Source organism: Taurulus bubalis (assembly GCF_910589615.1).
Source record: "Taurulus bubalis genome assembly, chromosome: 14".
Lineage (NCBI taxonomy): Eukaryota > Metazoa > Chordata > Actinopteri > Perciformes > Cottidae > Taurulus > Taurulus bubalis.
The window spans coordinates 19,632,501-19,693,448 of NC_136602.1; the positions used below are offsets into that span (position 1 = coordinate 19,632,501).

The 60,948-nt window shown below is 43.2% G+C and overlaps 9 protein-coding genes across 9 annotated transcripts in view; 6 read left to right on the plus strand and 3 right to left on the minus strand.

Annotated features, from left to right (window-relative positions):
- The window catches only part of mypn (myopalladin), a gene marked incomplete at its 5' end in the record, with an annotated part of 16,483 nt that extends 15,675 nt beyond the window's left edge, over positions 1-808 (plus strand). The window contains one exon of the mRNA XM_079230168.1: positions 1-808. This exon is cut by the window's left edge and continues 549 nt beyond it.
- A 3,734-nt stretch (positions 809-4,542) lies between these two features.
- On the plus strand, positions 4,543-4,974 carry atoh7 (atonal bHLH transcription factor 7; the record flags this gene model as incomplete). Its single annotated transcript, XM_079229379.1, has 1 exon — positions 4,543-4,974. The coding sequence occupies one exon, from the start codon at positions 4,543-4,545 to the stop codon at positions 4,972-4,974; it is 432 nt and encodes a 143-aa protein (XP_079085505.1).
- Positions 4,975-7,500: 2,526 nt separating this feature from the next.
- On the plus strand, positions 7,501-13,683 carry pkd2l1 (polycystic kidney disease 2-like 1; the record flags this gene model as incomplete). The annotated part of the gene is made up of 15 exons (XM_079229684.1): positions 7,501-7,774; positions 8,327-8,440; positions 9,374-9,501; positions 9,602-9,855; positions 9,945-10,169; positions 10,254-10,482; positions 10,572-10,742; positions 10,828-11,009; positions 11,106-11,226; positions 11,310-11,408; positions 11,490-11,611; positions 11,820-11,937; positions 12,040-12,170; positions 12,276-12,402; positions 12,646-13,683. The coding sequence occupies 15 exons, from the start codon at positions 7,501-7,503 to the stop codon at positions 12,754-12,756; spliced, it is 2,406 nt and encodes an 801-aa protein (XP_079085810.1). The 3' UTR covers positions 12,757-13,683.
- A 1,918-nt stretch (positions 13,684-15,601) lies between these two features.
- On the minus strand, positions 15,602-21,322 carry tial1 (TIA1 cytotoxic granule-associated RNA binding protein-like 1; the record flags this gene model as incomplete). Its single annotated transcript, XM_079229336.1, has 12 exons — positions 15,602-15,842; positions 16,067-16,275; positions 16,649-16,772; positions 16,992-17,076; positions 17,205-17,300; positions 17,571-17,679; positions 18,163-18,238; positions 20,023-20,110; positions 20,206-20,260; positions 20,400-20,498; positions 20,762-20,858; positions 21,294-21,322. The coding sequence occupies 12 exons, from the start codon at positions 21,320-21,322 to the stop codon at positions 15,719-15,721; spliced, it is 1,191 nt and encodes a 396-aa protein (XP_079085462.1). The 3' UTR covers positions 15,602-15,718.
- Positions 21,323-23,234: 1,912 nt separating this feature from the next.
- bag3 (BCL2 associated athanogene 3) lies at positions 23,235-28,574 on the plus strand (the record flags this gene model as incomplete). Its single annotated transcript, XM_079230186.1, is given in 6 exon segments — positions 23,235-23,255; positions 23,258-23,434; positions 25,344-25,679; positions 25,773-26,135; positions 26,251-26,367; positions 26,647-28,574. Coding segments are annotated over 6 exon segments (1,719 nt in total). The 3' UTR covers positions 27,352-28,574.
- Positions 28,575-29,518: 944 nt separating this feature from the next.
- inpp5f (inositol polyphosphate-5-phosphatase F) lies at positions 29,519-39,007 on the plus strand (the record flags this gene model as incomplete). Its single annotated transcript, XM_079230306.1, has 20 exons — positions 29,519-29,615; positions 31,155-31,235; positions 31,726-31,862; positions 32,521-32,649; positions 32,818-32,985; positions 33,106-33,162; positions 33,427-33,625; positions 33,864-34,043; positions 34,454-34,521; positions 34,826-34,950; positions 35,063-35,140; positions 35,342-35,462; positions 35,761-35,889; positions 36,007-36,124; positions 36,249-36,447; positions 36,533-36,604; positions 36,686-36,759; positions 36,938-37,066; positions 37,157-37,244; positions 37,360-39,007. The coding sequence occupies 20 exons, from the start codon at positions 29,519-29,521 to the stop codon at positions 38,513-38,515; spliced, it is 3,405 nt and encodes a 1,134-aa protein (XP_079086432.1). The 3' UTR covers positions 38,516-39,007.
- A 2,336-nt stretch (positions 39,008-41,343) lies between these two features.
- Positions 41,344-47,924, minus strand: mcmbp (minichromosome maintenance complex binding protein). Its single transcript, XM_079229969.1, has 16 exons — positions 47,843-47,924; positions 47,008-47,099; positions 46,770-46,910; positions 46,595-46,636; positions 46,442-46,518; positions 46,167-46,327; positions 45,234-45,379; positions 45,012-45,106; positions 44,753-44,928; positions 43,872-43,995; positions 43,653-43,770; positions 43,391-43,556; positions 43,163-43,296; positions 42,300-42,464; positions 42,042-42,130; positions 41,344-41,719 (listed from the first exon to the last, which is right to left on the minus strand). The coding sequence occupies exons 1-16, from the start codon at positions 47,898-47,900 to the stop codon at positions 41,593-41,595; spliced, it is 1,911 nt and encodes a 636-aa protein (XP_079086095.1). The 5' UTR covers positions 47,901-47,924; the 3' UTR covers positions 41,344-41,592.
- A 1,039-nt stretch (positions 47,925-48,963) lies between these two features.
- Positions 48,964-55,934, plus strand: sec23ip (SEC23 interacting protein; the record flags this gene model as incomplete). The annotated part of the gene is made up of 18 exons (XM_079229860.1): positions 48,964-49,099; positions 49,731-50,236; positions 50,393-50,600; positions 50,719-50,912; positions 51,077-51,166; positions 51,243-51,363; positions 51,763-51,852; positions 51,953-52,094; positions 52,184-52,392; positions 52,494-52,591; positions 52,817-52,990; positions 53,205-53,300; positions 53,393-53,560; positions 53,638-53,793; positions 54,062-54,164; positions 54,664-54,846; positions 54,932-55,094; positions 55,794-55,934. The coding sequence occupies 18 exons, from the start codon at positions 48,964-48,966 to the stop codon at positions 55,873-55,875; spliced, it is 2,919 nt and encodes a 972-aa protein (XP_079085986.1). The 3' UTR covers positions 55,876-55,934.
- Positions 55,935-57,539: 1,605 nt separating this feature from the next.
- Positions 57,540-60,175, minus strand: csgalnact2 (chondroitin sulfate N-acetylgalactosaminyltransferase 2; the record flags this gene model as incomplete). Its single annotated transcript, XM_079229861.1, has 7 exons — positions 57,540-57,894; positions 57,967-58,048; positions 58,532-58,626; positions 58,721-58,899; positions 58,985-59,086; positions 59,220-59,436; positions 59,524-60,175. The coding sequence occupies 7 exons, from the start codon at positions 60,173-60,175 to the stop codon at positions 57,602-57,604; spliced, it is 1,620 nt and encodes a 539-aa protein (XP_079085987.1). The 3' UTR covers positions 57,540-57,601.
- Positions 60,176-60,948: the final 773 nt, after the last annotated feature.

The window sequence follows — 60,948 nt, forward strand, 5'->3', positions numbered from 1 at the left end:
TAATTTGTATTGCAAATAATATATACATGAACTGGTCGTAATAGTTTCTTTAAAGTTTATATGAAATTTCAATAAATCTAAACTTATTTATTAATAATCGCAGGTAGTTTAGAGTATATTAATAGACATTTGAATGAATTAGAGCAGTTTATTTAAATGGCTCCAGCAAGGTGGGATTCTTTCTACATACTGAATTAATTTCTTGATGTTCAGCACTGGTTCATATTTTTGCACCTGTTTTTTTCATGTGCATGCATGCCAACAATTGATGACAATGCAATATTGTATACACACTGTGTCTGCAGTCATAGTAATATGCTGTTAGGTGACTCTCATTCACGGTTACTAGTTGAAACACAAGATTTCTTCAAATATCTTTTGCTTTCAGGTGATTTAATGTAATTTATCTCGATTGCATCTCCAGTTTGAGATGCATTACCAGAGGAATGAGTCAGATGAGATTAAAAGCTCTTTGTTTTGTGGGAAGACAGGCTGGGGGCTTTGCTTTTGAAATGATACCAACAAGTCAAACAGAGGTTATGATTGAACTTTGATAAAAGTCGGTTTAAAAATATATTGAAGAAAAGCACATACTCGACTGATGTAAAGTTGCACTTTGTAAAATAGTTTTGTCCCGCTCAGAATAAAGTTATATTTATTCAATTGAGTGATATGTTTACTTTGCTGGAACAGGTGGGTTTAATTCTGCATGCTGCTTTGTAAATCTTTACTGATGAAGTTCAGAGTGTCTCATTTCTTCCCTCTTTAGACGGACGTTAACAGGGACAGAATTTAGATTTCAAAGACGGGGGAGGAGGTGCTACGTCACAAACGAGTACCGTCGCTATTACCAAGGACTCTTGCTGCTGAGTCACACACACACACACACGATAAAGGATTTCCAAAAGATAAAAATAAACTTTCATGAATGTGTTGAGTGAACAGGCACAGTGGTGAATTGGTTGTGCTTGAAATAATGTAAAAAATACCATGAATTCAACAATGCCATTTTCTATGGCTGGCTAACTTGAAGACATTTAATGATATTATAACATGATCCCACTATGAATAAGAATACCTTTATGTTAGATAACCTAATATAGAGTCTCCAGGTTTTTTATTTTATTTTAATATATAAAATGGTCAGTCCAATACTGCCTTCTGAAAAAGTAGGCTGTCCTCCGCAGTAATTAATGCCCTTGGGTTCATGGATAGTTTGCTCTGACATTAATGTCGGTTGAAATCGACATGTTTGATATCATTGCCGAGAGCTTGTATGACTGTGCTGCAATCGAAGCCCTATTAGCTTAAACTGATGCTAAATTCAAAACACATAGGAAATCTCTGAAGCCAATTAGGCATTGCTAATCAGTCCAATTATAGGGGAAGAGAGTTCAAATAGGCATAAAATTGCATTCACCTTATGTGACCTAATTAGACTCAGAGCCTCATCTGACCAGCTGCCAAGCCTACTTGTTAACTGAGTGCTGTATGTGTTGCTGAGGAGTAACTATCCGTGGGCTTTGAATGAGTTTGGGTTTGGTTTTGAAAATCCATTATTTTTCCATTATTTATTAGTCCTAACTCACTTATACTGGATCTTGCCATAAGGTTTCAAATACTGTTTCACATTTTCTAATTGTGCTCTCTTTATACTAATTTAATAAGAGTAATCTCTTGAACCAGCAAGAAAAGTTCCCAAATTGGAAACGTGACACGTGTGATGTGTTTACCTCTCTGCTCATTAAAATGAAGCATGAGCTTACTGCCACTGCTCTTTTGAACTAATCCTGAGCTGATAATGAGATTTATCAAGTCAAACCACACATATGCAGAGGGAATCTGTTTCCTACACTTTCTCCTGTACTGAAACATACGCTTTATGCCCTAATCTCCATTTCTCCATAAGGAGAGCTGGATTTACGAGGGTACATGCTTCTGTCAGAGCAGACGGGTCACTCCTCAGTTGTGACATATGGCTTTTGACAGAGAGCATGTCTCAGCCACCAGTGCTCCGACAAGCCAATCATATGAGTGGTTGTAAAAAAAAAAAAAAAAGGGTGGAAGACACGTAAGGGCCGGGCCACGTCTGGGACGAGGCCCTCAGACAAGCAGCAGCAGCTGGCAAACTACATCAATCTGTAATCAATGAACCAACTGGTAGATAGGATTATATGCCTAATTGCACAGCTAACCAGTCCATCCCAAAATGACCAGACAGCATCAGCTTGTGTCCATGACCCAATACCAGAGGCGAGCATTATTCTAGGCCTCTGACAGTGATTAATCATTCATAACCTGCCTCTACACCCACGCTTTGAGTTTAGCACAGTGACAGGAGTCCACAAAGGATGGCACTAGAAAATAAAGCAGAATTTAGATCCTTTACTTCAGTAACAGTTCCAATACTAGCGTGTAAAAAAATATTCCATTAAAAGTTAAATTCCTACTTTCAAATTTAGTACGGAAGTATTACAAAATGCATTTAGGTATCAAAAGTAGTCATGCAGAATGTCTCCTTTTTACAGTGCAAAATTGTCACATATATTGATGCATTCATTTGTAAATTAATTCTGTAGTTGGTCAAGATTGAACTAATCGGAACTGAGTTGGATATTGTTAGGTATTTTATGACAACTACTAGCTCATTATGTTATATATAAAGTAGTTGAAGTGATTGAAGTAGTTTTTTGTATGACTGTGTACTGACAGTCAACAGTGTGTTTGTGTGTGTTTGCGTGTGTGTGTGTGGAACAGAGGACGATGTTCAGATCCATCCTCCTGAATTACACAATTTAATGTTAGCAGATGGGAAGGACAGACAGACAAATTATTCTGTCTATCTCAATTTTCTCGGGCCACCACACAGATCAATTATTTATTTCACATGTGGTGCCAAGCACGAAGGGAACATTAATGCATCCCACATACTGTGATTAATTAAGACCACAGCACTGATAAACACGGTTTCTGACTCATATACAATAGTGGAACTTTCGGCTATTTCACATGTCCAGAAAGTGCTCTCCAAAATCTCAGATGGCGCAGTAAATGTGCACCATCTTGGCCCATATTGTTTGGGAGCATAATCCCCCGATGTGCTGTTAAAACCCCTCAGGTTATGGGCCACACTTCCACTTCTGTTGCCTCAGGCTAATCTCAGATTATGGTTATTATCTCGTGCACACTAGTTACATGAGAAGTGAAAAGGCACTTCTTGGTGACTTATTAAAACCTGATGCACGTCGGGCCAAGAGGCTTCCAAATATTTCATATAAATAAAGACACCTGGCAGCTAAATATCACAATTATTTAGTATACAAGGTTATTCAAATTTCCATTTAGAAGTAGAAAATATTTAAACTTGTAAAATATGGATTCATCAAGAAATATAAAAATGAATTATACAATGAGTTGAGATACTCTATGCCAGTGGTTTTCAACCTTTTTTCAGTGATTTACATGCTGTGAAATATTTTTTTCCGGCCAAGTATCCCATAACCAGCATTTTTGCTTGAAAAAAAGATGTAATACACAGCGCTGTGCCATCAGTGTCTGATGTAATATAGAATATATACAATTCAGTTTATGAATTTACACTTATATTTTATTGAATATTTATTAAATAATTATTTGAAAGGATTTTTAAATCGATGCTCAATTTAAATATATAAAAAGAAAATCTCACGTACCCCCATTTGAGAACCACTGCTCTATGCTATGCGTAAAAGTTAAATATAAATATAGTGATTTTTTAATTAGATAAAAATGACACATTGTGCTTTTATTGACATTCTAGAAACATTTGTGTAGTTTAATTAATTCGCTAATGCCTGACAGTAATAACATTAACATCATTTGATGTTAATGTTATTACTGTCAGGCATTAGCGAATTAATTCATATTAATTAATATTAATATATTAATGTATATCTCAATTAAGAGTTCAGACATTAAATGTTAATTGCCAGGTTTCTGTTGACTCTCTTCAAAGTTTGTCTGCACATCAGCTGTGGTGAGTTGTGCTTCCAGATGGTAGACTTTTGGTGTTTGTGACACATGGCCCTGAGTGAAGCCACGGCCAGATAGCCCAGCCCAAGATAATTGGAATTTCATTAAGGTTTTGTTTGTGTGTGTGTGTGTGTGTGTGTGTGTGTGTGTGTGTGTGTGTGTGTGTGTGTGTGTGTGTGTGTGTTGAGAGTGGGTGTGGGTGTTTATGAGTCTGCGTGGGTGTGTTTCTCTATATGCAATATTGAGGATGGGTGGTGGGGGTGGGGTTCAGGGACTCCACCTGCTGCCACCTGTTCATCTGCTCCGTCTTATAAAAGCTGCTCCCTCACTGTCTCCGGGATCACAGACACCTTGGACTCTTCAGACTGTCCACTCTCTGGAGTTACAAATCTCTGACACAAAGGACACACATCTTGGACATCAGCCAGGCGATATCATCGAACAGACGTCTGAGGAACCCCGAGGCCCAAACTTGTAGCTGAGTTTTCTGACCGGAGGACATACGGTGGTTTGATTCTTCAAGCGAACATCATGAAGTCCCGGCGACCCAGCTGCACTGACTCTGGATCCGAGTCCTCGGAACCGGACTCCCAGAGCCCGGAGAAATACGAGACCGTCACGAGGCGTCGGTCGGCCGCCAACGCCAGAGAGAGGAAGAGGATGCAGGGTCTGAACACAGCCTTCGACTCCTTACGGAAAGTGGTCCCCCAGTGGGGCCAGGACAAACAACTGTCCAAGTATGAGACCCTGCAGATGGCCCTCAGCTACATCATGGCCCTCAACCGGATCCTGACAGACGCCAGGAGGCACAAGGCTCCTCACAGTCAGTGGCTGGACCTGCAGTTTGACTGCGTGCAGCCTGAGAACTACCCTTGCCTCATGAGGTACGACTCTCCCACTGATCAGGACTACATCAACTCGTCGTTCTCATATCAGTTCGACGGTCACCAGGTCCACGCATAACCTGCTGCCATGTGGTAGATCATCAGTCATGTTGTTGGATGTGAGTGACAATGTGAACATTTCTCCTCCAATCCAGGAGAACGTAAATACATTTGTATTGCATTATTTTCTTCTTCATTATTTTGTCATTTTTGCAAGGAAACACAGAAATGTTGAGCATTTTTTTGGTTCAACGTATAGCAATGGCAAAAATGTAATGTTTTTATGATGACCACTAGATTGTATTGAAGATGCATGATGGTGTATTATTTTAAGTTATGTGGATATGGTCCTATAATGTTGTGCAATGTTAAATGGATTCTGAGAAAATCTTTGTGGTCTTAGTTGCATAGTTAAAGCCAATATGTAACTATTTTTGTCGAAGTGTGAGGACCTTTGTAGAGATGAAAAATAGATGTTATTTTTTTCACATGCAGACCTCTATTTTGTTGAATTATAGGTTTTGATCAAAAAATAAAACTATTTTGTACAAAAAAGCATTTCTCTTGATCTTCATTATCTTCTACAACAAAGTGTAATTCTGATGGTAAAATATGTGATTAGTATGTGATGTGCGCTGTGCAATTACATTACACGCCAAGTAAGCAATTTTTAACTACACAAAGCTGATTCCTTGTTAAAATCATTTTCCCTTTGAAACCTTTAAAAGCTATTTCAATTGCAAACTATAACCCTGACTAATTGAAAATTGTAATAGTACAGTTTACCGCATATGCATACTTTTTTCTTTTCAATAAAAAACATATTATCAGAAATCTCTAGCATTTTAACCCTCACAATCTCACTTTGTCTCCTTTGTGTGGTTATAAAACTTGAAACAAGATAAAACAAGGGCTGTCGAGGAGAACAACTAATTTACAGCACATGCTTTGTTTTGTGTGTCAAGTGCTCAGTAGGAGAAATAGCAGCTCATGTCTGCACACGGGAATAAATCCTCCTTTTGTCCCGAGCTCCTGCGCTCCCAGATAAGACTGCTTTACCTCAATGGGGAACCAAAATATAAACATTTAAAATAGACGTTGGGAGGGGAACCAAGTAAAATCACGATACTTTTATTGAAGATTCTCTTTCAAAAAACATGTTTCTTTAAAGTTTTAAAGAGTTATGCTATAATTAGTGGAGCTACACCAAGACGCCATGTGATCCGCAACTGTCCGTTGCTGGAGCCACACAGCGACAGATTTAAATGGCAATCATCGGCCACTGAAAAGTGATTGTTTGAATGGTGGCACAAGCCACAGCAGATTAAGGAAGCCTGTGTGCCAGATCCTGCCACGGCTTCAGAGGGGGAGCAGAAATTAAACTCTCTTGTGTGGTAATGGCTGTGTGTAATCGCTCTGTTCGCAGCCGCTGAAGCATGAACGCCCACAGCGGGACCCAAACTCTATCTGCATTAAGTATAAGACATCTACAGCAGTGCATTAAATGTATTGTCCAACTGCTAATACCCTATACGCATCTTATTCGCCTGCCGTTGATTTGGGTTATAATACTTGTAATTGTGCGGTTTCTAAATCTCCTCACGTCAAAATAAACGAACACACACAAATATGGATAGATATCACATACCAAATCATAGAAGGCCTAAATTAAATTAGTACGCATTAGTTTTTCTGCTGAACTCATTGTTGAGGAACACTTCCTGTAAACACACCAGTGGCAAATGTTGCAGGGGGCTTGTGGGGTGGCAGAGGAGAATTGGACAACAGACGATGAACGCTTGATACAGATGGTCACAATGATTCATATGCCCCGACGAATGTTTGCATACTTAATAAATGCTTTCTGACAGTTGGCGTGTCAAAAATGAATAGATGGCAGAGTCAAAAGTGCGTGATAGTAATGAGGAGGAGACCATCAGTGACACTGCAATTACACTCCTCATTAATTTGGTCACAAGCCGCAAACAGTTGGTGACAGAAATATAATGGATGTGCATTTAAGGCTCCCGTTATTGGATGAGTTGTTCATCAATAGTGACAACAATGTGCTCAGCATGGACGTAATTGAGAGGGCAAAACAGATGAAATTGTCTTTTAGCTGCTGAATTATTCAGTCTTCCAACACGGCTGGATGTTGATGAAGACATTTCCAGCATATTAATTATTATTAATTAAGTGGCAATTGGTATTGTACAGAACTATGGGATGAAGTATTTATATAATAATTTTAGCTCGTCACAGCGAGGTTGTTATTACATGTTGTTGCCGGTTATTTCATTTAATATTACCTAATGCATTGAATAATTATTATTTATCGTGGACCAAATCAATGTGATACATACAAAACAGAACACTAGTGCGTCAATGTTGTGCTAGCACAACACCCACCATTTTATTACTTCAATGCATTTGAACTGGAGCCACAAAAGCAGCAACAGAGGACCAGCTCCTCCCTCAACCAGGCTTATGTCATCCACTCTTTATAAACATCTCTCTAGCAGGTGCCTGAGAAGCTGCCCGCCCCGCTCTGCCTCACTTCCCTCTCTGATCTAAACACCAGCAGTCCACACAGGTGTCTAACAGCATGAAGTGCCTGAACAACCGGGCCGACAGCCACCTGACCGGGCAGGTGGAGTTGGACAGCATGAGAAACGGAGCCTGGGTGAACCAGGGCTACTGTGGCTCCCCTCCGCCACCGCCCCGAGTGGTCAGCACTATCTACAACTCTCAACCCCTCTTCCAGGGCTCCATGGACAGCATGTACAAACTGGACACCCCCGGTCCATTCCCAGAGGTACCACCATCCACTGACCGAAGCCTGGGGAAGGAACAACGAGGCTGCTGCTCTTTCATCAAAGGTAGGACGAGGGACCCACTCAGCAGTTTACAACAGTATTCCTTCTGCAACTGACACCTTATGGCGTGGAAGCAGAGCGGTCGTCTAGTAATTCTAACAGTCCTGGTTCAACTCCTGTTTCCTTCAATTGTCTTTCAGCAAGACACTGGACCCCTAACCGCTTTGCTTTGCAGCCTCTGCCATCAGTGTATGAATGTGCGTGTGAATAGGTGAATTTGATAAGGTGTTGTAAAGCACTTTGAGCGGTCGATAGAGAAAAGAACGATATAAATGCAGTCCATTCACCGTCTACCATCTCTACCGTAGAGTATGGATGACACCTTTCCAAGAGCTTGACAAAAACATCTCATCTTTCTTTGGTTCTTTGTCCCATAAAATCAACTCATATGACACTTTTTCCCCAACATAACACTTCTGTGGACCATCATCATTTAGATCTTTGATGGAACATCAGCTACAACCCAGGATCAAAGTTGATACACTGTCTGCATGGTCTTTTAAAACACTGGACTCTAAATCATTGAGCATCATAATGACTGTAATTTGTCTGTAGGCTTCTGGGGCACAACACTGACTGAAAACACCTCAAACAACAGAGAACTGTTTGTCCGAACCACTCTACGTGAGTTAATGGTCTATCTGGTGTTCCTGGTGGATATATGCCTCTGTAAGTATTCTACTATCCTATATGTAATATCCAATATTAATGTCTATTCCTGGCACTCAAAAATCCTGACCAGTACCCTGATCAAACAGTCTGGGCACTCATTCTTAGCTTCTCTATACACGAGAAAGTGTCCTGTACACTTCTCAAATTTAGATACTTTAAGGAAAGTAGTGAAACCTGATTTAAACTTCATTTTACATCTACTTTCCCAGATTGTATAATGACACCTGTTGAATTGACATACAAGCATGAAAATTACTTCCAAATACTGTTTGTACGTATTTTAGACATTAATGGTCCATTATGTGACAGAGGGGGTTAACGAGAATTAAAATGTGTCTTAAATGCATTACATATACGTATATTTTCATTGAATTTAATTACATATTTTGTTTGGTGTTCCTGCATTATTTTACCTTATTAGCAATGTTGACCACCTGTTAAAGTGCTCACCTTTCAGCAGGGTGTTGGTGTATAGGGGCTGTTGGACTGTTGATTCACCATCAAAAGCTTCTTCCTACCTTAATTCCAACCACAAATGCGTTCCCCATCCCTCTGCTGAAAAGCTATTGTCCAGCGGGGCATTAGGAGAGAAAGGGACTTGAGTACTGCTCCCTTGCTTTTTAGCGATAAGAGCATTTGTCCTTGTTGCTTTGTCTGGGTTAGATTTACTTTGTTTGAAGAGGCTATTTGTGTCAGGTCATCGTGCTCTCTCTTCAAACAAATTACAGCCTCTGAACTGGATCCATTTAACTGCAGTGACAAAAACACAGCCAAACAAAGAAGTCTTCAATGAGGCCTTGCGTGTCTGCTCCTGAGTTGTCTTATCTCTCAATAGATAGAGCAATAGAGCAACAGTTATAGCTGAGCCTGAGCAAAGCCAGATAGGGGTCGACGATTGGCAGCTAACAATGTGATGACGTTGTCTTTCAGTGACATACGGTATGACCAGCTCGAGCACCTATTACTACACCAAAGCCATGACGGACCTGTTTGTGAACACAGGCGGTGAAAGTGGGGTTAGGTTTCAGTCCATTGGCACCATGGCCGACTTCTGGATTGTAAGTTTTACTCCATGTTCATTTGCTCCTTGTTTACAACAATGAGAATCCACTGAGAAATGAGAACATGAAACTGCCTCCTCTCTCGTTACATGAACAGTATGCTCAGGGCCCATTACTGGACGGCCTCTACTGGACTAAATGGTACAATAACCGGTCCCTGGACAGAGGAGACCGGTCCTTCATCTACTATGAGAACATGCTGCTGGGAGTGCCCAGAATGAGGCAGATCAAGATCATGAACAACTCCTGCAAGGTCCACAAGGACTTCGAAGATGAGATCACGGGATGCTTCGATGTGTACAACGATAAGAAGGAGGATGACCTGGGCTTCGGCCTCATCAATGGCACCGCGTAAGCCGCTCACTGTTTTCCTCACAGGGTTACTTTGGGTATGCAGTAAGACTGGAGAAGTACAGCAATGTTGTCTTGTTCCTCTGCAGCTGGACCTACCACACAGAGAAAGAAGTCAAAGGTTCCTCTCACTGGGGCTTGCTGACCACATACAGCGGAGCGGGATACTACCAAGACCTGAGTCGAACCAAAGAGGAGAGCGCCATCACACTGGAGGAACTGGTGGACAACCTGTGGCTTGACCGAGGAACCAGAGCAGCCTTCGTCGACTTTTCCACTTACAACGCAAACATCAACATGTTCTGTGTCATCAGGTAAAAAGCACTACTGACAGTAGCAACTTTACCCATTGATGATTCCATTGCATTGGTCGACTTAAGTTATATCCGCTCTTTCAGGTTGGTGGTTGAATTCCCAGCGACTGGTGGAGCGATCCCCTCCTACCAGATAAGAACCGTCAAACTGATTCGCTACATCACCAATTGGGATTACTTCATCCTCGGCTGCGAGATGGTTTTCTGTTTATTCATCCTCTATTATGTTGTGGAGGAGATTCTCGAGCTGCGAATACACAAGTTCTCCTATTTCAAAAGCATCTGGAATATACTGGATATTGTTGTCATAATGGTAATAAAATGTCATTCCTATTTGATTCAAACAGTTCTTCTCTTTTGACTTTGCTTTGCATCATAGAAGTATACCTTTCTCCTTCCCAGCTTGCCATCGTTGCCATTGTCTTCAATATTTTCCGAACTGTCAAAGTGGACAACTTGCTTGGCAAACTGCTGGAACAACCTGGTATCTACGCCGATTTTGAATTTCTGGCCTTCTGGCAAACACAGTACAACAACATGAATGCAGTGAACTTGTTCTTTGCGTGGATCAAGGTAAAGTAACATCTTCCACTGAAACACATTCCTGAAGAATGATCTAAGCTCAAGCGTCATCCCTGAGATTGGGTGTTTTCTTTAGGTTTTCAAGTACATCAGTTTTAACAAGACCATGACTCAGCTGTCCTCCACACTGGGCCGATGTGCTAAAGATATCCTGGGCTTCGCCATCATGTTCTTCATAGTGTTCTTCGCCTACGCTCAGCTTGGATATTTGCTCTTCGGGACAGAGGTTGAATCTTTCAGCACCTTCGTCAAGTGCATGTAAGAAGTGTCCAAAACTGCGTCTCGACACAAACTATTTGAATAGGGTGATTGAGCATGAGTAAAGCAATCCCTTTGTTGTTTTTCTTTCTGCAGCTTCACACAGTTCAGGATTATTCTGGGAGACTTCGATTACGATGCCATTGACCGTGCCAACAGAGTTCTTGGGCCGATCTACTTCGTTACCTATGTGTTCTTTGTTTTCTTTGTTTTACTGGTAAGCGTCAGAAGGTAAACATTTTAATTTTAAAAGGATGAAGTTGGGCATTTTCAATCCCTCTTAATGTATCTGACCCTCAGAACATGTTTCTGGCCATCATAAATGACACATACTCTGAAGTTAAGGAGGAGCTCTCATTCCAAAAAGATGAGCTACAGATTACTGACATCATCAAACAGGTATTCATCAGATTTGTGTAGAAATAGATATATCAAGTTTTTTAAGAGTGAATGACAAAATGTACTTCTATTTTAATTCAGAGCTATATGAAGACATTTATAAAGTTGAAACTTAAAAAGGAGAAAATATCAGATGTTCAGAAGGCGCTACGATCTGGATCTGGAGAAATTGAATTCAAGGACTTCAGAGAAACCCTGAAAGAGTAAGTGAGAAAATATAAAAAATAAGTTTATTTAATGAGATTTTGGGGGGGGCATCGCCTCATTTAAAGCACGGGTCATAGGACAAAGGTTGTTGTATGCCGTACAGATTGTTAAACCCCTTGAGCCAAATTTGTGATGTTGGGTTATATAAATAAAATTGACCTTACTGGAGCATATTCTAACCTCGCCGCTCTGATGATGTTGTAGGATGGGACATGCTGATCATGAAATTTCTGCAGCCTTTTCCCGGTTTGACCATGATGGGAACCAAATTCTAGACGAAGACGAACAAAAGAGGATGAAAATCGAGCTGGAGGAAAAGCGGGTTTGTGTGATCGTCTCTACAGCTGGGCTTGTTTCTTATTTAGCTCGACGAGCAAAAGACATGGAATTCACGATGGTGTTTCCCTTTCTTTCTTTTTCTAAGGACGCTCTTAGCGCTGAACTCAACAATCTTGGAATGCATTATGGGAAAGATTTACTGGAGAAGCCTCCTGTAACGTCTAATGAGCAGAACCACTCCGCTCATACCGTTGTGGATCAGGAACAGTTTCTAGGGTGAGAATAGTTTTTACATTTAACTTATAAATTGTCCTCAAATATGAGAAATTGATTTCATTACAACGAACTAAAAACTGAAATACTTTTCTCTCAACATGGAAGACTGGCCAGACAGGTTCTCCAGCTTGAAAGCTCTGTGGCAGGCATCACATCCAGGATTGAGTTGATTGTGGAGAAACTGGGACTACAAGAGAAAGCTAAAGGGAACGAAACAGCAAAGAAACTCACTGTGAGCAATAATGACCTGAGTATGGAAACAGATTGAGATTTCCATAAACCCTGTTGTATGCATCAAATACTCAAATGTTAGCGATTACTGACTCGATACACTGAAATGAGTATTGACCCTCTATGTAACAACTGTGTTGTTGATAATGCCAAAGAGGCAGTGAAATAATATAACATAACAGCTTAGTTTTACTCTTAATTCCTATGAATACAAAATGTTTAACTTTCGATTACCCCTATCCAGAGTGATGATGCTGCCTCAGATGGGAGCGTCCTGGTTTGTGTGGACAGAGGGACGAAGGCATCTAGGAGACCAGCAGTTGGCACCGGCACCACATACGGTTGCCGCATGTGATTCGCCTCTGAGGAACAGAATGACGGGTTATCTGGAGGTCAGCTGACACATTAGGATGAGCAGGTCACACGCCGACAATGATTAGTTTTTCACTACCTTCCAACGTTAAAGTCTGGAGTCTTCAGACCAACAATAAACTACTGAGTGTATGAAAAGGCAATACGTTGTTGCAACTGCTCTTAAATTACAGCTCATGTCATGGAAATATGTAAATACTGTATAAAAACAGTTTGAAATTCTTTGCTTACTAGGCTAATATGAAATGTTTAAGCTCAGATATGTAGAAGGATACAATGTGTTGTAGACGAGACCTGAATATAAATCGACATATTATTAGTGTCGGGTAAAATACATTTATACGTAATAGTTATGCAATATAATCCAATATTATGCGGTGCGTTTGCCACCTAATATCTGACTAAGCGATGCTTGCTTTGCTTTAGTCATTTCATGTCTATGAATGTTCAAGTTCTATTACAGTTGCTCATAAGGGCCCTTGACTTGTTTGCACAGTGTAGTGAGATGTATCTGCTAAATAACTCCATGATTATGTTTATATGGAGTACATTGTTTCATTATTCACCACCTTTGTTCAAAACATCATGTTGTAACAGAGCAAACATAGGAAAGAATCTAAACATATTTCCATTAAATGCAAAACAATTGGATCTGGCATGCATGATCCCAGTGTCCAGGATGTTTTAAACATGTGGTCATCATATTTCAGGTTTCATACCAAAAAAAAGAGGGTTAAATGTATAAAAGATGCATACCATCTTGAGTATTTAACATTCAGATGGTACACATTTCAGAACCTCCGTTTAATATTTGTTAAATATATTATTTACGGTGTCTGGTAGATAAACATACAATTGTACAATGAATTTATGCTTTTCTGTCAGAAGCTGTGTAATGCAGGATTTATTAGTGTCTAATAAATGTACTGAACGACCAGGTTCAAACGTTTCTTTATTTGAAGTCACTTATTGAGTTTTCCCGTTTTAATGGAAAATTGATTTCATCCTTTATTATTAAACATCATTTATATTGTTCATCTTATATGTATTATTGTCATAAAAGCAAATTGCCATTACATTCAATATTTTAAGCAACAAATGTATTACATGTCATAAGCGTGCAGTTCAAGCTGGAACATCCCCTGCTCACTGCTGCGTTCACAAACTGAGAAATGGGAAAATCGACGGTGGAAAATAATTTAGGTTTGTAATAGAGCCTCTGTAAATAACAAAAGGTTTGAATTTACCGACACATCAATTAAGGCTTATTCATCAATCATATTGCTGAAATGTAATGATGGCATTTCTACCTACAGTATGTACATTATTTCTAAAGTTTCATGAAGACTCGTGATTACGGTTGATATTTACACTCTCGGCCAACATGACTTTTTTTTTTTTTTTTTTTTTTACACAAACATCCCCCAGTTTTAATAAACGAACAAACAAAAACATGATAAAGTTTGTCGGCGGATTCAACAGGAAGAGAGTGAGCTTAAAAGGAGTGTAACACACTGTACAGAATGGCACACACGCAAATGGCAGGACATCTTTGAGAAACCCTCGTCAAAATTTGCCGGCGACTTTAAAAAAGACTTTTCCTGGAATATACAGGAACAGTCTGCAAATACTGAGACATTTCTGGATGCACTAAAGGGCCTGCTGCCCTGAACAAATCAATGACACATTTAGGAAACCTTCCACTTTTTGTCAAATAAAACCATCCCAAATCAGTAAGCCTAAATAATTGGACAATTTGTCTTGAAGTGTCCAAGTAAAGTAAGTGTCTAAATAATTGTTAATGATGTCAAATGTGATGCAAAACCCATCAGGTGCTAAATTAAGTTGAATGTTATTTGTAGAAACTAACAGCCATTAGAAAGCCATGACTGTAAAGTAAACGAGTTATCGAGAGGAGGGGACAAAATATGTAAGATTCAATCCCTTTCCAGGAAACCAGCCCTCACAATCCGTGAACTTTACAAAGGTTTTCACAAGATTTCCTTCATCTAGGAGGCCTGTGCTAAAGCCTTTACTTTGAGATACAGGATTATAAATGAGTCAAATATAGGCTACATTAAGGTGGAAACTAAAATTCATCAAAAGTCAAATAACATGCTGATCACTCTGATACAAAAACAGAAAAGAAACTCTTTTTTTTTTTTGTAGATGACTATTTTCTTTGTACACATAATTTACCCAAGAGACACCACATCCTGCTGAAATCTCCTTTCAAGCCACAGTTGTTTATACAAATAGTCTTTACATATATCGAAAGGTAAACCATCGTTCCAGGGCCTCTATTCACAAAGCATTTATCATTAATACATCAAAACAGGAATTCATTTCCAGCTATGATCTGAAGCTAAGCCCAGACCAACGTTTAGCAGGTTGGTTCATTCTTCTGTCTCAGTGCAGATTGTAGCACAAATTCATAACCAATAACACCCACTTGATGCCATTTCACAAACCAACCTACTTCACAAAAATGAACGTAAGCAATGCATGAAGACTCAAGTGGAGTTTTGTATTCTGTTGTTTAAAATGACAGAAATATGCAGTGAAAGTATGGCAAGTAAATTAACATTTTGACAAGTCTGTAACAAACACTGAAATATATATATATATATATATATATATATATATATATATATATATATATAGATATTGTATTGTCCTTTAACATCTGCTTTGACCAAGACAGTTGGCTTGGCTTTACTTCAGAAGCCCAAGAGCACTTTTCCATAACAGAACTATGAGTTATGATCATATAAACTATTTTTAAATCAACTGGTTGTTTTGGAGCAATGATTAGCTACAAAGGCTTTGTGAATATGCCCCCCCTGTCCTTCTTGGAACACAGCGTCTGCCCAGATGAAACAGTGCTGTGTGGTCTAAAAGGGTTGACAAAATCCTCTTGGTACTACACTTAGGTTTGGGCCGGCTCACTGTGTTTGGTAGCCAGCCATGCTAAAGTTGGCCAGGTTGGACATGACTTGAGCGGGTGGGGCCGCAGCCTGGCCTGACTGGGATCCAAAACCCTCCACCCAGCCTGGTGACTGGGACTGCCTGCAAAGATGCCACACGGACCCAGTTAGTGCATATAAAGAATGATAAATAATGAACAAATAAATGCTTCCCGGACTGAAAGGGAAAGATGGATCATGGTCAAGTCCCCATCCATCCCAATTTAGAGTAATTTAATGACGGAGTTAAGTCTTCTGACCGGCGACGATATAGTCACACAAAAAGTTCATGATTGAATTAAATACATACAACTGAATGAAACTCACTCCACTCCAAATCCTTGCTGGTTCCACGTCTGGCCGTACATGCTGTAGGAGGGAACTTGCCACCCATTTGTCACATACTGCCCGTACTGCTGCTGCTGCTGCTGCTGCTGCTGTTGTTGTTGCTGCTGCTGCTGCTGCTGCTGCTGCTGCTGCTGCTGCTGTTGCTGCCCATATACCTGATTCCACTGACCCCACTGACCGTACTCAACCTGAGTGACAAACAGAGAGAAAGTGAATACAATGTCTCAATAGCTTTATGCTCAATTCGGAGCAAATACTGCAAGAAAAAGGCCAAATTACAAATTAAATGCAATTCCTCCTTTTGATAATCTTTTAATCTAATGTTTCACTCCGAAAACATATCTTTGGATTTGTAATATGGTTTCTATTTTTGTTTATATTATAGTCTAAAAAGAAAGACTTCAGTGCGCCCTTGTATTTAGGGTTTAAGACGCGTACCATTGGCTGCAATGTCCCTAGCTCTTTGTTGCATGTCATTCTTCCCATTAATCAACTCATTTCCTGTTGTCCATATTGTTTTCTAAATCTTATCAAATTCATTATCAGTGACGTTTTCCCTACCTGTTGTGGACTCTTTGCTACGTCAGGAGATTCTTTGCCCCAAAAGCACTTCACTATGTGTCCTTCAATGGCTGTGCCATTTACTGAAACAATAGCATGGGCAGCACTGTCGTGGGAGGAAAACCTTAAAAATGGAAACACCAGATAGCAGTCAAAGTTATCAAACAGAATTTCAGGCAATACAGAAAATACACAACAACAAAAAACATTTAAGCTCCCCGTTTTGAGGTGAAGACAAACAGAACATAACAGGCCAGTCTGCACTGGCTGGCTGTCATTGAGTCATGCAGTGTGCTTGTGCTGACATCTAGAGGCCAAATGCAGAAATGCACTGAGGCGTTACCTGATGAAAGAGTATCCTTTCTCTGGGAAAACTCTGATTTCCATAATTTGACCAAACGGTGAGAAGGTCTGGCGCATTAGGTGTTCTGTAAAAATCAATAGAAAAGAGGATATTGTGGTTAGTTTTTAGGCTATTTGAGGAAAGTGTGTGGTGAGCAATAAGACTACTAATGTAGCTTGCCAATCGTGCATCTTTAGAAAGCGTGACACTTGCCTGACAGTCCTAACTGGATCCCACCACAGTACACAGTACAGTTCTGAGGACTGGACTGAGTCAGCACGTCATCGAACCGCAGCTGCTTTGAGCCATCTAAAACAAAAACAAACAACATTTCTTAAAGGGATGCTCCTACACACAAGTTGATGCCAAAATCAAAACAAAAATCACAGCTGTGATTTATGACATGATAAAATTACCTACACTCCAGTATTTGTTGTCAATAAATCTAGCGGGATATTTTAAAGTTAAGAATAAAGTCTGGTGGTGACGGTGCAGTCAGACCGAAATCTGCCAGGTGAAATTGACTCGCCTTGGAAGTGGAAATCCCCGGTGTGAGTGTGCAGGCACTTTAAAACTTACTGTCCTGGACACTTTTTGGAGCTGGTGGTTTACGTGTTGCCCAGTTGGTCCTGATTTGGCGTCCTCCAAGCCACTGTCCCCCCATGTTAATGATGGAATTCTCTGCATCCTGTAAATCCAAATCAGAGACAGTTACCCCTCTGAATTGAATGAATTTGTAAAGTTTACCGGCGACTGATGCTGCGTTCACACCACAAGTGTTGCGAATTTTTCGTGCGAGTAGATTGAATGCAAAGTCAATGCACAGACGCGAATGGTTGCGAACAGCGAAAATGTTCGCCAGGCTGAATGCGCCTTATTCGCGAAAGTTGACATTTTTCAACTTTGGCGAAAAATGTGCGTGACGCTGGGAAATATAACAACATATTGTAATTGCAAATATTCGCAACGCTTTTGGTGTGAATGTAGCATAATACTCCGTTCTCAAAAATATACATTAGTTTGTATTATTAGTATAACTATGTCATGTTAAGAGGATTCAAAGTGTTGTCAACTATGTTGAAATATACTTAATTGACTGTGAATGTATTAAAGGATAATAAACAGAAAATAGAAATAACCTTCAGTCTGTGTTCTTGCACTGGAGCCTTACCAGTTTGTTGTAGAAGGACACAAATCCATACCCCTTTGATTTGCCTGTCGTCATGTCCTTCACAACACGGGCATCCCTGGAGGGAAACGTGAAAACAACTTCAGTGCACTTTTCATTTTTAACGTTTCAAACTAAAAGGAACCACGCAAAACAAACTGAACTACTCTACTCTGTCCTACATTAATGTACATTAGCTATCATGACCTTGTGCTGAGCACTGACTTGTAAAATAATTTCAAAGCAACACTTGAGAGGAAAAAGAACAAGTACAAAAACATGCAGCCTACAGTACTGTTTTTAAATGATTTCAGATGATTTAATGGATCCTTGTCACTAGAGCACCACTTTGTGTTTATTTTTTAACAGAACACTACTGATGTAAATTCACAAAAGGAACAGATTAAAGGGATTACCATGCATTCTTAAAATCTGCTGTTGGTGCTCTCACTACAAATAGAAATATATAGAAAATATCAAAAGAGAAAAAAGGAATTAAACGGCATACATGGCCTGTTAACAGATTTCTGTATTTTTCCTGGTCAATTCTTTACCACCACTATGGAGTATGGAGTTTGGGGAGCTGCAAATTTTTGAGAAATTGACATTTTCAGAAATTTTGGAAGAGGATCATTGCACTACAAACAACACTATGCAAATCAAAATGAGACAATTTAAACATAGATTTAGAGGAATACATTGAGTGCTGGAATTTGTTAATCTAAGCTAGATCATGTTAATACATAACATCTACAAATAAAGACATATGGAAAGAATGGAATAAATAGAGAAAAAAAACTACATCTGAGTCTCCAGAGTGCACAGTTCCTTGCTGTTAGCCTTCAAGCTCCTGTCCAATCCTATGAGCATTTCTGTAAAATAACCAAAGTGCTATTACTTCACTGAGACCCACAACTAAAAGCTGTTCAGGTTCATACAAACAGCTTACATGTTGCTGACATAATATTTACTTACCACACCCTAAATATGCAAAAAAAAAGAAGCAACAAGAAGAGGCTAAAAGTTGACACTTCAGTCATAAAAATAAATAATAAAAATACACAGAATACACAGAAACAATTGGCAGGTATTGTGTTGGAAATTAATAACTGAAATGAGACAGTTGTAATCAGTTCAAAAGAGTGCTTTAAAAAAAACAAAGCAATACATATGTTGGTAAAAGGTGCAGTCCGATATTTACTTTCATTTGAAAGAGTACTTAAATGTATGTTGGTCCATCACAACTATGTTTACATGCATGGATGTAATGCCATTATTGAATAGAATTATTATTATTTTTAAATACGTCAAGATGAAGCAAAACTGAATTGGTTCTCCTGAACATTAAACATCTCTGTTGACTTCTTGGGTTTTCACTTTGTGTAAATGTTTTCTCAATATACTTGGAGAAAGATGGAGTGGCTGGACAACATGCAAGAACATCGGGGACGGTTGCAGTTAACGGTCAGACCCCCTCAACCCCTCGAACAACAGGGTGTCCCAGTGTTTCATATTAAACCATTGATTTTATCCCAAAACTAAATAATTCATGTGAGATCAGACGTGGCTCGTAGACTGTTGAGAAGGTACAAAAACCGTCGGGAGGTCATCCCTTGTGGACCAATGTTTGAAATCACAATATACATGAACTTTTTAACATTGTTATATTTACAGTTAAGTCACCCCATATTGTATGCATGTGAACATGGTCATAGACATTTGTTTCAGAGCATACGTTTACATGCGATTATTAAGAAGTAACTTAATATTTCCCAAATTTAGATGAATAAATATGCTTACATTGAAGCATTCAATGTGTTGTACTGCACATAAAAAGAATTATCCTTCTAAGTGAAAACTTACGAGATTTTCCCAAAAGGTGCAAATGCAGCCTTGACATCCTCGGTGGTGATCTCAGGGCTCAAATCTCCCACAAAAACATGGAAGTGATCTAGAAGGAAAACAAACAAAAGGAAAGAAACCGTTTACTATTCTCTGGTAAACTTTGATTTCAGCAGATTATGAAATCAATAGGTGAACACTTACTGGATGTGTCTTTCTTCTGGCTACTTGGAGTGGTGGCCCAGTTTACTTTGACCTCCTGAAAGAATATTACAGAGAACCTTTCAAATAATGACTCTGAGAAATTACCATTGTTTACACAAGGAACAAGGATCACAGGGGAATTCAAGCAGTTGAGCCGCCTAGCTATTAACTTTGGACTAGACTTATTGTCCTACCTTTCCGAGTATCTTCCTCCCGTTCATGGCTGCAAGAGCAGCAGCAGCATCTCTGTGTTCAAAGAACTCCACAAAGCAATAGGGGTCATTGCTTGTATGCTGCATGGGGCAAGGTCAAACACAAAAGTTCATAAGGTTGGTTCCACACTATTTAGGAGACAAATGTGATGTCACTGCAGCTAACATGTGTCTAGTTTATTTGTATTAAACAGTAGAGCTATTATTACAATGCATTCTCTGATGTTAGACAATACATTGGACATGGTCCCCCTCCTGACGTGAATACAGGGCAGGGGACAGAACAAGAAAAAGGAGAAGACGTCAAATATTTTCTTTTTAAACCAACAATCTTGGCTGCTTACCTCTGTGATCATTTTACAACTTTTGCAAGGCCCGATCTGGGTGAAGAGTTGCAGAATCAAGATCTCCGTTACATCCCTGGAGAGGTTTCCCACATACCTGCAGAGGAAAGGGGGGGGATCATTCAGGGAGAGCTGTTCACTGCTGTAGTTTACTCAAGCTAACGGAGAGGTGGTGCACATTGTGATCATACAACTAACGCCTACACAGCTAATTGTGGGTGTTCCCATGGTTAGTCTTTGAGTTAACTCGTAACGATGATCGTGACGTTATTTTTTATTAGCGTTAACGTTAGCTCGCCGGACGTTTCTAACCGCTGTCGACACAGCGGCCGCCGTTAACTCAACAAATGCGTTTCTATTTCACAGTATGTTGAATAACCTGACGGGAGTGAGCCATAAAACGGTGTCGTATAGCGGTATTCTCTGGGCTGTGTACGTCGGACAGCGGGTACCGTTAGCTACGTTAGCCACCCGGTTACCGACGTGAGCGAAGCTACGAATAACGGACAGTTGGACACTTCACGTTACTCACAGGGTCTTGGGGTAGCTTTCGTCGTCCATGACCGAAGCCCACAGCTAACGTTTACCGATTCCGGTGAAACCTGTTAATTAACTAGTTACAACAACTAGCTAACTAGCTTAGAAGCTAGCTAACCGGGCGCCAGGGTATACGTCACGCTGGGAGTCCGAAGAGATAGCGGCCGTGCGTGCGTGCGTTCGTGGGAGGGAGGGAGGGAGGTCGGTGTCTGTGAAAACAAGAGCCCCGGCGAGCCGAGGTCAGAGTGAGGTAACGAATAGCCACCATTTGTACAGTTTCAACCAGGTTTCAACATTGGAAATAATGAATTTCTTAAAAAGAGCTTTTGTTCCTGGGTGTGATTACTGAATGAATAATTGCAAAACAGCGAACGCATTTAGCAATTAATTTATCATACCAGGCAACGGAAGTAATTTGCGCAAGAGACTTTTATTTTGAAGTAGAATGCCAGGGTGAGCTTGTTTTAAACACCAGCGTCCGACGGATCGTGGCAGTGTCTCGTACCACGCAGACCTTTCTGGAACCTGAGCCTATATCCAATCTGTGACTCGTGAAAGCTCCAGTGTGAATTACTCATTCATGTTTTGATTAACACATTATGTCTCATAGCAATTCTAAGTGAATACAATGTGCATTAAAATGCGTTGACTGCTGACTCATTTAGAGATGCATATTGTAATATTCAATACACATAGGATGTAAAAGAATATGTGAAAAAAATCCGATGAATCACGAGACTGTTGAATTACAGAGTACATTGCTGTGATGCCTCTGGGAGTATGGAGGGAGACATGCATTGCTGTCTGTCACAATGTATTTCAATACCAGCACTGGGGGCGCCAAAGACAAGGACTCTCTCACACTCTTTTTAGTTGTTTTTGACAGGTGTTTTTATTTCGAAGTCATTTTATTTAAAGGCCAACAAGAACTAGTTCTCCTATTGAGTTAAATTAGAAACATATCCATCAAAATACAGAGTTGTTGTCATTGGCGCAAAAGTCAGATGTATGTCATAACATGCTAGTATTCTGGAAACATCCATATCATCAAGAATGTGACCGTTCATTTGTCAATGTGACTGTCACTGACTAAAGGCATTTATTATAAAATAAGCAATGGAGGGAAACAAATCCCTTTCCTTCATTTTCATCTCCTGTATTGTGTCGCTATTGTTATTATAATAACTTATAAAACGTATTATTCTGTATATTTGCTATTGTCAATCTCCTGTGTCCAAAAATAGACACCAGTCGTCTACTGCAATCTCTGCCTCTCAAATAAATAAATAAAAGATCCATGATGTGATTTCACACAGACTTCAGCCAGGAGAATTTGTTTATTTATTTTCGACATTTCCTAGTATTCCCCTTGAGCTGAATTGGAGTAGCCCTGTGATGAAGGGAGATCTGTCACGAGAAGTGTCACTGCATGTTGCCCACACTGTCGCGCTTACGTGGGCTCAATTGTGTGCACCAGATTCTAGCAAACACAGACTGATTTCCCTTGGAAGAAGGCTTTATCACGTGGGAGTCTGAACACATCTATTCGGGGAACCCATTTCGTTATGATAAAAGCTTTGGGACTCCCATATCTGTTATGAAAATCGGTCTCAAAAAGAAGAAGAAGGGCTCCAGAGGTCCAGGGAATATCAGGGCGAAAATAAAATGACCGCCACGGGTTGAGCTCGCACTTTCTCCACAGCTGCAGCGACAACATCCTCCTCAGTGCGGAGAAAAAATAAATAAAAGCAATGGAGACCAGAGGTTTACTTTGTGGCTATGTTTGGGGACACACACACGACGTAGCAGAAGCCATGGCACGGTATCCAGCGCCGTCCGCCTCCAACATTAACCCGGCTATTTCGAGAAACTTCCAGCCCACTTTTCCCACGTCACTTCAAGGAATCTTTAAAGCGTCCGTCGCCGAGAGTGAAACATGTTTCAGTACTCGACCGCCGCAGCAACATGAACGGCATGAAGACACAGTCGCCGATATTGACGACGGCCAACAACGACAGCGACCCCCTGCCCCTCGGCTGGGAGGTCAAAATCGACCCCCAGACAGGTTGGCCCTTCTTCGTGGACCACAATAACCGCTCGACGACTTGGAATGACCCACGACACGACGCGAAAAAGGTAATAAAGTTGTCTGTACAACTTCTGCAACGGCGACTTTTTTTTTTTTTTTTTTAATATATCGAGCAAGTGCGTGTTTTTTCGTGGTGTTTTTCTGGGCGCGTTGTTGAAAAAAAGCGTTGCGCCGCATCACTTGTACATTGATCCTGTTGACGTGAGGCCTCGTCCTCCCCCTCACGGACAGCTCATAAGCCCATTATAACGGGTGATCGACCCCGTTATGTTTCCGTGTCATGATCTGAACACTATTATTACCCGGTGACTCACCGTGCAGACACCTATGCTCGAGCTCCTGGCGCGTTTAATAACAATATCTTTCACGCTGGTGGGGGAAAACGCCGCGACGTCCAGCTCGTATTAAACTTTTCCCTTACAAGGCTTGAGGCTGGTGCCGCCGCTCACGTTTTGGCTTCTGGAGTCTCGACTGTATACGTGCGATCGAGGCTGCTTATTTAATACATGTGGCCACCAAACGTACAGGTCTGCAGAGGGAAAAAAACAAACCCTCCCTCCCTCCCCACCCCCACCCGGCCCTGACAGGCTGCCAGTTGGTAATCTTTCGTCTCGGAGAGAGACCGTGTTGTCCAAAGTTAGGGTCCCGAAGAATCTGCTAGAAAGACACAGCTGTCGGGGGATAAAATTGGTGCAACGGCGCTGGCAGCGTGCAGTGAGTGTCCCACACAGACATGACTGCAGAGGGCAAAAGGGTCGTTCACAGCTACTTAGTAACTTTTGTCTCAGAAGGAAGATGACACTGGTTTACATATTAATGCAGTTTTTTTATGTTTTGTTCTGGAGGCCTTGGTGTTTTGTTGGTGGCCAGAGGTAGAAGGTCATTGACCGAGTGCTGAGTTACCAGAATACTTGTTGCTCCACAGCTGTCATTTGCAGGTGGCTGGTCACTTAGTAGTACACTATTAGAACAATACAAATACCTTTTTCTATTTTGGCTAAAATAAATGATGAGTCTCATTGTCGGACATCCAGTCGCCTGTTGACAGAGCCATTGTTGTATTTAGGGAGATATTGTGCTATTTTTAAGTAAGTATAAGTCCCCTTACTTTCAGTGGGAATATAAGTGTGGTATGCGTTCAAATGTGTTCTGGTATTATTTATACTCTATTTCATGGTACTAGAGCAGCACAGGTGTGGTCAAGCGAGACTGACACGAGGAAGAAATTGCCCGTGTGCCCTGATGATGTTGAAACATGTTAGTTTGGAGGGTGAGCCGAACTGTTGTGAGCGGGATGACACAATGATGGCCGTCTTATTGTGAAGCTCAGTTTCACAAACAAACTTGGTCTGACTGGAAATGAGCGCAAGTCCACGTTAATCAGAGGCTCACTTGGTTTATCAAATACTCAACAGAGGTGATACATTTGGCGTCCCCCTGTGTCACATTTTAACCTATGACCTTTGCAGTTATCTCAAGCCTGAGAGAGCTTTCCTATTCAAAAACACCTCCAGGTTTTAAGAAAAAACATTCGGTTGTATGTCTGGAATAGATTTTTGTGGACATGTTTAGCTGTTTAATTTTGGATTTACTTTATTTAAATCTAAATGTTGCAGTGGAGAAGACAAGCAAGTGCCTATACAATTCATGAGATGAAAGTGGTGTTACTTCCTTTACTCAACTGTAGGCAAGAAGAGCTAGTTTTTTTTTAATAAAAAATAAATAAAAATACATTACAATAAGCCAATCACCTGTCAACATATTTGATGAAATTTGGTCATCATTTATAATTTAGGCTTAGGTTATACTTTTTTAGAAATGTAAACAAACCAATGTTAGTGTTGCCTAAAATGTTCTTAAGCATTCTCAAGTTTTTTTATTTAGTTGTTTTCCTTTGCTGGATCATGTAATATAAATAATAACGTGTTAAACGATATACTGTTGGCCGTGTTTCAGGTCAGAGAATCGTCAGCCAATGGACCCAACATACCACCAGAACCGAGCCCCCAGGAGTTACAGAAAACCTTCGCGAGAGAGATGAAGCACCCCATTCTGCGCCCAGGTTACGTTCCTATCCCGGTCTTCCACGAGGGCGCGGAACTGAGGCCGCAACAGCATCCGTGTTATTCCTACATCCAGCCAAACGCTGCACAGAATATCCGGTCAGACGGGCGGACGCCTTCCCCAACACCAGGGCTCCACTGCAGGCCCAGATCACCTTTGCATGGACCTTTAGATAGCTGCCCCGTGGAGCTTGGAAAGGCCAGCTCGCCTGTTTCACAAACAGCAGAGGTTGGATTTGAGTATGCATGCTGCAGGACTGTGCATGCCAAATAAATGATCAAATACGTGATTTTCACTATTTTAATTTGCTATGTTTTCTAGGTTTACACCGCCCCGCATCACCAACCCCCGCGGCCCAGCAGCACTGGTCTACAAGCAGGTTACATCCCCATCCCGGTGATCCATGAGGGCGGAGGAGGAGGAGGAGGAGGCCAAACACAAACGCAGGCTCAGTTGAACCCCTCTGTCTACTCTCAGCGCATCCCATACTCGGAGCACCAGCAGCCCTTCTATCGTCTTCAGAGCGACGAATGGCCGGCCTACTCTGCAGCGATGCCGCCTCCCCGGGAAAGAGCCTCTCCGGTTCCGATTCCTCAGCATCGCGATGCCACTTCTATTCACCTCCAACCTCACATTAGAAGCCAGTCACCTATTGTAACGCAGGCTATGGGAGAAAGACCACAGGTACTTTTTTGTGTGTGTGTTTTCACTTGGATTTTTCCTCATGTTCAAAAATCTGAGATTTTTCTTGGCGGTATGTGTTGACCTAGATTGTGACGACTTCTTTGTAACTTCTAAGGCACAGCAGCATGTCCTCACCAGAGACCCATCCCAGAAAATGGAGCAGGAGCAACAAGGAACTCAGCAGAAACCCGAGAACGTGCAGCTCCCCCAGCCGTTGCACACAGAAGCTGACGTCCAAAAACCTCAACAGTTCCACCAACCTCAGCAACCACCGCAATTTCAGCAACAACAACAGTTTCAGCAACCACAACAGTTCCAACGGCCACAACAGTTTCAGCAACCTCAACAGTTTCAGCAACCTCAGCAACCACAACAGTTTCAGCAACCTCAACAGTTTCAGCAGCCACAACAGTTTCAGCAGCCACAACAGTTGCAGCAGCCACAACAGTTGCAGCAACCTCAGCAACCACAACAGTTACAGCAACCTCAACAGTTTCAGCAGCCACAACAGTTGCAGCAACCTCAGCAACCACAACAGTTACAGCAACCACAACAGTTTCAGCAACCTCACCAACCACAACAGTTTCAGAAACCACAACAGTTTCAGCAACCTCAGCAACCACAACAGTTTCAGCACGCACCACCTCAGACATCCCCACAGCCTCAGCAGCCCGAACAGTTTATGCAGTCACAACAACAGTTCCCGCCTCCCCAGAAACCAGAACAACCACCACAACAACACACTGCGGATATCACAGTGCAAATACCCCCAAAGCCCGAGCCCCAGGACACGACGGATGATCCCCCAGAGGTCCCACCTGTAAAGGTTGAGGCTGAACAGGCCGCCGAGTGCCCAGTCCACCCGGGCTTAGCTAAGGTGCAGCAGATAGTCGGAAGGGTTGCTAAGCTGCAGCAGGATGTGAAATGCTTTGACGGAAAGAAGAATGGTAAGAAGTACCTATTACTGGAGGAGCTGCTGACCAAAGAGCTCTTAGCACTGGACACGGTTGACCCAGAGGGTCGTGTAGATGTGCGGCAGGCAAGGCGGGACGGAGTCCGTCAGGTTCAGAACATTCTGGAAGAACTGGAGCAACTGGAGGAGCAACCAGCCAGGCCTGCAAGCGAGACGGCGATGGAGGGAGACGACCTGACACCGAAAGGAGAGCCCAGAATGATCGCCAAGGGAAATGTGGAGCTGGCCAAGGAGATCTCATAATGACTTCACACTTCATAATCAAGAGGGGAGAAGGATATCCTGCTTTATATTTGATAGTGAACGAGCCCAACCCGGCTAACTCTCCTCCTCCTCCTCCTCCTCCTTTATCTACAGCATTTGTGGAAGTTGCATGCGTTGATTAACGGTGTTGGTATTTACTGCCATTCAGCACATACTTGATGGTAGCTCAGTGCGATCATGTTTTTCAAGCCAATGTTGTTGCCTTCTATGTTGTGCCAATGTCTTCATAATAAGACAGCAGTCATGATCAAGGTGTCGTCAACAATTTCTAGTCAAATTGAAGTTTGAATCAGAGGCCTTTTACTAAATAAATGGGAAGAAAAGCAGGGGTATTTTCTTAAGAAATGTTATGTGTGGTTGCCTTTTGTCTCGATCAAATATTGTACGGAGCTTTCCTTAATCCAGTCAACTAATCAGTCAGTACACAAAAGTGCAAACATTGGGCCTTTAGAGCAGAACTCACTGCAACACTCAGTCAACAGAAAAACGCATTTCCCCCCTTTATAGCCACATGGCCATGGTGGAGCTGCTTTGTCCCGGAGCACAGTGAATATGTTTGTTAGATGCTGCTTTTGTTGGTGCATTACTGATTTTGCTGTCTTTGCACTTTGCCATCATTAAAATGTATTACGCTGAAGCATCAGCAGCACTTCATTTGAAATATATAAGTTACACAAGTTTTGATTGACGTGTTTGTATGTGCATTGGTTTACTTGTTATTTCAAACACTATATCAGTATTTATATCATATAGTATTTTGGTACATTTATGAATGTGTAAGGACAATTGAAGGTGAGATGTGTATCTTACTTGAGATGTCAGACAATCAGCACTTGGTGTTGTCAGAATGTATAACTACCAGAGCGACAATCTGTAATGACGCTAACACACAAAAACGGCCTAAAAGCCTTAGAAATGCCAACTGTGATGGAGTTGGCCAATTCTTAAAGAGATGAAGATCAATCTGTCACTTTCAAACGGTTTGAAATTAACTTTAAGATGCCGCTAATTGTTTGTGAAGTAATTTGTCACTGTAATACGATCCATAAGCCTGTGAGGTGTACGGGTCACTGCCTAACACACCTTTACAAATGATGGATTATGTTGTCGTGTTAATCACAGTTTATGAGTAGCAGACTGATGCATTGTTGAAAGCAAGTCACGTTGGTATGTTTGAAAAATAAAAATGTATTTGACATGGATTTGGACTAATATTTGTGTTCCCACAGACCAGGTCAAGAATTGACTTGAGGATGTGAAGATACGTCCTCGACAGTATTTGGCTGACTTAAGTCTGGTTTAGTTTTCCACTCGGGGGTTGTCTTAGGTCAGTTGTCTGAGGTCAGTTGTCTGAGGTCAGCTGCTCCCTGCCTTTTCCCCTCAGTCATAACTGGGAACAATTTTGCCCCCTTACATCCATGGTGGGTGGGGACACAGTGGTGTGTTTGACCCCAAACTGTAACATCAGAAGAGGGACTTAATTACTATTGTTAGATTGTTTTACATATAATCTCCAAATGTCCCCAGATTCAAATAAAAGCAATACAATGGCTGTTAAAAGCCAATACAATAAGGCCACAACAATCTTAATAGTCACTTTCCTCAAAATGGGGAGTCCAGTGAACAACATATAGTGTCTTCAACATACAATTACATCATATAAATAATTAGCCAAATCATTTATGATGACTCTCATTGATTTACTAAAGGATGTAAACAGTTTGACGTACAGGACTCGTTACGGAACAGGTCACGTGTTATTGTTTAGAGCAGGAAACTGTCGGTTACGTCTGGAGGTCCACGCAGCAGCAGCCGGGACACATCGCTCGTTCACGCGTCTCCGGCTTCACTCTGTCCGGCATGACTGGGTGAAGTGAAAGGCTGCTTAGTGGAAAAAAGAGGGAATTTAATTACCAGTATGCGTAGAAACGGGATAAACAATTCCGACACGCACCCCGCTGGCGCGAGCTCGCGAGGCAGCTAGCTGCCGTAGCTCACGAGCCCATAGGGGGAGCGAGCTAACCGCGGCTAGCCCGGCGCTCTCTGACTACAGGCAGCCTCCAAGACGTGAGAGTTGATCCATACCTGCGTCCGGCAGCCAGACAGCGAGTTTAGCTGCGTTTGTGTCACGTCAAAGGGTCCAAAAATGGAGCTGTTCCAAGCCAAAGACGAATACATCCTCCAGAGCGGGGACCGTGCTCTGTGGTGTAGCCGAAAGGACGGGACCATGACCGTCAGACCCGGTACGTACCGAGGACAGCTTTCTATACTGCAGCCCGGCCATTTACCTGAAACTACCGCCGGGCTGTGCTACCTTGACATACACGCGTTGTTATTGTCGTGGCCTGTCTGTAGCTGACGAACAGTATTCTTGTGATGGCTTATTTGTCGCCATTGTAACGTGACAGCGCACCTCGGCAGTTCAGTCTAATCTCCCACTCGTACCTGCCGCTCAGTAATCTCTGAAATAAAGTGTTACCGTAATAACGGCATAAATAACCAAACAAAGTCGACTGTTTTAACGGCACAACGGAGACCGTTGGCCGCGCCATTACACCTTAAAGTCTCTCACTCCGGGGGCAACACCCCGGACACACTCCTAACTTCTGGCTTCGTCTCTTAGTTACACTCTGAAGGGTGAACTCCTCTGTAGACATGGTACAGCACTGTAGGGAGGCGAAAGTAACGGGTGTGTTTAAAAAAAAAATAATGTTTCTATTCTCTACTATTCTACTAAAGTGTGACGTAATCCGTAGTACTCTACAGGTACAGGCGTGTTCAAGTGTGTTCTTAAGCAGCTCCTCCGTTTACAGAGATCCTGTGCTGCTGCTGCTCATGGCTGTGACAAATAATGGCCTATGAATTTAGTCTTAAATGAAATGCAGCGGGCTGTTGGGAATTACACATTGCTGAGCTAAAAGAGAAGTTTTCTCCTGAGAGTCGCCGGAAGGCAGCGCGTGTTGGCAGTAGAAGTTGTGTGTCTGTGCAGCCATCCAGAACAGGTTTTTAGTTGCACCACTGTTTCATTATTTAATTGGAAAAAGGGTTTCCACTCCTCCTCACTGGGTTTCCACTCCACTCCCGAGCAAACAGTGAAGTAGTTCCACTATGTTACACATGGTGAGTGAAGATGCTGTAGTATTTTAAAAACAAATATATATATATTTTTTGTATTTATTTTTTCTGCGAAACCTTTTCCTGTGGGCCCCCATTTACACAAAATGTTCCGACTGGTAGAACAGGAAGAGTCATTGTCTGAGGCGGCTTCTCAGTTGACATCCATCAACCTTCGCCACACCCCTCACGTTTTTCCAATTTGTTCCTACACTATCACGTTTAATCTGTCACCAATGCTGAAAAGCATTCCAGTTTTTCTATTAGTCATCGAGTTTGTACTTGGCCTGGTGCTTGAAAATGTTAGCACACCAAGTTTTTGAGGTTAAGAGAGGTTTTACTGGTTTTACTGGGTATTCAAAGAACTACTTTTAGTGTTACTGTGAAATCACCTGACCACAACTGGTTTGTGGTACTTTCTGTTTAGCTAACTCAGTCTTGTGAATATTTAGCTGTTTCTGACAGAAAAAATGCACATGCTCGAACCTTTCAATAAATAACTGGACCCCAATAAACAACATATCCTACACATATCCTACACAGCCCCATGTGCTTGTATGTGTCACTTGCATGTGCCCTGGCTGTTTGTCTGATCTCAAGCATGTGCTCGCTGGGTGGTTTTTGCAACGCCGCTTTTCTGATGTTCCATCTTTACATTTCTGTTTCAGCAACCGACCTGCTGTTGGCTTGGAATCCAGTGTGTTTGGGTGTGGTCGAAGGTGTCATTGGAAAGATACAGCTTCACACAGGTAAGTCGAGAACGACAAACCTTTTTGAACATTTCCTCCTTAGCTGTGCGTTACTTTTGCACACACACATTCTTACCATTATTTCCCATCTGTGGACACTTGAGTAACTAAATCAGCCAGTGCACAGCATGTTTCTTACTCACAAGGAAAGGTGCAAAAAATTGTGTGAAAGCGCCTTGGAATTTGTGTCGTTATGAAGCCGAGTGAGCTGATGGTGATGATAAATCCGATTTTGTTGGTGCCGCCTCATCGTACGGATTGTGTGACCAAACCGTATACCTTTTACAAGAAAACACATGAACAATTATATTATTCAAATAATTTGCATTAATTAACGTGGTTTTGATATTTGGTTACCAGATGTCATGTGTTACCTATATTTAAAATATCTGCAGTTAATGGTGTGCAGCTACTTTCTTCACACCTCTCAGAATGTGAAACATTATGCACCCATAACGCAACTCCCCCTTCATCTTTCTCCTCTTGGCAGACCTTCCTCTGGGCCTCGTATTAATTCGACAGAAAGCACTGGTGGGCAATTTACCAGGCGACCACAAAGTCTACAAGATCACCAAGATAGCCGTCATTCCTCTGTCTGACGAAGAGCCTCAGGAGCTTGAGCTGGAGGTGTGTACACTAATGCTGTAATGTTTTAATCATGCATTCAAACCCCCCGGATAATTATTATGGGTAACGGTGCTTGTGAGAATACGAAATTGTATTTAATTATTATATTTAAATGTATCTGTGTGCATTACTATATGATTCCTCTCTAATAGGCTGACAGTGATGTCAGCCTATCAGAGAGGTTAGTTCTCTTCTATTAGGTGTTGGTTTTATTTTGTATTTAAAAAAATTAAAATAGTTGTTTTATTTTCAGTCACACATTTAGAGTGTAATAGACTGCAAAGGCAGTTGAATATTACTAAGATTTGAGTCTTTCAGGGGAGCTTCGTGGCTGGTGAGACAGAATATTTTCAAGTGAGTAAATCCAGAGGAGGATGATCGTTCCTGTTTGGCTTTTAGTCCCCGCCCTGTTGTACATTGTCATTGTGCAACAGAATGACCGTTCCACCCCTGTTGTGTCTAGAAATCCTTTAGATCAATGTAACTGTTAGATCGTTTACAGCCTTAGGTTAGGAAAATGAGAACTATATAATGTAATGTATTTCATTTAGTTTTGTTTTCGCTGTTTGGAGTGGTTAGTAATAAACATTTTGTATTTTTATGTTTTTTTTAAAAATCAAATTGAGGTATAATGTCCTCAGCAAATCCTCTTTTTCAGCTTTGCAAGAAGCATCACTTTGGAATCGATAAACCAGAGAAACTGGCCCCGTCTCCAGATGAGTCAAAGTTCTTGATGAAAACCTTCAGCCAGATCAAATCTAATGTGGCTGTGCCCGTCAAGAAAAAGGTATTTTGTTGTTGTAACTGTATGAAAATGTATTCTGCCATCCTCAAGCCGGCATACTACTTTTCTTTTGCGCTTTTGAAGTTCTCATAGGATTTTACTTTCTTTGCCTTTTCAATTTATCTCTCTTTTCTATCCACTCGTCCAATCCAGTATTCCCCTGCCTTCCAGGTCAAGGAGAATAAAGAGAAAGAACGCCTGGAGAGGCGGCTGCTGGATGAGCTGTACAAGATATTTATGGACTCCGATTCCTTCTACTACAGCATGACCTATGACCTGACAAACAGTGTGCAGCGTCAGGGAGACTCTGAAAAATCCAGCTTACCCCTATGGAAACAGGTGCAAAGAGAAACGCATCTCACAACTCTTTGCCCGTTGCCCTATTTGTTTTATATATTTGCAGTATATAGCAAAAACCCTTGCATCTGAAATTACAGTAATTGTTATTCTTTGTTGAAGGTGGATGACCGTTTCTTCTGGAATAAACACATGATCCAAGACATCATTGACCTTCAGGTAAAAACTCTCCCATACAGAAACATAGAGTGGCACTGTTAAGGTTTCTCTCAGCTGGCCCTGTTGTGTAAGCGTGGCAGTTGTATGTGTAGAGTGTAATCAGAGCTTTATCAGAGTATGAAAATACTCCGTGAGCAGAACGGCTAATGGCTCTGAGTTATACAAACGTATCTCCTTCGTGGATGCAAAGTGCTCCATTATCGACCTGAACAAGCACATCTTAATCTGGTCCTGATGTTGTTTTTCACTTCATGAATGCTCCAGGTGCCAGAGGTGGACTTGTGGGTGATCCCGATCATCCAGGGCTTTGTGCAGGTGGAGGAACTGGTGGTGAACTACAACGAGACATCCGATGAGGAGCGGAGCAGCCCGGAGACCCCACCACAGGAGGTCACCTGTGTTGATGACATCCATCCCCGCTTTACTGTGGCTCTTATCTCCAGACGTAGCCGCCACCGCGCAGGTAAAGCCACGGTTACTGTCAGCTTGGCCCAGAGCAAGGTCCTGCCAGAGCTCAGATTGAGCCAAATATGAGGGTTATGTTCTGTAATTAGTTCTGATTGTTCCCACATCATATGGTTTCTTTCGCACAAAGGCTTTGAGTAACTCGCCAAACAATTGAGTTTTTATTCTCCTCCATTGAAGCGTGATCTGTGATATAAATAATCTGAATAGAGTGGATGCATTCTTCTTGCCCAAAGGGATGCGGTACAAGCGCAGAGGAGTGGATACCGATGGCCATGTGGCTAACTATGTGGAGACAGAGCAGTTGATCCACGTGCACAGCCACACGCTGTCCTTTGTACAGACTCGTGGCTCCGTGCCGGTCTTCTGGAGCCAGGCGGGGTACCGCTACAATCCGCGGCCACGCTTAGAGAAAGGTCAGCAGAAATACACCATCTTGCATACAGTCCAACACAGAGGGCCACTAAGGGGTTTTATTGAAGTAAAGTGCACTTCCAGGTTTTTTTGTTTTATAGTTGTACCTTTTTTAAAAAAAAAAATCGGTGCCAGTGTTCTCTTTGGATTTTACACATTTACACACCAAATATAATTATCTTGTCAGTCCTTGCTCCACTTGTCTGTAAAATTACTTTTTTGACTGGGAGTTGGAGGAATTATACATATGGATACAAGGAAATTTGCTGTAATGTCAGGTGAATTAAAAACCTTCTTAAGGAAACAGCCCATCTGTCACCAAGTTATAACTATTTGTGAACTAGATCTCTTGGTGTCTTCAGCCCGGTTCAATTAAATGGAAATAATTTGGATGCATATGTGTCTGTTTTAGGAGAGAAGGAGACCATGTCTTACTTTTCTGCTCATTTTGAAGAACAGCTTAATCTCTACAAGACACAGGTGAGCGTATGCTATCTGTTATTATCTGTTTTTTGACTGTGCATCGGTCTTGTATTAGGATTGTTTTGTGCATTAATCACAAATGTGGTTATTCTGTCAGCTGTGGATGCAAAAATTGTCCTAACCAACTACCATGTGCTTCATATCAGTGCATCCCGACGAGAATAGATCACCACGATGAGTTAGTCAATTTAGTCGCACTTCCTGTCACATGTAGCTTATCAGTGTGTTCTAAAGGAAAGGCTTAGAGGGCCAAATGTTAAACACAAGGCTGAATGGTGGCGCTTTTTATTGTCTTCTTCAGGTCATCATTAACTTGGTGGATCAAACTGGACGGGAGAAGATAATTGGCGACGCATATCTGAAGCAAGTCCTGCTTTACAACAACCCGAACCTCACATACGTTTCATTTGACTTTCATGAGCACTGGTAAGAGAAACACTTTTCTCGGCAGTGTAACTTGGTTATGAATGTACGTCTCCCTATTTTATACCACGTTGCATATACTTCCCCTTTATGATTCTTATATCCTGTTTCTCAGCCGAGGTATGAAGTTTGAGAATGTGCAAGTACTGACGGATGCGATCTCTGATCTCATCACAGACATGAAGTGGGCCTGGTAAGTGTCATGTCAGTTTTTTGTTTGTTTGTTGAGAAATGCTAATAACATTGCTTGCTGCCTATCTTCATCAAATATGATTTTGTTTTGTTTGAAAACAACAATGAACCACCAGTGCATGTTAGAAATCCAGTTTCTTATTGGGTTAAAGATTGTACTTTCATGACTGCATCCTGTTATCTATGTATCTTCCTCTGTCAGGGTGGATCAGGCCGGAGTCATCTGCAAGCAGGAGGGTATCTTTAGAGTCAACTGCATGGACTGTCTCGACAGGACCAACGTGGTCCAGGCTGCTGTTGCTCGGGCGGTGATGGAACAACAGGTGAGATCTGTTCCCTGTTTGGACTAAGGCAAATACATTTGCTCATCACATCACATGCACACGGATGGCTAACCTTTGATGCTTGTACAGCAAAGCTAGCAGAGCTGATCTTCACTAAGCGCATTAACAAAACTATGATATGGACACCCTTGTTTCAGCATTATAGAAATCCAGCAACTCCACCATATTCATCTTGGATTAAATTCAATGAGCGAATACAAGGGTAGATCTAAATAAAGGCTGACCTTTCATCATGTGTACTTGCAAAAAAAAAAAAATGTCTCTTGTCTCCCTGCAGCTGAAAAAACTGGGTGTGATGCCTCCAGAACAGCCGCTGCCTCCCAAATGCTGCAGCATTTATCAGATCATGTGGGCCAACAATGGAGACACCATCAGCAAGCAGTACGCAGGCACAGCAGCACTCAAGGTAACCCCATGGCATACACATTCACATCTGAATCAGTGTTGCTTAAACAAGTAGGCCATCTTCTTTTGACACAGGGTTACAAGATATATCTAACAGACACTGTTTGATCTGTTTTAGGGAGATTTCACCAGGACAGGGGAGAGGAAACTGGCTGGTGTGATGAAGGATGGCGTCAACTCAGCCAACCGCTACTATCTGAACCGCTTCAGGGATGCTTACAGACAATCTGTCATTGGTATGGAAAAACAGACACATTTTATAGCTTTATATATATATGTATGTATGTATGTATGTATGTATGTATGTATGTATTCATACCCATTGATTGACTCCTCTGAATCCTCTGCCTCTCCCTGCAGACCTAATGATGGGCCTGCCAGTGACGGAGGACCTGTACTCGATCTTCAGTAAGGAGAAGGAGCATGAAGAGAAGGAGAAGGAGAGCCAGAGGGGTGCGCAGGAGCAGGTCAGCCTCCTGTTGCAGACCTACATGCAGCTTTTGCTGCCGGATGATGAGCAGTTTCATGGTGGTTGGGCCCTCATCAACTGTGATATGAGGTTTGTGGCTACCTGACTTGTCTTTTGCACTATTTATACGATGTTTTCAGTAGTTTCCATGACACCGTTTCTCATTTCCCTCCAGCCTCGTTGATGCAAACAACAAAGATGTGGATGTGCTGCTGCTTCTGTCTGACAAAGCCTATTACATTGCTTAGTGAGTCCGACTTTCACCAACATTGTTCTTTTAGAAATTGTTGTTATAGATTCACTCATGTTTGCATTCATTTTCCTGTAGCTACGATGAAGAAGCAGATAAAGTCAACCAATACCAGCGTCTCAATTTAGAGGGCTTGGAAAAGATCGAAATTGGTAAGAAGTTCGACTCAAAGGAGAAGTGAGGGTTCTTGTACACTCACTGAGTCACCCGACACTTCCTAAAAGTGTGCTTAACAGTTTCTCAGTAACCTTTTAGCAATATCTCCGTCCGTTTATGATTCATGCAGGGAAAGCGCATCACTAAAAATGGAAGTTGCGTTTTCTGTTGCAGGTCCAGAGCCTACTCTGTTTGGGAAGCCGAAGTTCTGCTGTATGCGTTTGCATTACAGGAGTGAAGAGACGAGCGGCTACTTTCACACACTGAGAGCAGCAACACGGAATCCTGAGGATGATGGAAAAGGTATGAAGAAATTCTTTAAACGGCAAAAAAATGTTTTAGAACGTGAACTGCATTTACTGGTTGAGTTACTAACGTTGTGACATATTTCAGACACATTACAATGCATAGCTGAGATGCTTCGCATCACTAAACAGGCCACAGGGCTGGATCTGCTTGTGGTTGAAAAGAGGCTGGATAGGTGAGTACTAATCCATCATCATTAAGATGTAACGCAGATAAACATTTGCACAAATGTAACTTTTGACCAATGACTAGAGCTGTGGTTCAGGTACTTAATGTTGTTTGTGTCACAGGCGGCAGAGTAAACCTCACGAGGATATAATGGGCATCCAGAACAAACCCGCTGACCAGGTCCAGGGCAGCTCTGGTCTAGCTCAGGGCAAAAGTTTCCTGCTCAACAAGTTCTCCTCTCTTAATCAGAAAGTGAAGCAGACCAAGACAAACGTAAATATTGGCCAGTTCAAGCCCCTCGGGAGACTGGGCAACTTCTCCAAGCCTGACGTAAAAGTCGATTTCCTAAAGCCAACTATGCATGTCAACCTGTGGAAGTCTGATAGCAGCTTGGAGACCTCGGATAACAACCCTGGCACAGGAGCCCTAAAAGATATCGGTGACGGGCACTCTGAAATCTCAGATGACTCTGATTCCTATAATTCTGACCCAGAGCACCTGTGTTCTGGTTCTTTAGAAAACGTGGACTATGTGCTGCCCAGCTGTGGCATTGTAGCATCAAACCCACGACTGGGCAGTCGCTCCCACTCCATTGGCAGCGTGGAGCTAAATATCCCCTCTGTCATCAAAGTCACTGGCTGTGACGGAAAGCAGGAAAGCTGCTCTCAAGTCAGTAGTGAAAACTCCCCAGGGACCGCCTCGGTGGCGGAAGAAGCCATTCTGATTGACTTTGGTACTCCCATCGATGCCTACTGCCACCAGTTTATCCAGGATGCGCAGACCAAACCTGTTGAGGTGTTTGGAGAGCACCCACCAGCTACTGTCCCCCCACCCAACCCTGTGCAGAATAAGGCCCCGGCAGACTCCGACAAGCAGCCACGCTCCGAGCCGCAGCACGAACCGGAGGAGCCCCAGCTCCCCAGGCCGTCCCAGCTCAACGTCGACTCCACCGCCGCCGGTTCCAACCTCCTCTCCGTCCAGAAGCCCAGCTCTGCAGCCTCGGGAGGCTCTCAGAGGAGTCTGTGTTCACAGGTGGAGGGCAGCCTCGGCCCTTCACCCGCCGACAGCAACGGCAGCCGCGTGGTTTCCCCCTTTGCCAAGATCAAGAGCTCCATGGTCCAGGTGGCCAGCCTCACCCAGGCGGGACTCACCCAGGGCATCAACTTTGCTGTGGCAAAGGTACAGAAGAGCCCAGAGCCAGATGCTGTCAATGAAGCCCAAGAGAATGAGCTTAAGGCAATGTTTACACAGTGCCAGACCAGGATCATTCAGATCTAGTGCTTTCCCTGTAGCAGGACTCTGTGGTCTAACGCCGTGTAGAACCTTCCTGTATGGTAGCAGTAGCAAAAGCTTGCACATAGCGTCACTACTCGGCCAAGAAATGCGCTTTTAATTGCCCTTTAGTTCAACTTCGCCCATGTTAATGATGACTACAGAACTTAGAAATATATACTTACGCCCAACATGACAGTGACCATGTTTATGTGCACATCATTATAGATTCCCTCACTCTTAAGATACCACTGACTGTCTTGTCCAGTTCGTATCCCTTTTGCCATGCAACCTCGCCCAATGTCCGGTATTAAAAACAATTATTTGAATTCCCGTGTCCAATTTTAGACGGTAGGGTATTGGATTGAAGTAGGTTAATGTACATTAAAATCCTAAATCACTCCAGATATTTTGCTACCGTTGAAGGAAATTCTTCTGTAAGTGCAGTTTTCTTCTCGGATTTCAAGGATATTTTCATTACGTTTACCTTAAGAGACACATAACAAGACAAAAGAACATATTTAGGTTTATAAGATGTTTTAAACTCATGTACTTGTATTCTGTGCATGTAAACATGTCACTATCCTTAGTCTGAAAAGTTAGGTTAACGGTAACTGATTTTCGACAAGGCTGTAGCTGTACGTTGAAAGTCCGATCTGTCTTTATCCTGTACTGATCGTCCTGCTGCTGGTGCAGGTCACTTATTGGCGTTTGTAATTCTAGGCCTCGTAACAGCCCTCGATTTGTAACAGTTGTAGAATCCGACCAAATATCTTTTGTGATTCCCAAAGGATAATTCTGTGTTAACTATTACTCCTTGTATAGCTGTCAGAAACTAGCCAGGCGACACACTGTCGGTAGTTATCCTATGTGATATCAATGTTGTCCAGTGTAACTTAGAAGATATGCCGTTATAGAAATAATGACAACACAAGACCTTAGTAAGAGTATCCTGGTTGTTGATATGTACAGTGAGTATCGTATGTTTATCTGTTCCCTGAGTAGGGCCTTCCCTTAAGCTTTTTGTATTGATAGTAGGGTGGCATCTTTAAAATGTTCAGAGAGGTATGAGCATTATATTTTAAAAAACAAACACCCGGTACTGTCATGGCTAACCACGAATAACCAGAAAACTGCTGGTTGGAGTTGTTTTTGATAGATGGATGCAACGAAATAACTGTTCTGCCAATGGTGGTACTAATGACCTGTGAGGGTTTGTTTGAACCGAGTCCTCGGCCATCGGTGTACATCGGCGTTGCATGTTGAACAAAGACAGGAGAGTAGCATATAGTAGGTTTATATGCAATCGCACCCATCCAATTAATAGAAACACTGACGCTTTATGCACTCCCCGAACTGAAAGCATATTTGCCTTAACAGGGAATGGAAGTGGGAGTATGTATATCAGGTATTTATGGCTAAATCTACCTTTTTAAGTCCATCATTTACATGCTACATTTGGTGTTCTGTATAAACGATCATGTTCAGGGTTACTGTCTGTCATCGAGCTTTATCTTGGGATATTTCATCCACTGGCGAATACATTCTCCATGGAGATGAGCAGGTTTGGGAGATGTACACTGTGTGTGTGTGTGTGTGTGTGTGTGTGTGTGTATATGTACTGTACAGTATGTGTGAACTAGACATCCCTGCTTTAGGAGTGCTCGCCACAGAGCCCTACTTCTATTCATGTGCTATGAAGCCGTAATCATAGTCACGTTTTTCTGTGAACCTCAAGAAGTGAGGTTTTTGTCTCGTTACTCATCCGTTACACTTTACAGTTGATGTCATCCAGTAAAAGATTCCCTCAGTGACCTTGTTACAGTCCTCCAGAACAAAGCATAACGAACCATGGTCATCTCCTCACACTGCTTCGTATATATCTGTCTATTTATGATAAATAATATTGATCTGGTTTGCTTTGAGCTGAAATATCCCAAGGTAAACGGTTACACATTTCTTAATTTTGTTTGCGTTATATTTGCCTGTTTTCCGTTCAGCTTGCTCACCAGCAAATACCAAGTGGATTACTTGTGTATTTTATCGGACTATAATTGTGTTAAGTGAGATTGTAGCCGTGGCTGCTTTGTGGGTGCTACATCTTATCGTCATGGAACCTGCTGATAGTGTGTGGTGCTGCCAAAGCTTTAAGGTTATAGCTGTAATGCAAAGTTTTAATGCCGAGGTTAAAAGGGTTGTTTTGTTTTTTTAAACTTCCTGCAGGATTGCAAACACTGGAGCGGTTCGCGAGCAGAGCGGGGACGTATTATGTCCCCAACTTTCTGAAAGGAACCGTAATCCTCAACATTCCCAATATAGACCACAATGCTCGAGTGTTTTTATATGCAAAAGCTGGCTGTTATATTTGATCCTGTATTTGCTGGGTGAGATTTTCCTCCATTTCCATTTTGTTTTCACACCAAGTGCTTTTGCGACCACCTTCTCCTTTTGTCTGTGGTTGTGCTCCCCTCCTATTCGGACCTCAGACCATGACAAATAGTCATGTGACTTAAGGTCTTAAAGCATTTGATTTGCACTGTTTGAGCACATTTTTCTACCATGAGCACCATTTACGTTTGAATGTTCGTGGTCGTCTTTCCTCTTTACCAACTGACTGTCATTGTTTTCCACGGTGTACTGAGATTGTATTGTATATTAAAGTATCCTATTTATTCTTATCCTCTTCATGTGTTTTTACTTTAAGTGCACTAGTACACCCTTATCCTTCAGTGGAATCAAAAAGTATATTTTCTGTTAAATTCAAATAACGAAGAAGTCTTCATGGCAGTATTTCCAACAGTTGCTCAAGAACATTAATAAGAAATAATTCTCCAGAAACCATAACTTTATTTCCATATTTTTGAGGTGGCAATCTTAGTCAAACCACTGGCATGGTCCTCGCAGCAGGTTGAGACATTGAGGCAAAAATGAGTACAAAGTGAAAATATATTCAAATCTTGTCTGCAACTCAGTTCTGTAAAGAAGTTGAACACAACCTGAACTATATGACACATGAAAAACATCTTTATTACAAACTTTTTTTTTTAGGTATCAAAAACAATAACAAAAGCCTCCTTGTTTGATCACGGCTCGTTGCCGTTGACGCACTTGTTCTGCTCCATCCGGCTCCTCCGCAGCATCTCAATGTGTTTGGCTCGGAGCCAGCTGTCTCTGGACAGCGAGGTCTGTCCCAGACTCAGAGACAGCAACCTGCGGACGGACGTGCAGATTAATACGAACCCAATGACTGCAATAACATTTCAGTTTCCCAGCAGTCAGGATTAGCACTCCTTAAGACAAACAGTGAGTCAAAGTATTAAACTACTATTTTATTTCTGTTGCATTGACCCAAGAAGTGATTGCTCCTGCTTATGTCATATCTGGCATTTCCATTGTTGGTCATAATGCTGTGTTATGTTGCTTTAACACTTTTAAAGAAGGCTTTACAGGCTGCTGCTGTTATTCTCACTAGATAATGAAAAAGAAAAGATAGCCAAGTAAAGTAGCTTATATAAACTTAGTCACAGCCCACCTCGCCACAACAAGCATCCTGTGGAGGTCCTCAGCAGAAATGCTCTGGGGGTCGTCCTTCCTCATATCCACAAAGTCATCCTCAACTGACTGAGGACACCAGAAACAAGCTGTTAAAGGACACTCTAGTGCACACAGCTTGCTCATTATCAAACACAGGGCTGGTAGGTACACAAAAGGAACAAAGAAGCAAGCAACTCGTTCCAAGGTCCAGATTGAACCCAGGTTCACGTCCCTAACGTGTGACGGCATGTCTCACCTTTGTCACTTCATCAGAGATGCTGTAGTCCAGCAGCCGAGCCACGCTCAGGTACATCCTGAACTTGTTCAGCTGGGAGGCCTGCGGCGGCACGTGGATGCCGCCGAGATACTCCTCCACGTCAGGAAGGGCGACCTGAGACTGTAGGCGTATCTGGCAGTCTGACTGTGGAGTAAGGGACAAAGAAATATTGACACTGTGCCAGGGAAGAACTTTGCACATAAAAAAAGCTAAAAGCAGCTTTCATTTTTGGGTGTTGCTATGCAAAAGTAGGCTCTGCCTGCCGGGTGTACGCCTAGTTTGGCATGTTCTCAAAACTTCAAAGCAGGCCAGACGGGAGCAAAGTCCTTGGCGAGCTGACCGTGAAGCACTTGAGCAGCTGGAAAGTCGGGCCGCTCATCGGCCAATAGCCGCTCATTGTAAACACAGCCGCGCACCCCTGACTGCTAATCAACCCCGGGAGTCGTTTGCGGCGCGCTGCCCTTCACGGCGAGGGCTAATAGATGGCCGAGCCTGACGCCTCTCCCAGGATTGTTCCTTTGGCACACAGCTGCCGCCATGACAACCCATTAGACCAAACGCACAGGAATAGCACACGGCACATTCCTCGGGCTGTTCGCAACAAAGTGAGACCCGAGCTAAAGCCGCCGGCTGGAAGGGGTTGCTGCAGCCAGCCAATGGCGGCCGAGATGACAGTGTGACGCCGGCTGGAAACAACCTCCAGCGTCAGGCCAGGCTCGTCTCACGAGAGGCTGAAAGAAACCTAAGCCCTCCCTGGCCGGGGGGGAGGGGGAGAGGGTTTGGGGGAATCAGCGGTGAGTTTGTGTCCTACAGTTGCACGGCTCGTCCCTCTTTGTCCTCACCGGCAGCAGCGAGCGGCCCTCTGACGCGATGAGCACGTTAATATTGCAGGGGAATTCCATCTGGTGGTAGTTGAAGTCATAATCAACCTTCTGCCACGAGATCAGGTTCCCCAGGGCTGTGACGTTACGCACACCTGCGCAACACAAAACACACGGAGAAGAAGGGCCAAGCTGTTTAGAGTTCACTCAATCGAACCACACCGACAGAAGTAGTCCCAGAATCCTCACCTGCTGTATCCAGCTGTCCCTGCTCCAGCTGGGATTCGTCCAGGAAGAGGGAAGTGTTTCTGGCCAGCTGCAGGGCCCCACTCTGTAGCCGGTTGGCCACATAGTCCTTTTTTGGCACTAACCGCATCTGGTTCATATTCTGGAGGGTCATGCCCAGATAGTACGACTGCAGAGGGGGGAAACGTTCATTGTCTTTCATTCCAAACAAAGATAAAAAGATAAATTAACTTGGCAGTTGCTGGAAGGAACGATGTTTACTCACGGACGGCACGAGCTGCTGGATGATCCGGTAGAAGCGTTCGGTGAACGAGGCGATCGTAGGACAGCCGCTCAGGTTCAAGGTGAACTTGCCGAGTGGGAGAACATCCCGTCTAGTGTAACTACGAGAGGAGAACATTTTTCATTTATGAAAGAAAATTGAGAGAAAAAAGCGCCTTTGGCTTTAGCAACAAAAAGGACAAGAGGGTTCCCGCTTACGTACACGTTAGAAACGAGATGCAGGACAAGGTATTCGGCAGCCAGGGCGTCTCCCAGGAGGACGTGAGTGAAGTATGCGAGCAGCTCTGCCCTGATGGCGGCCATCTCGCTCAGCGTCGAAGATAAAACTGAGGAAGGAAGAGTAAAGAGTTGAAACAAGTCGACAACAGGCATGTGCGCCTTTTAGAAAGGGTCTAGTGTGGAGGATGTGGCGGCATCTAGTGGTGAGGGTGCAGATTGCAAACAACTGGAACTTCTGCCCGAGTACCGGTGCTGCTGGAGTCATATCATACATTACTATTAATATAGTGTAAGCTCAAAAAAGATAGATTTTCGAAGGATGTGCTGCCCTTTTTAGGTGCCCGAAAGTCAAATTATGTTGTGTCCATGTTTACAAGAAGATTGTGTCAGAGGCACCACTGATAATACCTATTCTGTCATATTCTCTTTTCTGTTTGCAGCATGTTTTAACAAAAAAACACCCACGTTGTTTTTTGTATTTTCATGACGCAATTAAACAGTGATCCGTTTGCTGAGCTGACGACATGTTTCACCAATGTTTACTAATGCAGTCCTCTTGTGGGAGGAATCCACACGCATTTGCAAAAGTGCAGGGCAACATGTGTCAAAACAAGCCACAGTCGGTGTGCAAATCGGAAGAACTGCAGCTCGGCTCGTTTACATCAGTGGAAAGAATTGTGGCTACGAAGGTAATTTGTAGGAGGCTTAGTAATAAATGTGTCTCCAGATCTCTTCTGACGGTGTTTGTTGTTTAGCTTTTAGACATGGAAACATGTAGTGCAGATGTAGTGCAAATAGCCTCGTATTAAAAAAAAAAAAAAAAAAGAGGACAGACAGAGAATGAGATCTACTATTTGTCCTTACAGGCACTGTTGTCCTCCAAGGTGGCGGCCGGCAGCAGGGGGTTGTTGTGTGGCAGCGGCTTGGCGTGGAGCATGTGGAGGCGAGGAACGAGCGAGGCCGGCGGGCTGTGAACTCTCTGCTCCTCTGCCGTCTCCATGTCGCCCCCCGCGGGATCCAGGAGGGACGAGGAGGCGTCTCTGTGGAGACGCGAGAATGTGCAGTGAGCACACCAACGCCCGAGGTGCGGAGGGGATCAAACTAAATTCGGTGTCTTACTTACTCGTCGGCCAGGGCGCTGAGCGCGGGGCTCACCGAGAGGATCCCGTAGACCTCCACTGCCTCGTTGAGTTTGAAGCCGTCCCATTCCTCGTACACCTGCCAACAACACGCACCTTTAGCTACAGTGGTGTCGACTCTGAAATCACCTCTTGGAGCAAATGTTTGGGGCGATTGACGCGTCGCTGACCGGGCGAGGAAAAGAGAAAACGGAGACCAAACACACCTTGAGGAGGCAGGAGGGGCCTTTCTCTCCTGGTAGCGGGAAGTTGAGGTCGAGAGGGGAGGCAGCTGCCACCTGGCTGGAGGGAGCTTCCGTCTCCCGTCGCTTACAGTCGCCATTGCCGTGAGGTTCTGTTGGAGTTTGAGGACCTGCAGCGAGAGGGGGAGCAAAACAAATATCCAATCTCTATACTTTCATCCAGGGTTCATACACATTCGGACCAATGGATTTCCATGACTTCAAACCAAATTTCCACGACCAAACATTTTGTGAAATCTCGGTGTATACATGAAAAAGTGAGTATGTAGTATTTAAACGAACAGTGAGAATTCCAAAGCATACAGTAAACCTGAAATGACACAAATTAATGAGACAATAGTTTGATTAAACAAATAAACATTTATATAGATGCATGTATGGATGCCTGCTTATATTTTGAGCGTCTTTCTTTTAAAAGCATATTAATTATTTCAAACTCAGCGTAAATGAACGACATGAACATATGAATATAACACATTTCTTTGGGGATTTTATTTTTTTCCAAGGACTTTTCCAGGCCTGGAAATAACCATTTTAAAATTCCATGGCTTTTCCAGGTTTTTCATGACTGTAAGAACCCTGTTCATCGCTAAATAATCCAAGATGTCAAATGCATTTAGTGCGAGTAACAGATTTAAATCTCTGGTGTACCAGCTTTCTACAGCTGCTGCAATAAGCAGCTTTCCTGCATTTCCCAGAGTGCCTAGCGGCAACTCCAAAGACAATGTTACATTCACCTATGGGTTTTTCAAGTAGATGAAGAGAGGAGTACACATAATGGAGCACAGAAAGTGCTTAAGTCTCCATGGGAACCAAAACGTAACCATTACTTAACCAAACTTAACCATTAAAACACCTTGACGTTAGTGAAACACTGAATGTACCAGCGGCTCATACCAGTGTGCGGCTCCCTCTGCTTCTGCGGTTGCGTGTCCATGTCGTCATCGTCGTCCTCCTCCTCGTAGCTACGTTTCTGTCTCTTCGGTGCGTACGAGGTGGAGGGCACCACCCGAGCCTGGCTGGAGCCGCCGTAGCCGTGTGACAGAATTAAGGAAAAACTGGGGCGCACTAGTCAAAAATACATCCGACACACACGAAGAGCACAACTCCCGTCTGAGGAGCATCTTCCAACACACAACCTGGACACAGATGAGGATATCTCTTTCACCCACGGACTTTCTCCGGGGATCGGCACGCAGTAGAAAGTCTGTCTCTCCGCGGTCACCGTGTTTCTGGAGTTAAAATTGACCTGGAGATAAACACGTTACGGTCACCGTCGGCAAAGCTGAAGCTGAGTCGAGGAATGTATCCAGAGTGGTACTCACCCCACATTCTGTCACATCTTTGTACTTCCCACATCGCAACACCTGGGAATAGTCAGACAGTGAAATAAGATGATACAGTGATGACATTGCATGCATTATGAATGCAAAAAAGCAAACAAATATGCACAGGACACATGAGAGCCGGCAAACCATGAGAGGTCAAGGAAGCGCTTACTTTAGCCTTCGTAGACGGATCGACCGCCTCGTACGCTCCCATGTAGAACTCTGGATCAAACATGTCTTGGATGAAGCAGCGAAACTTCACCAGGCTGTTGGGCTTCAGGTAGTGAAGCGGGACATCGTTCAGAGACGGGACCTGCACCAAGAGGAAGGCGGTTGTCATTTACAAGCGCCGGAAGAGGCGGTGACGTTTGACGTTTACAGGCATCTCTGTGGCATTCACAGGCCGTTACCCAGGTATGAGCGTCCTTCTCTTTCAGGCGATCTTTAAAGAACGCCACGGCTTTCGCCTCCCACCCAGAGTTTGGGGTGTTCTGGGAAGCAGCTGAAATAATAAACGAGAGCAAAATATTACTTTTTATTTTAGGGAACAGACAAACTAACTGCCCTTTATAATAAACACAAAAAAACTCTGCTTTAAGAATAACAGTGATTCGATTACTTTGAATAAAAGATCACAAAGCATGGGATAAACAAACAAAAACAAAGAAATCAGTGTGTAATTGTGGTGTGATGAGATGCATCAAAATATAAATTTGCCATGCACATGTTGCGTGCACATTTGCTTTTTGTCAAATGATTAACCAAATTAAACTAGAATGTAAAACATATTATATTATAAATACAATTAAAAGGAGTTTGACAGTTGGTGGATAAGAGGAGCTGAACAGAACATCATTCATATCTTTACAAAGCAATGTCACAACTTGCTGTGTTAAGGACTAGACATGCGGACATATCCAAACCAATCCGGTGCATTCAGAGAACTTGAGACAGTTTTAAACGACTTTAAGACGCTTTAACCCCTGAATGCATCACGTGGATTTTTTTTAATGTGGTCTTCAGGACAAACTGCTCACGCAGCACTTCATCTCGTGACGAAGAGAACAACGGCCCCGGAACAAGTTTCAACCCGCACACTATTTAACTATTGTTTTCTATTTCCTAAAGTCTGCACGTGAGGAGCATGGCAGCTAGCATGGTACATAGCCACACGGCTAACTCGCTAGCTTCACGAGTCAACGTTAGTTAGCTGTCAAAAGGGTGAAGTTCCGGCGCGTCTCTCACCAAACATCCCTTCAACAACACCGAGCGGGTCGTTGATCCAGTCGTGCGTGGAAGGCATCGTTCGGCTGAAGAGTATAAAACGTAAGAATATGTAAAAAATACCCGTGAAAACACTTATTTGATCACTTTCACACACACACAGGATGGCAGAAGTGAGGGCGGGAAATTTGCGTCACCAGTCGGAGAGCGTCGTTCGTTTGTTTTGAACACGGGCACCAACCGGAGTGCGGAGCTAAAAGGAACAAAAAAGAAGACAGATAATTGGTAACTTCAGCAAGGAAAAAGTTAATTTTGATAAAACATATATTCTGCAAAAAACTCAAGAAGAAATAAGTGTTATCAAGTACTATTTCAGTATCTTAGAATTGCTAATATTAATGGGAAAATATTAGCCCTTTTTTATTTGTATTGTGTGTGTATATTTATTATTTATTTATTTTATATATAGTTGATTGTTATATATTTGCTGTATTTTTCAATTTTAAATAATGTAAGTACTTGACACCCGGATCCACGCACGCACGCACACACACACACACACACACACACACACGCGCGCACACTAACACACGCACGCACACGCACGCACACACACACACACCGCAACCAACTGGTGTGGTTGCGGTAATGCACCAATTCGTTGTTTGCCGACCAATAAACCTCAAGAAGAAGAAGAAGAAGAAGGAGGACTGAGCTGTCACACCGACAAAATACTGTCAACGGGCCGGGTGCTTAAGTTTTTGGTGGTGGTGTAAGTGAGAAGACCACTCGTGTATTCTGTGTACTCTGTTATCATAATATAATTAATAAATACACAATTTGATTTCATTATTTTCGGCCATTAGAAGGACACAAAGTCACAGTGTTCACTGTAGTTAAACCACCTGACCTGTAGGTGGCGGTAGTGAGAGGCGGTGTTTGTTTCTCCTACAACCAACGAACTACGGCCACACAACCTGCGTGGATTTAGCAGATCTATAGAAGCTGTGTTCCGCGTCCTGCGTTACGGCGACACGTCGCGATGCGTTAGAGACCAGTGGACTCTGTAGGAGAAGAGAGCTGAGCGTCCGCCGCCGGGCTGCGGCAGCAACGTCAGTGGCGACGTGTAATTCTGGGCGAAGATGGCAGATAGAAAGAATAATAATAATGTTCCCAGCACCAGTGCAAATTTACTGTTCAGCGGCGCTCCGGAGTTTAACTTCAATCTGCCCTTCATGCCGGTGAGCCAGGCCACCGGTCCGGCGGTGTTGTCAGGAGGTGAGACCAAGTCCCGTCCGGAGGAAACGTCCCAAACATTAGCGGTGCCGTTAGCGGGCTAAGCTAACTAGCTAACTAACTAGCTAACTAGGCTCCTGGGCTGCTGCCAGCTGTCATTCAGTGTGAAAGTGAGAGAAACGGAAAGAAGCGACGTGTCCGAGCCCACAGTGGTTTGTCAGAGACGTGAGCCTCGTTGACAGCGATGTGTTTTGGTCAGACTGTACCCGGTCTGATGTCACATGAGGAGGACTTGCGGCCACTTTAGAGCCATGAAAACATGTTCCGTGTTTAAGTTGGCCACGTCCTCCTTTATAAACACCACTGCTAAGTTAGCCGAATGTCGCCGTAGTCTCCATGTTTCCTCTCACAGCAGATGTGTATAGTCATGATTACTGATTAATAATATTATTTTTTTTGCATCATCAATGCTGATAACTAATTATTGTAATCTGTAATATGCTTTTATATAACTGTACATAGAATGTATTTTTTTTGTCGGACAAAACATGATATTTGAAGATGTCCCCCTTGGATTTGCCCACTTCCTCTGTTCAAGCGTATCAATTGTTTTGGGTGTCCCTTGTCGCAACTAAATGAGGCCACTGTTCAAATCACTGCTTTGATTTCTTAGTGGACCCCACCGAAGTTGGAGAAGAAGACAGCTTTCTAGGTCAGACCTCTGGGAACGGGGCGGCCCCCTCTACATTCAACTACTTCTCCAGCCCCGTGACCAGCAGTGACCCGTTCGCCGCCATCGGCCAGTCGCCATGCCCACCGCCGGCCCTGTCGGCAGCCCTGTCGGCAGCCCCGACGTCAACGAGCCCGGCGTCTGTTCCCAGCAGTGTCGGCATGACCCCTCCTCCAGGATCACAAATGAATCCCGCGACCCCAGCATTCGGCAACACGGTTTACCAGAGCCCCGTGGGGCGCCACACTCCTCCCCCCGCCTCGATGACCCCGCCGCCCCCGCAGGCGCAGAGTCACAACCCGTACCGACACACCCCCTCCAGCAGCAGAGCCCGTCCGTATATTCCAGCTCCAGAGGTCCTGCCACCAACACACACACCTCAGCGGAATCCATACGCTCTCGGCTCTCCGCCACAGACATTCCCGACGTCAGGACCCGCGTTCACAAAGGTAGATATAAGCCAATCGGTGACTGTCAGATTTGTGTGTCCGGTACTTGATTAACTCAGTTATTGAAATCCCTAATAATGGAGAGCCAGCCATATGCCTGCCTAGTATGCCATCATCATTAGTGAAGACTGAATTTACTATTCCTTCTCTCTTCAGCCTCCTCCCACACAGTTCCAAGCGCCTCCGCCTACAGCCATCTCTGCCGGAGCGATAGTCCCCGCTGGTCCCATGATGCAATACAATTACAACGTCTATGAGCCCGTTCAGCCTCACTGGTTCTACTGCAAGCAAGTGGAATCGAAGAGCGTCTGGCTTCCCTTCAGTATCATTGACTCGCTTCAGCTAGAGGAGACGTATAACTCTGGTGTGTAATCTGTTTTCTCCAGAGAAATCAGAAACATCCAGCCTGTGTCGGTGCTGTTGTGGAGCAGTGAGATGGCGAGACACTCTGACGTGTTTGTGGGCTTTTTTTCTTCTCCCAGTTCAACCAGACCCAGAAAATGTGATCATCCGTACAGATGGAGGTCGCTACGACGTGCAGCTCTATGACCGCATGCGGACCGCGGTGTTCTGGGAGGAGGAGCCCACGGAGGTCCGGCGCTGCAGTTGGTTCTACAAAGGGGATGCGGACAGTCGCTTCATTCCGTACTCTGAGGAGTTTAGTGACAAGCTGGAGGTTCGTCTCACATTTCACCAGAAACGGTTATTGAGTTAATCAAACGAGGGACAACATCTTGCCACTTCCAGGCCAAACATATCTCCTTTTCATAAACTCCAATGTGCAGTCTTTGAATTGTAAATCACTTCATATGCTTCAACTGTATGTCTTTTTATCTACAGGCAGAATATAAGAAAGCCGTGTCTACCAACCAGTGGCACCGTAGACTGGAGTTCCCATCAGGAGAGACCATTGTCATGCACAACCCAAAGGTAAACGCTTGTCTGATCAGAGTTAATAATTAATCCTATTGGTTTGACTTGATGTGAGTTCTGCTTGCCTCCGTAGGTGATTGTCCAGTTTCAGCCCTCCTCCATGCCAGACGAGTGGGGCACAACGCAGGACGGGCAGACGCGGCCCAGAGTGGTGAAAAGAGGGATTGATGACGACCACGATGAAGTACCAGATGGTAGTCAAGTTCCTCCGCACCTAAGTTAATTTAATGCGAAGTGAAGTCACTTATGTGAACAACATAAAACCCAGCGTGCACTGTGTCATTTTAGACTCCTCGCGTCAACGGTATTGAGCTTATAGTTCATTGATCCAACAAATAAGCTTTTCTAAAAAGTATTCAAAGAAAGATACACTGTCAGGACACCATAAAGGGAGATGAGGCAAAAGACATTAGAGGAAGTGGCAGCAATCAATCTGTTTTATGAGGAACAGTAAAGTCTGATTTAAAATGAGAAGTATTTAAATATCTGGCTGTTTAAAGTATTACAGCTTAATTATGATTTAGTACGATTCAGATTTCAGGCGCACGTTGAAGACTATGAGCGATCGTGTAAGATTAAAAAAATGTTTTCAGGCGAGCTTGCAACGGTGGATCATCTCGTGTTCATGGTCCACGGAATCGGTCCCGTGTGTGACTTGAGGTTCCGGAGCATGGTCGAGTGTGGTGAGTACCAAACGATGGTGCACGTTGGCCAGATTTGGTGTGTATACTCCGCGGTGACGGTTGTTTCTTAAGTACACCGTACGAATCCCTGTGCTTTCAGTGGACGACTTCCGCAGCGTGTCACTTAAGCTGCTGCACAGTCACTTTAGGAACCCGCTGGATGAGCACGCCATCAGCAGGGTGGAGTTCCTCCCTGTCCAGTGGCACACGGCGCTGCATGGAGATGCCACAGGGGTGGACAGGTGAGGAGAGCCGGGTTAACAGACCTATCCTATTGTACATGTTCTGTAAAATCAACTATAGCCAAATGTTGTATTTCTTTTTTTCGTAGGAGGATAAAGAAGATTACGTTGCCCAGCACTGGACGTTTACGTCACTTTACAAATGAGACTCTGTTAGATGTGCTCTTCTACAACAGTCCCACTTACTGCCAGACCATCATGGACACAGTTGCCCAAGAGATTAACAGACTTTATGCCCTGTTCATGAAGAGGAACCCAGACTACAGAGGAGCTACATCAGTGGCCGGACACAGCTTGGGTAATAAACCAGTTGATACTTAGCTTCTACACCATTGTTGGTGTAGGTTTCCCCCTTCTGTGTCTCACCTTGATTGTATCGTTTCTCCTTTGCACTTGCAGGTTCCTTGATTCTCTTTGACCTGTTGTCAAATCAGAAGACCGGCTCTCCTGTACAGACCATGCCGATCATACCTACTGCGACTGGAGACAACAAACAGGTCATACACCAGTTAATGGAACATAAACAGTAGCGTGTCATCCACTACACATCTGATTGCGCTATTAAAACACAGTGTATTTGTTTCCCCACTGAACCTGATGCGCCTCATAACCGATCAGAAACATTTTCAGCGATTTGACACACTGCTGTGGATCGTAATGGATAATTTTCCCAAAAATAATGTTGCAGTGCGTGATTGTAAAATGTCTGCCTCTTGCGTCAGGTGGCCGCCCCGGTTACACAGGGAAATAATGCCGCCATCGCCCCTCCAGCTGTGGAAGAGGAGCCCAGAGAAGATGGGGAGGAGTTTGAGGATCTGTCTGCCATGCTGGAACACCTGGGCCTGTCCGAGTACAAGAATACCTTTGACGAGGAGAAGATCGACGTTGAATCTTTTGTAAGACTAAAAAAAGCCTCCTTTGCATGTCATAAAGTCAAAAGTGCTTTTTTTTAATTGCTGAGTCAAGGGTGTTTGTGGTTTCCAAAAAAAGGCCAACATTATACAAAATAAGATGTGGTTTAGGCCACGGAGGGAACATTTTTAAATGTTGCTGTAATTAAAGTATGGACATTTTGGAGCTCAGCTTTTTCACTTTGTCCCGCTCTTTCAGCTCATGTGCACAATCGAGGACCTGAAAGAGATGGGGATCCCACTGGGTCCCAGGAAAAAGGTCGCCAAGTTTGTCAAAGAATGGGTGAACAAACAGGTACGTGTCGTCTCTGGAGCAGCGTTGGGGCCTGCGACTGGATGGCGGTGATTAACGCTCTCTTGGCGTCTCTTGTCTTGTTTTTTTCGCAGGCTGCACGCCAAGCGGCCCGGGAGAAGAAGGCGGAGGTCAAAGAGGTGATTCAGGTTGCGGCGCCCCCACCAGCGGCCGAAGCCCCTCCCGATCCCTCTGTGAAGAAGCTTCCAGTGGGCAACTCCATCCACGTCGACTACAATTACTTTGAAGTCGGCACCGGGCAGGTAAATATGACGAGGGCTCGTGTTGGAGCTGATTCCGAAATGTGGCTACACTGTTCATAACATGATTTGCTCCGCAGGTGTCGGTGGTTTATCACGCTCTGGACTTTGAGCCGATTAATTTCTTCGCCTTAGGTTCGCCAATTGGCATGTTTCTGACCGTCCGAGGCCTGGAAAAGATCGAAGAGACGTACCAGCTGCCCACGTGCAAGGGATTCTTCAATATTTACCACCCGGTACGCGGCGCTTCTCAACTGTTTCAGCATGTTTCTCTCGTTTTTAATTCTGTCCATATTATTGCAGTGTGCAAAGGCATCAGCTATAATTCTTAAAATGAGTCTTTTTCACTTTCGAGTGTTGCAAATTAAAGTCACAGAAACATAGTAATGTCCCGCTTAACCCTCGCTTTAGTTACTGTCAGAACTAAGACGCTGTAAGTTTACTCAAATTGTCATGTTGTGCATTACTACCTGATAACTTCATCAATGACTCTGTTTCCTTCAGTTGGACCCAGTGGCGTACAGGATTGAGCCCATGATATTACCAGACATGGACTTTAAGCCCGTTTTGGTCCCACACCACAAAGGGAGGAAGAGGCTTCATCTCGGTACGACGCTCACTGATTATCTTTTCTCCCAAACCGACCATTTACTGTTGCTACGAGTAATTTAAAGTTAGTCACGAGTTAATGCTACGTCTTGTTGCATAAGAGCCGACACTGAGTTGTTGTGGTTTGGTGTTTCTGCATGTTCTGTCCTCAGTTCGGCGCTCACTGTCCCTTATGGGTGGAGGGCCCTACTTTGTGTGGTGATAGAATACAAAGACTCTATTGTTGCATTAAAAGCTGCTATGGCATAATATGACAATTGCTAAAGGTCAAAATGAAGCTTCTCTTTTTTGGGGGGGGATTTAAAATGCCTTTCATTATGAGGTAGACACTTGGTCTTGACTTTCCTTGCGTTTCATTTTGACGACCAATGGATGTTTCAAGAAAATGGTGCATAGGTTTGTCGGTGGATATGTTGGAATGCCAGAAATGAAAATTCAATCCTGTGATGAGCTTCTCCCTGCAGATGGCTTTAGTCATGCATCTCTTTGTGTTTCAGAGCTGAAGGAGAGTCTCACCAGGATGGGCACTGACCTGAAGCACGGTTTGATCACCTCCCTTCGGAGCGCCTGGCAGACGCTCAACGATTTCGCTCGCGCTCACACCTCGTCCGCCCAGCTTCAGGCCGAGCTGGCCATGGTGGCCAATCAGATCGAAGAACAGGAGAAGCAAGCGCAGGAGGGTGAGTTTCTCTGATTTCTGGCTCTTCAATCAAGTTATTTCTGTCTCGTGATGTACGTCTGACTCCCCGTTCTGTTTTCTCGCAGATCATAAGATCCCAGAGAGCCTCGAGCCACTAAAAGAGGAGGAGCCTCAGGTGAAGGTCGGCATGCTGAATGGAGGGAATCGCATCGACTACGTGCTGCAGGAGAAGCCCATCGAGAGTTTCAACGAGTACCTGTTTGCCCTCCAGAGTCATCTCTGCTACTGGTACGCAGACCTCCATGTCACTCAGGCTGCATGTTCCCGTGTTAACTACAACGCTTCAAATTCAGTCCGTCCACCAATTTGCAATGGCAACAAAAGCTGAAGCAATTACTCAATCCGTCAATCAACAGAAAATGAATTTATAAATTTGATATTTTTTTATATATATTTTTTATATATATATATATACACGTGTGTGTATATATGTATATGTATATGTATATATATATATATATATATATATATATATATATATATTTTTTTTTTTACAGCTATTCTCAATTATACAATAGTTTATTGCTGCTGTATCTGCAAAATAAAGAGTAATAACTTCTTCCAAGTTCTGATTGGACCAGCTGTGCAATTGTTTAAAAAAATATATACTATTTTATTCTCCTCAGAGTTTGGTGTTTTTTATATTAATAGGCCTTTTAACAGTAAACCTTTTGACCTTTTTATAACACGGATTTGAATAGTCAAAATGAATGATGGCTGAATTCCATTCAGCTGCTTTTGTTTCAGGGTCCTGGTGTCGTGCGCACGCTGACACACCCGTGACCTGAAGAGACACGCGAGTGGAACTGATCCAGCGTTAATGTCATTAGCAACACCTGTGCTTTTCCTACCAAGCCTGGAGCTCGACCGCTACGAGTGACCCGTTGGCAAATCCTTTATTATTAACTCTCCTGTTTTGTTTTGTAGGCAATCTGAAGACACGGCTCTGCTTATTCTCAAAGAGATCTACAAGAACATGGGGATCCATCCAGAACAGATGGCACATTAATACAATGAAGTACCAGAGATGAAGAGAAGTCTGTCTGAAACTTTCCCATTTGGTTTACTTCATGTCGGTTTACCTGGATTTTAATATTTTTTTTCTCTTTTCTATTCATGTAGTTTATTGTATACAGATGAATAATACGTATTATGCCATTTGTCTTAAATTAAGAAACGTACAAATGAGCTTGTAGATTCAAGGACACGAGTGTGTGTGTGTGTGTTTGTTTTAAATATTACATTTTATAGTATAAATTATAGAACTGATCAAGTTTCCTCAATATGTATCATCAATGCAAATGCCAACAGCAGGAATGACGATGACTCAATCAGTAGTTATTGCAGCATTCTGGAAGTTTTATTTAATGGCCAAAATTTCTAAATAAATCATTTCCTTGCACAGGTTCTTTGTTTGAATCGTGTTCTGCCGAAAGGAAGACATGAAACATTTCCCCTGCACGCGAGGAAAATGTTTATCTACAAAAAGCTGTAATATTAGCAAAAAACATGAATTAAAAAGAATACAGTACGGGATGAGATGCAAGAATAACCTGCTTTCACTGAGAAAAATAAAGCACTTCTTGCCTGCTCTACATCGGGTGTCGACAGCTGTTCCATCAGCATCCCGCCTCTAACCTCCGTGACTGAACCGTTCAGCTGCAACATCCTCTCTCATTATGAGATGGACTTGAATTTCAAAAGCATTTCGTGTCACTTTTAGCACGTAGTCATGTACCACTCACAAGTATGAAACAAAAATATTAGAAAAAGTATTTACAAGAGTAACATTCAAACTCCAGTCCAGTATTAGGAATCATAACGCTGTGAGTCACTCTCACTGGGCATAAAGGACATCTTGTTAATGCTATTTAGACAATAATACTGGTCCATAGACCTGATATAGCGCTGCATGCTATAAGCTAACCTTTGCTCTTGGCTCTTTATTAAATCATGCTTCTGTCAAACTGGTCACTAACCCACTTTGTCTTCAACAAAGGAAGATAGTGACTCACAAAACACACAAAGTTCCCTTTTAGTTTAAAACCACATTGCCAGTCTGAAACAACCTATAAATATAACAAAACGACTCCATACACAACTGCCAACATACTGCAACAGCAAAGATTGTAATTAGCTTTAATGCTAAACTTGGACAGATCCGAAATGTTCTGGTTCTTGTGGGGTCAACTTGCATTTTTTAACCTCCATTGAAACAAAGTGCAACTTATTTTTTCTTTTGTCAACGGTAAATAAATAGTTCTATAGTTGGACTTATTACACTTTTGTAATGGCTTTCTGTTAAAAAGCCACTCTTCTCACATCAACAGCTGGTTGTATTTGATCTTGTGGGGGGGGGGGATCACCTGAAACAGCTCAAATCTAGTGGCTGAAGACTCAGGTGGAAGCAGGTAGAATGGCTTCATGAGAAGTTGTGTTTCCATGTTAGAAAAAGGGCATGAAACACAATGGCAACCTAAATCCATGGGATACATATTACTTGTTAGTTCTCATCCAGCAAGTTAAATATTAGCAAGTTGTTTGAGTAAGCTGTTGCACCATGTTGTTAGGGTTCACATTGAGAAATGTTCATCTCTGTACATTCATTTGTCTACAGCTGTGCGGTGAAATGCAGAAGGATCCATGTAAACATGTCTTTGCTGTAGTGCGGTGGTTGTCGTCAGCGCCTCACAGCCTTAACATCGGAATGGTGATGGGGGGGCGAAGGGGCTCCTTCAGTCCTCGGACTTGGTCTGAGTCTTGAAGGCCTGCTTGCGTAGGTGAGCCTCGATCTCGTCCCGGAAGACGAGCATGCCCAGGTGTGAGTGGGAGGCCTCGTTCATGGCTTTGGACTGGATGCACATGCGGTACTGCTCCGGCGTCAGAGCGTCTGCACACTGCTTCTCGTGCCACAGGTGGAAGAGGCCGGAGACCGGCGTCCGCATCACTATCAGGTCGCTCCGGAGGTACTTCCTGTACAAGTGCACGTCCTCCACACCCCAGCCTTTGACTTCAAGATCGAACCCACCTGGAGGAATACAAGTTCACGTTATCAGTTGCTGACGAGTAAATTTGAACTATTAATTGCATCAGTTCTTACCAATATTTAGGAAATCTGAACGATACTGACACGTCATTCCAAAACCGAAATCTCTCCAGAATCCAGCATCTTTTTTGTGAATCTATTTGAAAAGAAATCCGTATTTACAATAAACGAGAGAACACTGCATATTTGCTTGAACTTTATGTAAATACTGTAAGACCTTTTCCACTTGCTTATTGTTTACTTAATTTGGATGTTTGAGCTTCACTGTGCAGCATTTGACACGAGAGGGCTGTTTGCTGATCGCCATAAATCTGAGTTTGAAATGTGAATTTACAAGATGATTTGTATGCCATAACTAGTTAGTCCAATATGCAACTTAAACTTGTGATGTGGAAACTTAAACCTCCAGAAATCAACAACATTTGCAAACTCATATACAGGATTTTTAAACATCGGAAAAGAAGAAGTGAGAATGTTTCACAAAGTTAAACTATTTTGTGGAAAATCCACATCAGATGCAAATTGCCATTCCAAGCAGACTGTAATGTCTTAAAACGTGTGATGGGGATCTTTAAAGAACACTGATTTAAATAGTCTGAGATAAATGTGATGTCCTTACCAGTTGGAGTTCAGTCGGGGGAGCCAGCTCCAAATTCCCATAGACTATGGCAGGATTGTACAGACTGAACACCACTGGATAGAAAACCTTCTTATCTACAAACAAACAGTTCAGTACAATTTAGTGATAGTCCACCTGTAAACAAAAGCTATTAAAAACAATGAATATAAACGATGTGTGAAAACCTACTTGGGCCGGCGTGGAGACGACACGTGTTCAGGAACTCAAGTGTAAAATGGATGTCAACATCACAAAAAAACATTAAGACGTCGCCTTTCTTCCAGGCGTGGGCTCCGATGTCCAGACCGCGACCCCGTGAAAACTCCTCGTCCACGGGGATCAGAGTGTAATTGGAGAAGCTCTCCTCCCTGAAATCAAATGGAGTAGATTTAAACTCCCACACATCACGACCACAAACATTTTAAAAGCTCATTCTCAGTGAAAAAGACAAACCTCGACATTTTTTCCAAAGACGACTTCACCTCCTGCAGGCCTTCCGGCCCAAAATAAACCACCGTGAGATGCACTCGTCTGTCCTGCTGTATGCACACCTCCCTAAAACAGATATGATGCATGTTTCAAGTGAACACTATAGTTGTATCCTATGGCAAAACAATGAGGGAAAAGTCTGATGACAACATGTTGGGTCATGTCTAACAGACGTGGACAGTTTCTGGTTCATTCTCACCTGAAGTTGTGTAAGAACTGTGAGAAAGTTTCTACTCTGCCTGCCAGCGGCACAATGATGTTGATGATCATTCCTGATGTTTCTACAGATATGCTCCTGACTTTCATTAAGGGGCCAAAAGGCCTGAAGAGCGTGACATGGCGGAAGCTGCTGGAATCCTCTTTGGCAAAGAAGAGCTCGTAAAGAGTCCCTTTGTCTCGCTCGGTCCTGTACAGTCCTGTGAAATAGGAAAAACAATGGTTGTCTGAGAAAATCAGTTACGGTGATCACTCATTGGTCCGCAACCAGGAAGTGTAGACCTTACCTTCAGTAAAGTGACCCTCTATGTAGGTCTGTCTCTGCATCGGCATGTCTTCCTCGACACCATCCTCTTCATCGGGGTTGTTGATAATGTCCAGCGCTGCCTCCATAACCTCCACCAGCTCGTCCCTGCGGTCTTTGCGGACAGGTTTCTCCTCTGGGTGCCGCGTCAGCCCCATCTCCAGCTGGTACACCTTGGACGAAGTGAAACTCTCAAAGGGCACCAGGGCATACTCGCTGGGGAGGCGGGCCCCGGTGTTGACCTCGGCCTTGTCGATCTGAGAGTGCAGGTACTCCAGCAGGTCTCCCGGCTCTTGGTCTTTAGTCTCCGCCAGGCCCTGCACCCCAGGGAGCTCCTTCTTGTCCTGCAGGAGCTTTAGCTTCTCGCCCATTTCCTGCAGCTCCTGCTTGAGCTGGGCAATCTGGCGCTTGAGACTGGTGGCCCGGCTCAGGTGGCGCTCCTCCTGCTCCTGCAGCAGGGCCTGGTAGTAATCCTTCCCGTAGGTCTCCCCTGCTATACCGGGCAGCGCCAGGCTGACGTCTGCTGGAGGGGTGCACTCCAGCAGGTATGCAAATAGCAGCAGCACCAGCAGCAGGAAGAAGCCCAGGAAGAGCCAGCGGACCCGGCCCTGGAGCGTCAACCCCCGCCTGGGCATCACGCTTGCATACAAGCTATAGCTGGCAAGTCTGCATTCCCTTTCCCTTCTGATCACATTACTCACAATGTGCTTAGGCACATCATCGTAGAGGTTTGGAAGGGCCTTTGTGTCATTTTGCTGTGAGGGTCTTGCGTCTTGGCTCCAACCTATAACTGTCCTCATACATTGGTTTTGGGTAAATCCATGTGATGATCACCTAGAGGACAATCACATAAATCCACAATAAGACAACAAAGCCAAGACTTGTCAAGACTTTTAGATAACTAGTTTGGGTTCAGATTAAAACACTAACCATATTCCAAGATAATCAGACAATAACACTTAACATTGTGTTACTAAGCAAGCAACCTCAGTAATTGACCAACCTTTGCCAGTCATAATTTAATTCAGGCAATGAATAAAACATGTTCCTGTGGCAGCGTGTTCCCTGTGTGTCTTCTCTTAAGATTTTACATCCTGAAGATGTCATTTAAAACCTGAAGAAACGGGGACCGGAAAAAACGAGCTTCACTTGGAGAGCTAACACGGCGACTAGCTGTCTGAGCTAAACAACAGCACAGAGGAAAACTGGTGGGCGACTCCACAGCAAGCTACCAACGCCTGACTTCCGTTTCAACGGCTTACTTTCAAAATAATAGCATGACACCTCCAGAACAGCTATATATTTAGAAAAAAAGAGACACCTTGCTGAATAAAAGAATATACCATGGGGACAAAATATATGAAAACAAGCCATAGTATTTAAAGGGGTATTCCTGATTATTGTGTGA

Coding starts and splice junctions, on each gene's coding strand:
- mcmbp (XM_079229969.1), bottom strand. CDS start 47,900: ATGCCTTCCACGCACGACTGGATCAACGACCCGCTCGGTGTTGTTGAA. Junction 45,380..46,166: donor GCAGAGGGAGCCGCACACTG/GTATGAGCCGCT, acceptor CTCTCGCTGCAG/GTCCTCAAACTCCAACAGAA. Junction 43,996..44,752: donor CTTGGAGGACAACAGTGCCT/GTAAGGACAAAT, acceptor TTCCTTCCTCAG/TTTTATCTTCGACGCTGAGC.